This window comes from Aegilops tauschii, chromosome 1, assembly GCF_002575655.3.
Source record: "Aegilops tauschii subsp. strangulata cultivar AL8/78 chromosome 1, Aet v6.0, whole genome shotgun sequence".
NCBI lineage: Eukaryota > Viridiplantae > Streptophyta > Magnoliopsida > Poales > Poaceae > Aegilops > Aegilops tauschii.
In genome coordinates this window covers 212,857,548-212,929,636 of record NC_053035.3, presented here as the reverse complement: position 1 = coordinate 212,929,636, position 72,089 = coordinate 212,857,548, and the positions used below count along the sequence as shown (strand labels likewise).

The 72,089-nt window shown below is 45.3% G+C and overlaps 1 long non-coding RNA gene and 1 pseudogene across 1 annotated transcript; both read right to left on the bottom strand.

Moving 5' to 3' along the window:
* Window positions 1-26,803: 26,803 nt before the first annotated feature.
* Window positions 26,804-40,129, bottom strand: LOC109771920 (uncharacterized; annotated as a pseudogene).
* Window positions 40,130-43,527: 3,398 nt separating this feature from the next.
* Window positions 43,528-48,352, bottom strand: LOC109771916 (uncharacterized). The gene is made up of 4 exons (XR_012205416.1): window positions 47,770-48,352; window positions 47,577-47,693; window positions 47,097-47,442; window positions 43,528-44,036 (listed from the first exon to the last, which is right to left on the bottom strand). It is a non-coding gene; the product is annotated as an uncharacterized lncRNA (long non-coding RNA).
* Window positions 48,353-72,089: the final 23,737 nt, after the last annotated feature.

Genomic DNA, 72,089 nt, shown 5'->3' with positions numbered 1-72,089 from the left:
GGAAGATAAGTGAGTCCATCAACTCCAGCGGCATCACTGAGTATAAGACCACGACCTAAAGCACCTTACTCGTCGTCTGAAAAGTCTGCAACATGAAACGTTGCAGCCCGAAAATGGGTCAGCACATAGAATATGCTGGCAATGTAACACATAGAGAGTAATGAACATTAATAATGCTATACTACATGCATATTTGGCTGGTGGAAAGCTCTATGGTTAAAGTTTATGCGAAAAGCCAATTTTTCCCTACTGCAAAGGAATAAATTTTATTTAACTATCATGGTGGTTGTTAAACATTGAGAAGGTACCTCCAACTCAATCCCAATTAAGTGTCATCATTAACCCAACAAAATTAATTAAAAGTAACATGGTGATGAGATTCAAATGATAATCCAGGTACTAGATACTCAAGTTGTCCATAACCGGGGACACGGCTAACCATGATTAGTTTGTACACTCTGCAGAGGTTTGCGCACTTTTCCCCACAAGACTCGATCGCCTCCGCTTGATTCTCGCACTGCATGATGTTTGAGAAACGGATGACCGAGACACAGTCTTTCAGAAACAATCACTCTTTACTCTGGATGGACCGATACACCTACTTTCCCCTACATCTGCTAGCCCACCTCTTCAAGAGACCCTGTAACCTACTCAACTATGCTAGAGCCCATAATAGCTTGTGGCTGCACACGGAAGTTTCTAGCATGAACAATCTTATGATCCCTTTGAGCCTGGGTGGCGGACCTTATAAAATCAGACAACACTGGGTTCTCCAGGTGCCTCAATCCACCCAGATGTGAGTTTTAGTTGCCACCTTAAGTTGAACCATTAATAAACATCTCACATCTGTCATGAATATCTCTCAAACCCAATCCACGTCTACGAGCATAGCATGGCAATATAATAGCAACGTAGAAGTAACTCCCAAGGGTTTGATAAGAAAACAGGTAATAGGTACTACCTCAACTACTTCCCAGTTCCCACAATTTAATCAGATCCTAATCATGCAATTGTTTGAGGAATAGATCTAATGCAATAAAACTGGGTATGGAAAGTATGATCAAAGTGTTACTTGCCTTGCTGATGATCCGCAAAACCTAGCGATTCGAAGTAACAAGCGGCACACTCCGGGTACTATATCGCAAACAAACAAGCATACAATCAGTACTCATCTAATGCACAGGTAAAACTCGAATGAAAGATCCAACCAGAAAGTTCAACTTAAGAACTCCGGTTTACAAAAAGAATCAACTCGAATGAAGCAACGAAAGTCAAACGGTGAAAGAAACAAGCTTCGTTACTAATCTGGATCTAGGTCAAATTTTACAGTAGCAAAAACTTGTTTGAGTAGGTTAAACGGAAAGAGAATTTCGAGACGAAACTCTAGGCGCTTGAATCGCCTGATTCTGATAAACGAGCGAGAAGTTAAACAGAAACGAAGATTCGATCAGAAATCGAAACTGAGATAATCGCGGAAAATCCGACAAAAAAGAAAAATGGACGAACGGTTAAAGAACGGACGTTCGTTAACAGAGAAAAACCGACGAACGCGTTCGTTAAAACGAACGGTTCGCTGAACGCTCGCAAAATAACAAAACCAAAAAAACGATCTAGGGTTTTTTATATAAAACGAACGGTTTTTTTTAAACCAAAACCGGCAACGAGGCGAGGTGCGGCTACCTCGTCGGGGGCGTGCTCCGGCGGGGCTCCGGCGGCTCGGGGCGAGGGGCGGCGGGGTCGGGCGGCTCGGGGCGAGGGGCGGGGCTCCGGCGGCAGCTCGGCGAGTGGCGGCGGCGGCGCGGGCTTCGGTGCGGGCGGCGGCGGGTGCGATGCGGCGGCGGCGGGGTGAGGTGAGAGGAGGGGGGGTGCGGGGGTATTTATATGGGGGGGAGAGGGCGGTAGCTTGGGGAAGGGGGCGGGCGGCGGCTCCCGTGGGCGAGCGGGACTCGGCGGCGACGGCTCCCGTGCGCGAGGAGGACGACGCGGGGATGGGCCGGCGGCCTGGCGCGGCTGGGCTCGGCCCAGTCGGCGCTGCGCAGTTTTTCTTTTAAATACGTTCTGCGGAAAATAATTCGTAGAAAAATAAATAAAAGTCCAAAAAGGGTAAAATAACTTTTCCCCGTCTAGTTAGAAAATCTAGAATAGGGTGAACATTTTTTTAACACAAAATAAATATTTTGAAAACATGCAATATTTTTAATGCAATAAAAATTGCAAATAAAATCCGAATAAATTCCAATAAATGATTTTAACATTTTTCCTCCAGTATTTCAATTTTTTTGGAGAAGTCATATTTTCTCCTCTCGTTCATTTTGTTTAATGAAATATTTTTCCGGAGAGAAAATAATTAAAACCAAAATCCTCGTCTTATTATTTGATGAAAATCAAATATGAAAATTCGAGAAAATCCCCAACTCTCTCCGAGGGTCCTTGAGTTGCTTAGGATTTATCGAGGATTTGTCAAAATGCAATAAAATATGATATGCAATGATGATCTATGTATAACATACCAAATTAAAAATTTAGGATGTTACAACCGAGAAGGCTCGTTAGAATTTCGTAACCCGAACCTTCCACCTTTACTCCCCTCTTAAATCTCGGGACAAGATTTCTTGTAGTGGAGGAGAATTGTGACGCCCGGATAATTAAGCTACAGTAACCCTCACCAAATGATGCCACGTCACCTCGATTACTGTTGTTAATCACGCATAGTTCAAAATTCGGAATTCAAGTTTAGAATAAAGTCAAACCAGTAAAGTTTTCAAATGTCAAAACTAAAAAGTACAAACGGTGACAAATAAAGCATAGGTAATTATGGTGAAGAAACCACACTTTTATAAAATGTTTGAATGCTCTAAAATGATTTAAGCAGTAGCTAAAACAACTAAATAAATGCCTTTTGTATTTTATAAAATAATAAACTATTTTATTTGGGGGTTAAACCTTTTTGTGACCGAGGTATAATTAGTGCAACTTTTATGTTTTATAAAACTAAAATAATATAAACCCGTAGAAAGAAAAATAAGAAAAGAAAAACAAACAAAATAAATAAAAGGAGGGAAAACCCCCTGGCCAACTGGGCCAAACGGCCTAGCCGGCCAGCCCACTGGCCCATCCGGCCCCCTCACTCCCTTAACCCCCCACTCCCCACCGAACCCTAGCCCCACCCGCAACACCTCCCACTTCCCCCCCCCCCCCCCACGATCCCCATGCTCCTCTCCTCCCCCCTGATTCAGATCGGGATCGGGGCACTCGCCCCCGCCGCCGCCGCCCGGTGCCGCCCCGGCCCCGTCGTCAACCACCGCCACCCCCTGGACCGATGCCACCTCGCCGGACGCCTCCCCACCTCTCCCTCGAGCCGACTTCATCGCGTCTCGCCGCCTCGGACCGCCGTCGCCACTGCCTCGCCGGAACGCTTCCTCACCGGAGTTGCCGCGCCGTCGTCTCCATCCTCCTCCTCAAGCCCCGCTGCCCTTGTCCCTACATCCCGCGGTGAGGCCCTGCCTATTCCCCTTCGTCCTCGCGCACCGTTAGCCGCGGCCGCGACGCCGCACCCCGTCCGGCCGGCCCGTCGCCTAGCGCCTCCCTGCCTCGCTCGCATCCCCTGGCCACGCTGCTCCGCCGCCTCCCTGTGTGCCCTGACCGTAGCACCGCCTCGCTCGCTCCTAGTCGCGCCCCCTACAAGCCGCCGTTGCTGCTTGATGCTCCACCCAGCTGCTGGCCTCCTGCAGCCACCACCGCCGCCCGCAACTACCGCCCCCGTCCACCGCTGCTGGCCGGTGCTCGGGTCCAGTCGCCCGCGCCCCGCCGCCGGCACTGGCGTGCGTCGTGCGCGCACCGCGCCCTCTCGGGCACGCGCCCGTTCGGGCTACGCCCGCACCTAGCGCCCGCTAACCCACTAAGGCCCATAGGGCCAATGACATGTGGGGCCCAGGCCCCAGAACGTTTAATAAAAAGGATTTAAAAAATAAATAAATATATTAAATAAATAAATAATTAATTAACTTAATTAATCCTGATTAGATTAGCCTAATAAACTGTGATTAATTAACTAACAGTGAATGACATGCGGGACCCACACGTCATTTTGACTAAGACAACACCCTGTTGACTGCTGACGTCATGCTGACATCATGATGGCGTCAGCAAACACTATTCCGGATAATGGTTATTTAAAATAATTAAATAAATTCTGAAAATGATTAAATCTTTCAAAATTAATATAAAATAAACCGTAGCTCGGATGGAAAAACTTTGTACATGAAAGTTGCTCAGAACGACGAGACGATTTCGAATACGCGGCCTGTTGGTCCGCCACACATCCCTAACCAATCGAACTCACAACTTTCCCCCTCCGGTTCATCTGTCCAAAAACGCGAAACACCGGGAATACTTTCCCGGATGTTTACCCCTTCGACGGTATCACCTACTACCACGTTTGGGCACACCTAGCATCACCCTTTATCATGTCATGCATCGTCATGCATTTGTTTGCATTGTATTTATTGTTTCTTCCCCCTCTTCTCTCGCTAGACACCGAGACCGACGCCGCTGCTACCCAGTACGACTACGGTGTTGATGACCCCTCCTTCTCGGCTGAGCTTCCAGGCAAGCCCCCCCCCCCTTGATCACCAGATATCGCCTATTCTTCTCTATACTGCTTGCATTAGAGTAGTGTAGCATGTTACTGCTTTCCGTTAATCCTATTCTGCTGCATAGCCTGTCCTTGCTACTACTGTTGTTACCTTTACCTGCAATCCTACATGCTTAGTATAGGATGCTAGTATTCCATCTGTGGCCCTACATTCTTGTCCGTATGCTGTGCTATACTATCGGGCCGTGATCACGGGTATATACTATATACTTTATACATGATACATGTGGTGACTAAAGTCGGGTCGGCTCGAGGAGTGCCCGTGAGTGATTCACGGATTGGGGGCTGAAAGGACCTTTGTCCCGACGGCCCTCTGGGTGGATCTTTGTGGCGGAGCGACAGGGCAGGTTGAGACTACCTAGGTGAGAGGTGGGCCTGGCCCTGGTCGGCGTTCGCGGTTACTTAAAAATAACACGCTTAATGAGTTCTTGGTATTTGATCTGAGTCTGGCCACTGGCCTATACGCACTAACCAGCTACGCGGGAACAGTTATGGGCACTCGACGTCGTGGTATCAGCCGAAGCCTTCGTGACGTCAGCGACTGAGCGGCGCGCTGGGTTGGACCGCGTAACGCAACTTCCTTTGAAATGGAGGTTGCTAGGTCTGCTCACCAGCCGCGTTCGCAACGTGTAGGTGTGCAATGGGCGATGGGCCCAAACGCCTGCGCGCATAGGATTTAGACCGGCGTGCTGACCTCTCTGGTGTGCCTAGGTAGGGCTGCGACGTGTTGATCTTCCGAGGCCGGGCATGACCCAGGAAAGTGTGTCCGGCCAAATGGGATCGAGCGTGTTGGGTTATGTGGTGCACCCCTGCAGGGAAGTTGATCTATTCGAATAGCCGTGTCCCTCGGTAAAAGGACGACCCGGAGTTGTACCTTGACCTTATGACAACTAGAACTGGATACTTAATAAAACACACTCTTCCAAGTGCTAGATACAACCCGGTGATCGCTCTCTCACAGGTCGACAAGGAGAGGATCGTCGGGTAGGATTATGCTATGCGATGCTACTTGGTGCACTTACCATCTACTCTCTTCTACATGCTGCAAGATGGAGGCTTCCAGAAGCGTAGTCTTCGACATGACTAGCTATCCCCCTCTTATTCTGGCATTCTGCAGTTCAGTCCACCGATATGGCCCCTTTACACTTATACCCATGCATATGTAGTGTAGATCCTTGCTTGCGAGTACTTTGGATGAGTACTCACGGTTGCTTTGCTCCCCCTTTTCCCCTTTTTCCCTTCTTCCTGGTTGTCGCAACCAGATACTGGAGCCCAGGAGCCAGACGCCATCATCGACGACGACTCCTACTACACCGGAGGTGCCTACTACTACGTGTAGCCCGCTGACGACGACCAGGAGTAGTTTAGAAGGATCCCAGGCAGGAGGCATGCGCCTCTTTCGATCTGTATCCCAGTTTGTGCTAGCCTTCTTAAGGCAAACCTTGTTTGCTTTATGTCTGTACTCAGATATTATTGCTTCCGCTGACTCGTCTATGATCGAGCACTTGTATTCGAGCCCTCGAGGCCCCTGACTTGTATTATGATGCTTGTATGACTTATTTATGTTTTTAGAGTTGTGTTGTGATATCTTCCCGTGAGTCCCTGATCTTGATCGTACACGTTTGCGTGCATGATTAGTGTACGATTGAATTGGGGGCGTCACACTGTGTATGGTCTACCTGGTGTTAGACTAGCACATATGCCCGTGCGTTGCAACGGGAGAAAAAATATATTTCAACACAGCGCCACACCCCTGCCGCCTCTTATACTTCTTCCGCCCTTGTTGATAGTTGCCACATTGTCCATTTGGTCATAACACATCCGGAAGTTGTCAATCTTGAGGTGATCAGCTCGGCCACTGCACGACACACCTGTCATTGAAGTGTACCAATGCAAGGGGATGTTTAAAATTTTAAAAACTATAATCTCATCAAGTTGGCGTAAGGGCCGCCCTGCGCAATCTACTCCTCGCACCTCATAGATCATCCCTCATAAGGATTGCCAACAATCAGTAGCGGGAAAACACTACAAACACTTCCATACTTTTTTGGGATATATAAGACATGCACCTTCTATGAAGACAATTTATTTTGTATATACCTAAAGACAATTGTCTTGTTTTCTGCCTGCATGTATAAATCTTCGTCATATACTTCACAAGCCATCTAGGTATATATGCTTCCCGCGTGTGTGCTAACCTATGTACATAATGTTAGTCCAGCAATGTGCAATCCTATTTGGACTATGGATGGTGTTCACTTCTTTTCTAGCTTTATGTCGTAGTAGTTATTACCATGCTTCCCGCGAGTGTGCAAACACGTGTAAATATGTTAGTCCAAAAATGTCGTATCCAATTTGGACTATGGATGGTGTTCGTTTCCTTTCCGGCTTTTATGTCGGATAGTAGTTAGTACCACTCTACCAGTCTGTGGAGGACACAAACAAACACCAAATCCAACTTCAGTTAACAACGATCAGCATCAAAACCTCTTCACGTTTAGTTACTTTCAACCTGGCACAGACATAAAGCGATTTTTCATCCTCTTCATGTTTATGTCGGATACTGGTGTGTGGCAACATTCTATCTTGAGCCTTTCAACCTGGCATGTGCATGGCGAGTTTGAATTATTCACATCCTCTTTTCTCTTAGTCCCTCACTCCCTCCAGCTATTTTTCATCCATTGAGCGAGTTTTTCACATCCTCTTCTCTTAGTCCCTCCAGCTATTTTTCATCCATTGATCAGGGCATCACAGGCAATGTGAATCAACATGCATATCCGCTGTCCTTAAATTATTCACGTCCTGATGAATCGTTTAATAGCCCACATAATAGCAGCCCATATTATCCTCTCTTTCCAGCAGCCCATATTTATCTTCTCTTTCCTTCCTTAGCTTAGCCACCTCTTTCCTTTCTCAGCCTCTACATATATATATATATATATATATTTCCTTCCTTAGCCTCTCTTCCTTCCACGAGTTCTTCTCTGTCATAATCCTCGAGACCTCTTCCTGATACCAAGGGAACTGAGAGACGTCTAGGGAGCGAGGTGGGATAATTTAACAACGCAATCAACTTTGATTCCTACATACAACAGGGGCTAGTTCAGTGGCCACAATATTGTTTACTAACCTGGTGGTTGTGAGTTCGATACCTTGGAATATCCTATTTGCCGCTCGCTGCGGCAAGTTGTCGAGCGGACGCACAAGGAGATCGATCGAGGGATCGCGCGTGGGCCGGCCGTAAAATGTTTGGAAGATTCCGGTTTTACGAACCTTCTCGCTCGTTCCCAGCCGTTTTTTTTTCAGTTTTGGGAACCTTCTAGGAGCTTCCTAACAGTTTTTTTCTGTTTCTTTTTCGTTTTCCTTTTTCCCTTTTCCTGTTTATTTTTTCTTCTCTATCTTTTCCTTTTCTACTTTTTCCAAGTTTTCCTTTTCACCTTTTTACTTTGTGTTTCTTTTCTTTATTTTTCCTCGTCTTCACTTTTTCATTTTTCATAATTTTAAAAATGTTCAAACTATTTAAATTTTGTTTGCAAGTAAAAAATATTCGTTCTTTACAAATATTTTCGAAGTTTGGAAAATTGTTGGCTTATTGAAACATATGTTCAAATTTTAAAAAATATCTTCCCATTTTAAAAATATTGTTCATGTATTGAAAAATTGTTCAAATTTTCAAACTTGTTTGAGATTTATATAAAGGTTAATCTTCAAATTTGTTCTTCAATTTTACAAAATGTTCGTGCTATCTAAATTCCTTTCTTTCAAAAATTTATTCTAGTTCTCAAATTTTGTTCACAAATTCAAAATATTCATAGCTCTCAAATTTTGTTCACAAAATTCAAAAAATGTTCATCTTTTCAAAAAAAAAAATAGGAATTTGAAAAAATGTTCCTCTTTCAAAATTCATTCGCAAATTTAAGAAAACATGTTCATGTTTTCCAATTTTGTTCGGTAGTTTCAAAATTGTTTCTATTTCAAATTTTGTTCGCAAATTTCAAGAATGTGTCTGCTTCTAATTTTGTTTGCGAGTTTCAAAAAATGTTCGAATTTTTTTAGAAATGCTAACGAATTTGAAAAATGTTCATCTTCTTTTCTCGTTTTTTCTGCTTATTTCCTCCTGTTCCTTTTCCCTTTTTAGAATATTTCCCAGTTCTAAAAAATGTTATTGATTTGGTAAAACTGCTCATATTTCTCAAAATATGTTTGAAAAAAAATGTTTTTCATTTTCAAATTTTGTTTTGAGTTTGAAAAAATGTTCTTGTTTCAAAAATTGTTGACAGATTCCAAAACTATTCGCATTTCCAAATTATTGTTCAGAGTTTCAAAAAATGTCGCCTTTAACAAAAATTTATTCACATATTCAATTATGTTCGTGATTTTCAAAAAAGTGTTCAGTTTATCAAAAAATTGTTCAGGTATTCACAAAATGTTCGAGGTTTTTTCTTCTTCTCAAAGTTGAAAAGTGTTCGCTTAAACAAAACATATTTCCAAAATAATGTCTGTGTTCAGAATTTGACAAAATGCTCGGATCTATGTTACCTTTAGCTTAGCACGCCGTTGTAAACCAAGAAGGTCACCTATCCCGCTGGCCAGGCTCGCGCAAATGCAACAAGAGGTCCCCGGTTCGATCCCTCCCTAGAATACAATTTTTGGGGACTTTTCACTTGTTATGCTAATGGGCCGGCCCAGCTGGAGTCGCGCCTATGCGTATGCTCAGCAATTCGCCGCAGCGAGCGGCGCATAGGAACTCCCCGATACCTTCACCAGCAAATGTTTTTTTGGATACGTGGGCCAGAATTGTTGGGCCATGGACGAACAGGGCAGATATCCAATTTGGCCCAGGACATATGAGCACGTACGATAGCCAAGGGACCTCCTAATCGAAATCACTAAAAAAAATTATTGTCTAAAAAAAAACTAATTTTTTTTAGGGTGAAATCACTAATTAAGGAGTACTCGTTGCAAAGAACACTCCACTTTCCAAGGTCGCGACAAATGGGGCCATGGACGAACAGGGCAGATATCCAATTTGGCCCAGGACATATGATCACGTACGATAGCCAAGGGACCTCCTAATCGAAATCACTAAAAAAAATTATTGTCTAAAAAAAAACTAATTTTTTTTAGGGTGAAATCACTAATTAAGGAGTACTCGTTGCAAAGAACACTCCACTTTCCAAGGTCGCGACAAATGGCGCACATGCAGCGCGCCACTTGTCGCAACCTGGGAGTTTTCCCTTTTTTCGTAGATTCATTTATTCAAAACGTTTTATCTCTTAAACCGTGCGTCCAAATCTCGAACCGTTTTCACTATTGGATTCCTCGCGTCGAGATCTTCAAAACTAGATCCCATGTTGATAGGTTTTGACGAACTTTTCTTTTCACAAAAAAACCAGATGAAAAATACCGGGCGAAAAACCCGAACCAGGAGCACGGTTTTTTTCCTTTTCGAAAGAGGCACGCCCATACCTCTCGCGAAATCACAACCGTACCTCTCGTGGAAGCAAAACCGTGACTCTCGTGGAAGGAAAAAAACAGAAAACGCGTTTTTTTCCGTTTCCGAGAGGCACGACCGTGCTCTCGCGAAAGCACAACCGTGCCTCTCGCGAAAGCAAAACCGTAACTCTCGCGAAAGAAAAAAAAACAGAAAACGCGTATTTTTTTCCCTTTCCGAGAGGCACGACCGTGACTTTCACGAAAGCACAACCGTGCCTCTCGCGAAAGCAAAACCGTGACTCTCATGAAAGAAAAAAAAAACAGAAAACGTGTTTTGTTTTTCCCTTTCCGAGAGGCACGGCCATGACTCTCGCAAAAGCACAACCGTGCCTCTTGTGGAAACAAAACCGTGACTCTCGCGAAAGAAAAAAAACAGAAAACGTGTTTCTTTCGTTTCCGAAAGGCACGTCCGTGACTCTCGCGGAAGAAAAACCGTGACTTTCGCGAAAGAAAAAAAACATGTTTTTTCGCTAAAAAAAATTCAAATTTTTTATTATCAAAAAGCTAAGAAAGACCGGGCGAAACCAAAACCAAAAAAAAACGTTTAAAAAGCCGAAAACGTGTGCGGAAAAATTAAAAAAAAAAACAAAATCCAAAGGAAGCATCCAGAGCGCGACACGTGGCGAATGGCTGAGAGCACACTAAGTGGCGCTGATCGTTGTGAGGCTCCCGAAGAAGCGCTCGTTAACTAGTTGCTCCCCCTCCTAATGGGCGCCTTCTGCGCCGGTTAAAGGTTCCGGCGCCCACGCGCCTGCACATATGGGTTGGCCCACCGCAAGCGACGCGATCGATTGTCCCGTGAAGAAAACACAAAAAAATAGCGCGTATGATGAATCGAACTCGCGCCGTGCAGCTAGCACTAACGAAAATGTTCGGCAAACCACCGCACGACCTGAGCGCCGTTGATTAATAACAACGCAAAAACTTTAAGAATCATTATGTCCGCGCTATTTATTAGACTTTTGAGTTATTTCGTTTTTTTCAAAAGTTTATTTTTTTATAAAAAAGGGCTCATCAAATTTCGAAAATAGTTCACGAATATTTTTTTATGAACTTAAAAAACAGTTCGTCGAAGTTTTTTAAAAAGTTCATTGATTTTGAGAAAAGTTCACCAAATTTTAAAAATGTTCATTGAATTCAAAAAAGTTCATCAAATTTGAAAAAAGTTCATAGAATTTGAAAAAAGTTCACAGAATTTGAAAAAAAAAATCATTGAATTTAAAAAAAGTTCATTGAATTCGAAAAAAGTTCACGAATGTTTAAAAAATTATGTTTTAAAAAGTTTAGCAAAAAAACTGTTCCAAAAAACAAAAAAGTAAATAAAATAAAAAACCCAAACGAAAGCATTCTAGGAAAAAAAGAAAAATAACAAAGAGTATAAGAAGGAAAAAGCTTTGAGTAAACAATTTCAGGAGGGTGGCTTGTTGGCTGTCACAGCGAACACTGAGCCAGGAGATCGGTAGTTCGAGTCACGTTGCACACCCTCTTTTTTGCGTCTCTCAAAACAGGAAAAAAAAGTAACGTGGGCTGGCCCAGGGCGGTGCGTGGGGTGTGCGTCCTGTATGGTTAAGCCTATAACGGGCGCTACGGGCGCCGTTTAGGAAATGCCGATAGCCAAGCCACGTACGAAGAAAAACTAACGGAAACGAAAATCAGGTGGGCCGGCTATCAAAGATCGGTAGTTCGAGTCACGTTGCACACGCTCTTTTTTTGCGTCTCTCAAACCAGGAAAAAAAAGTAACGTGGGTTGGCCCAGGGCGGTGCGTGGGGTGTGCGCCCTGTACGGTTAAGCCTATAACGGGCGCTACGGGCGCCGTTTAGGAAATGCCGATAGCCAAGCCACGTACGAAGAAAAACTAACGGAAACGAAAATCAGGTGGGCCGGCTATCAAAGATCGGTAGTTCGAGTCACGTTGCACACGCTCTTTTTTGCGTCTCTCAAAACAGGAAAAAAAAGTAACGTGGGCTGGCCCAGGGCGGTGCGTGGGGTGTGCGCCCTGTACGGTTAAGCCTATAACGGGCGCTACGGGCGCCGTTTAGGAAATGCCGATAGCCAAGCCACGTACGAAGAAAAACTAACGGAAACGAAAATCAGGTGGGCCGGCTATCAAAAATCTGGATGGCCTGTCACGCGCGACGGACGAAAATAATTATATGGAAACAGCGGACGGATGAAAATCGCCATATTGGCGGAAAGATGAATAGTACCATCTTAGATGTAGAAAATAATATAGGTGAAAAACGGAAAGCGTAAATTCACGGGAAGAAGCGTATTGTGACGGTGAACCCACGGAGTCAATCCATACTTTACGTTGCAACGGGAGAAAAAAAATCCTTTGCGCTTAGCTCAGTAAACACAACTCATGACCTTCCAAAGGTCTATGCCCTCTAGTTGAAATTATACTCCTTCCCATCCTCATCAATAGTGGCCACAGTGTCCACCTGAAGGCAATGCGTTCGAACGTGATCAATCCGAACACGGTGATCTCAGCCTCTACATGACACACCTGCAATTGAGACACGCCAGGGCAAAGAGTGTTTATACTTTGAAAACTAATCCCGTCGAGTTGGCCATCAGGGACACTCTCCGTGAGCTACACCCTACACCTACCACTTAGGATGGTGATAATTTTTGATGTCATGAAGCCATCGGCTCCTCCATGAAATAAGTTGTCATATTTTTGGATTTCTTCTCAAGTCAAAATGCTTGATAAAAAATGGTCGCGGTTTCTTTTTGCGAGAGCACATCCCACCAAGTAACGCTACACATAGTTGTTGGTCGAGAAACTAACCAGCCCATTCAAGTATATTGATCCCCACCCTTTAATTACGCATCTTGCATGGTAGCCCTCAATTGCCTTTAATGTTGATTCCTTCTTAAATCATGCATGGCAGCCCTCAATTCGTTCACCTGAAGGCAATGCGTTCGAACGTGATCAATCCGAACATGGTGATCTCAGCCTCTACATGACACACCTGCAATTGAGACACGCCAGGGCAAAGAGTGTTTATACTTTGAAAACTAATCCCGTCGAGTTGGCCATCAGGGACACTCTCCGTGAGCTACACCCTACACCTACCACTTAGGATGGTGATAATTTCTGATGTCATGAAGCCATCGGCTCCTCTATGAAATAAGTTGTCATATTTTTGAATTTCTTCTCAAGTCAAAATGCTTGATAAAAAAATGGTCGCAGTTTCTTTTTGCCAGAGCACATCCCACCGAGTAACGCTACACATAATTGTTGGTCGAGAAACTAACCAACCCATTCAAGTATATTGATCCCCACCCTTTAATTACGCATCTTGCATGGCAGCCCTCAATTGCCCTTAATGCTGATTCCTTCTTAAATCATGCATGGCAGCCCTCAATTCCCGTTTAACGCTGATTCCTTCTAAACAATTCCGCAATCCCTCCTTCTATTATTATACCATGAACCTTGTGGTCTCCATCTCCTTGTGTGCATCTCCCTTTTCTTTGCCCTCCCTCCTTCTATTATTATACCATGCACCTCGTGGTCTCCATCTCCTTGTGTGCTTCTCCCTTTTGTTTGCCCTCCCTCCTTCCTTTCCCTCCCAACTTCTCTCTTTGTAGACACCGATTTAGGCCAATATATGTTGGGTCTTTCTCCCATTAATTCCTTCTTTGAAAGAATCCTTGATTCGAGGCTGCTTATTGTTTTGAGCTCACTAACATATTTAAATTGGTGGGATTTTATAAAGAAAAATGATATGGGATTATCTTGTGAACAGTTCGTGAGGTTAGGATTAGGAGTTCGATCGAGTAATTATTTTTACTGTATTCCTGGGCCACGTCGCAAAGGATGGATGGATGGACTGAGGCCCAAGACAGATCAACCTAGAAATTCTGCTAGACGGGCGAAGCCGATTAACATAAGAAAATTCGGCTGATTGTGATAGATAACTGGCGCTAGCTCAGCTGGTCCTTTCAGGGTGGTTTCTTGCGTGAAGTCTTGTGTTCGATCCCCGCTTGGATCGTCGGCTTTATTCCTTTTTTAGCTGGCCGATCGCATCCTTCATGGGCCGGCCCAGGTTTTTTTAGCTGGCCGATCGTATCCTTCATGGGCTGGCCTAGGTTTCATGACAGGTTTTTTAGTGAGGCTAGCGTGCGGCGCATCAAATTTTATTAGTACCACCTCGCGTATACGTTTTAAATTTAAACTGAAAGCGTAAATTCATGGGAAGAAGCGTATTATGACGGTGAACCCGACAAAGTCAATCCGTGCTTTATTATTAGGGAGAGATTAATTATGCTTGAAAAGTTGTACAAGAAGCTTGTGACCATGTATTTAGTGCAACTCCAACAGATGCGTTATTTTTAACGTGTACCCCAAAAAACTAACTTCTAGGGCATCTAGAGCAAAAAAATGTTGCTCCAACAGATGCCCCATCCCAATATGGTGCCCTAAAATATTTTGGGATGCCCAACAAAAAAGCAGCCGACGTCATTGTAAATTTGGGGCACGTCAGGCCGTGCCCAAAAACAAATTTCGGCTATGCAAAGCCACGAACCTCCACTTGGAACCTTCCCGCGCTCTATTGCCTTGGCAAGGAAAAGCTCCACTCCACCCGCCGTCGGTGAAAAACCGCCCCCGTTGTCCTTCACCGGCACCGGCGCCTTCCCCCCTCCCCTACGTCGTCCTTCCCCGCCAGGCTGCTGAAGGAAATATGCCCTAGAGGCAATAATAAAGTTATTGTTTATTTCCTCATATCATGATAAATGTTTATTATTCATGCTAGAACTGTATTAACCGGAAACATAATACATGTGTGAATACATAGACAAACATAGTGTCACTAGTATGCCTCTACTTGACTAGCTCGTTGATCAAAGATGGTTATGTTTCCTAGCCATAGACAAAGAGTTGTCATTTGATTAATGGGATCACATCATTAGGAGAATGATGTGATTGACTTGACCCATTCCGTTAGCTTAGCACTTGATCGTTTAGTATGTTGTTATTGCTTTCTTCATGACTTATACATGTTCCTATGACTATGAGATTATGCAACTCCCGTTGGCATAAATCGAGATTAGGATTTGTCACTCCGATTATCGGAGAGGTATCTCTGGGCCCTCTCGGTAATGCACATCTCCCACTCTAGTCCGAATTGGACAAGGAGGGGGGCGTCCCCCTTTTTCCTTCTCTTCCTCTCTCCCTTCCTTTCCTTCTCCTACTCCTACTAGGAAAAGAGGAGTCCTGCTCCCGGTGGGAGTAGGACTCCCCCCTTGGCGCGCCCTCCTCCTGGCCGGCCGCCTCCCCCCTAGCTCCTTTATATACGGGGGCAGGGGGCACCCCAGAGACACAACAATTGATCATTGATCTTTTAGCCGTGTGCGGTGCCCTCCTCGACCATAATCCACCTCGGTCATATCGTAGCGGTGCTTAGCCGAAGCCCTGCGTCGGTAGCTTCATCAACATCGTCACCACGCCGTCGTGCTGATGAAACTCTCCTTCGAGCTCTACTGGATCGTGAGTTTGCGGGACGTCACCAAGCTGAACGTGTGCTGAACGCGGAGGTGCCGTACGTTCGGTGCTGAGGATCGGTCGATCGTGAAGACGTACGACTACATCAACCGCGTTGTTATAACGCTTCCGCTTAACGGTTTACGAGGGTACGTAGACGACACTCTCCCCTCTTGTTGCTATGCATCACCATGATCTTGCGTGTGCATAGGAATTTTTTTGAAATTACTACGTTCCCCAACAATGGCATCCGAGCCAAGTTTATGCGTAGATGTTATATGCACGAGTAGAACACAAGTGAGTTGTGGGCGATACAAGTCATACTGCTTACCAGCATGTCATACTTTGGTTCGGCGGTATTGTTGGATGAAGCGGCCCGGACCGACATTACGCGTACGCTTACGCGAGACTGGTTCTACCGACGTGCTTTGCACATAGGTGGCTGGCGGGTGTCAGTTTCTCCAACTTTAGTTGAACCGAGTGTGGCTACGCCCAGTCCTTGTGAAGGTTAAAACAACACTAACTTGATGAACTATCGTTGTGGTTTTGATGCGTAGGTAAGAACGGTTCTTGCTCAGCCCGTAGCAGCCACGTAAAACTTGCAACAACAAAGTAGAGGACGTCTAACTTGGTTTTGCAGGGCATGTTGTGATGTGATATCGTCAAGGCATGATGCTATATTTTATTGTATGAGATGATCATGTTTTGTAACCGAGTTATCGGCAACTGGCAGGAGCCATATGGTTGTCGCTTTATTGTATGCAATGCAATCGCCCTGTAATTGCTTTACTTTATCACTAAGCGGTAGCAACAGTCGTAGAAGCAATAGTTGGCGAGACGACAACGATGCTACGATGGAGATCAAGGTGCCGCGCCGGTGACGATGGTGATCATGACGGTGCTTCGGAGATGGAGATCACAAGCACAAGATGATGATGGCCATATCATATCACTTATATTGATTGCATGTGATGTTTATCCTTTATGCATCTTATTCTGCTTTGTTTGACGGTAGCATTATAAGATGACCTCTCACTAAATTTTAAGGCATAAGTGTTCTCCCTGAGTATGCACCATTGCGAAAGTTTGTCGTGCCGAGACACCACGTGATGATCGGGTGTGATAAGCTCTACGTTCAAATACAACGGGTATAAGCCAGTTTTGCACACGCAGAATACTCGGGTTAAACTTGACGACCCTAGCATATGCAGATATGGCCTCGGAACACTGAGACCGAAAGGTCGAGCGTGAATCATATAGTAGATATGATCAACATAGTGATGTTCACCGTTGAAAACTACTCCATCTCACGTGATGATCGGACATGGTTTAGTTGATTTGGATCACGTGATCACTTAGATGATTAGAGGGATGTCTATCTAAGTGGGAGTTCTTAAGTAATATGATTAATTGAACTTTAATTTATCATGAACTTAGTATCTGATAGTATTTTGCTTGTCTATGTTGTTGTAGATAGATGGCTCGTGTTGTTGTTCCGTTGAATTCTAATGCGTTTCTTGAGAAAGCAAAGTTGAACGATGATGGTAGCAATTACACAGACCGGGTCCGTAACTTGAGGATTATCCTCATTGCTGCACAGAAGAATTACGTCCTTGAAGCACCGCTGGGTGCCAGGCCTGCTGCAGGAGCAACACCAGATGTTATGAACGTCTGGCAGAGCAAAGCTGATGACTACTCAATAGTTCAGTGTGCCATGCTTTACGGCTTAGAACCGGGACTTCAACGACGTTTTGAACATCATGGAGCATATGAGATATTCCAGGAGTTGAAGTTAATATTTCAAGCAAATGCCCGGATTGAGAGATATGAAGTCTCCAATAAGTTCTACAGCTGCAAAATGGAGGAGAATAGTTCTGTCAGTGAACATATACTCAGAATGTCTGGGTATAACAATCACTTGATTCAACTGGGAGTTAATCTTCCGGATGATAGTGTCATTGACAGAATTCTTCAATCACTGCCACCAAGCTACAAGAGCTTTGTGATGAACTATAATATGCAAGGGATGGATAAGACAATTCCCGAGCTCTTCGCGATGCTAAAAGCTGCGGAGGTAGAAATCAAGAAGGAGCATCAAGTGTTGATGGTCAACAAGACCACCAGTTTCAAGAAAAAGGGTAAAGGGAAGAAGAAGGGCAACTTCAAGAAGAACAGCAAACAAGTTGCTGCTCAGGAGAAGAAACCCAAGTCTGGACCTAAGCCTGAGATTGAGTGCTTCTACTGCAAACAGACTGGTCACTGGAAGCGGAACTGCCCCAAGTATTTGGCGGATAAGAAGGATGACAAGGTGAACAAAGGTATATGTGATATACATGTTATTGATGTGTACCTTACTAATGCTCGCAGTAGCACCTGGGTATTTGATACTGGTTCTGTTGCTATTATTTGCAACTCGAAACAGGGACTACGAATTAAGCGAAGATTGGCTAAGGACAAGGTGACGATGCGCGTGGGAAATGGTTCCAAAGTCGATGTGATCGCGGTCGGCACGCTACCTCTACATCTACCTTCGGGATTAGTTTTAGACCTGAATAATTATTATTTGGTGCCAGCCTTAAGCATGAACATTATATCTGGATCTTGTTTGATGCGAGACGGTTATTCATTTAAATCGGAAAATAATGGTTGTTCTATTTATATGAGTAATATCTTTTATGGTCATGCGCCCTTGAAGACTGGTCTATTTTTATTAAATCGCGATAGTAGTGATACACATATTCATAATATTGAAGCCAAAAGATGCAGAGTTGATAATGATAGTGCAACTTATTTGTGGCACTGCCGTTTAGGTCATATTGGTGTAAATGTAAGTGCATGTAGTGCCCCTTAGTGATTTTGGTGTATTGAAGACTTATAGGTTAAGAGACTAATGTGTTTATGAGTGTACACAGGTCTATAAGTCTATGAGGAGTTTGATATTTACAGAGAAAGTCGACCCCTAAAAATGAAGTTCTTCAACTGAAGACTTTGGATTTCTGAAGACTTTCTGAAGACTTTGAAAGTGAAGAAATTGGTGTGACCTCGAAGACTTGGTATTCATTTGAGGAACATGAAGCGTGAAGACTTTTGTTTTCGTAGTTTCATTTTCTCTTTCTTGAGTCATAGGAAACACCGTACTGTTAAAGGGGGTCGAGGAAATACTAAGGAAAAATTTCCAAGTGATGCTCAACTCAAAATCCTACACCTACCAATCCCTTCGAGTGAAGCCATTGGAAATCTCATACAGTTCAGTCATATTCTTCAGTGACAGAGACGAAGTTCTTCTGGTCTCTGAGGAATTTGTTCTGACTGAGGAGTTAGGAATTCGCCAGTGCGGATTGCCTACACAGTGAGGAACATGATAGCCCTGAGGAATTTGATACTCAAATTTCCGACCGTTGCTGTGCTGCGCGCCAGCTGTCCCAAAATATCTTATCCACCTAACGGTCATATCATTGAAGGGCATTTATGTCTTATCATGTTGGGCTGCTCCCTAGGCTATAAATAGCCTCCCCCTACAACCACTAGCCGGTTGGCTGCTCCGAGAGAAACTGACACTTGTCATTTGAGAGCATCCCATCCTCCGAGGACTTTGAGAGAAAATCATCAAGTGAGGAAAACCCAAACCCAAACACCTACAAACTCAAAGTGATTGAGCATCACTGAAGAGATTGATCCTGCGTGGATCCGACGCTTGTTACCTTTGAAGACTGTGCTTCTTCCAGACGGTTAGGCGTCTTGGTCTAGAGCATCCAAGAGGAAATTGTGGATCGCCGAGTGACCGAGTTTGTGAAGGTTCGGAAGTCACCTGAAGACTTACCATGAGTGATTGGGCGAGGTCTGTGTGACCTTAGCTCAAGGAGAATACGGTGAGGACCGTGTGTCCTCAGGTTTAAATACCTAGCCGCTCCAACCAGATGTACAACTGAGACAACTGTTGGAACTGGTCTACCAAATCATTGTCTTCACCAAGCTTACTGGTTCTATTTCCTCAACTCTTTCATTTCCTCATTACTGTGTTGTGTGCTTGTTCATATCTGTGTTTGAAGATTTTGACTGAAGACTTTCTCAATTTCCTCAGTTCAATTTCTTCAGTCTGTTTGTCTTCATCCTGTGTTATCCTGTGATTACGCTTTCTGTACTCTGTGCTTGTCTTCATTTCATCATGATGACCATGCTTGTGTTCTGTTATGTTTACTTTTGAGTACTTATTCCGCTGCAAGTAGTTCTTCGCTAAGGAATTTCCTCACCTGCAAATTCCTTAGTGAAGAATTCATAAAAATCGTCTATTCACCCCCCTCTAGTCGATATAACGCACTTGCAGTAAAGCACATGAAGAAACTCCATACTGATGGACTTTTGGAATCACTTGATTATGAATCACTTGGTACTTGCAAACCATGCCTCATGGGCAAGATGACTAAAACGCCGTTCTCCGGAACAATGGAGCGAGCAACAGATTTGTTGGAGATCATACATACTCATGTATGTGGTCTGATGAATATTGAGGCTCGCGGCGGGTATCATTATTTTCTCACCTTCACAGATGATTTGAGCAGATATGGGTATATCTACTTAATGAAACATAAGTCTGAGACATTTGAAAAGTTCAAAGAATTTCAGAGTGAAGTGGAAAATCATCATAACAAGAAAATAAAGTTTCTACGATCTGATCGTGGAGGAGAATATTTGAGTTACGAGTTTGGTCTACATTTGAAACAATGCGGAATAGTTTCGCAACTCACGCCACCTGGAACACCACAGCGTAATGGTGTGTCCAAACGTCGTAATCGTACTTTACTAGATATGGTGCGATCTATGATGTCTCTTACTGATCTACCGCTATCATTTTGGGGTTATGCTTTAGAGACGGCTGCATTCACGTTAAATAGGGCACCATCGAAATCCGTTGAGACGACGCCTTATGAACTGTGGTTTGGCAAGAAACCAAAGTTGTCATTTCTTAAAGTTTGGGGTTGCGATGCTTATGTGAAAAAGCTTCAACCTAATAAGCTCGAACCCAAATCGGAGAAATGTGTCTTCATAGGATACCCAAAGGAAACTGTTGGGTACACCTTCTATCACAGATCCGAAGGCAAAACATTCGTTGCTAAGAATGGATTCTTTCTAGAGAAGGAGTTTCTCTCGAAAGAAGTGAGTGGGAGGAAATTAGAACTTGATGAGGTAACTGTACCTGCTCCCTTATTGGAAAGTAGTTCATCACAGAAACCGGTTCCTGTGACACCTACACCAATTAGTGAGGAAGCTAATGATGTTGATCATGAAACTTCAGATCAAGTTACTACCGAACCTCGTAGGTCAACCAGAGTAAGATCCGCACCAGAGTGGTACGGTAATCCTGTTCTGGAGGTCATGTTACTTGACCAAGGCGAACCTACGAACTATGAAGAAGCGATGGTGAGCCCAGATTCCGCAAAATGGCTTGAGACCATGAAATATGAGATGGGATCCATGTATGAGAACAAAGTGTGGACTTTGGTTGACTTGCCCGATGATCGGCAAGCCATAGAGAATAAATGGCTTTTCAAGAAGAAGACTGACGCTGACGGTAATGTTACTGTCTACAAAGCTCGACTTGTTGCGAAAGGTTTTCGACAAGTTCAAGGAGTTGACTACGATGAGACTTTCTCACCCGTAGCGATGCTTAAGTCTGCCCGAATCATGTTAGCAATTGCCGCATTTTATGATTATGAAATTTGGCAAATGAATGTCAAAACTGCATTCCTGAATGGATTTCTGGAAGAAGAGTTGTATATGATGCAACCGGAAGGTTTTGTCGATCCAAAGGGAGCTAACAAAGTGTGCAAGCTCCAGCGATCCATTTATGGACTGGTGCAAGCCTCTCGAAGTTGGAATAAACATTTTGATAGTGTAATCAAAGCATATGGTTTTATACAGACTTTTGGAGAAGCCTGTATTTACAAGAAAGTGAGTGGGAGCTCTGTAGCATTTCTAATATTATATGTGGATGACATATTACTGATTGGAAATGATATAGAATTTCTGGATAGCATAAAAAGATACTTGAATAAGAGTTTTTTCAATGAAGGATCTCGGTGAAGCTACTTATATAATGGGCATCAAGATCTATAGAGATAGATCAAGATGCTTAATTGGACTTTCACAAAGCACATACCTTGACAAAGTTTTGAAGAAGTTCAAAATGGATCAAGCAAAGAAAGGATTCTTGCCTGTGTTACAAGGTGTGAAGTTGAGTCAGACTCAATGCCCGACCACTGCAGAAGATAGAGAGAAAATGAAAGGTGTTCCCTATGCTTCAGCCATAGGCTCTATCATGTATGCAATGTTGTGTACCAGACCTGATGTGTGCCTTGCTATTAGCTTAGCAGGGAGGTACCAAAGTAATCCAGGAGGGGATCACTGGACAGCGGTCAAGAACATCCTGAAATACCTGAAAAGGACTAAGGATGTGTTTCTCGTTTATGGAGGTGACAAAGAGCTCGTCGTAAATGGTTACGTCGATGCAAGCTTTGACACTGATCCGGATGATTCTAAATCGCAAACCGGATACGTGTTTACATTGAACGGTGGAGCTGTCAGTTGGTGCAGTTCTAAACAGAGCGTCGTGGCGGGATCTACGTGTGAAGCGGAATACATAGCTACTTCAGAAGCAGCAAATGAAGGAGTCTGGATGAAGGAGTTCATATCCGATCTAGGTGTCATACCTAGTGCATCGGGTCCAATGAAAATCTTTTGTGACAATACTGGTGCAATTGCCTTGGCAAAGGAATCCAGATTTCACAAGAGAACCAAGCACATCAAGAGACGCTTCAATTCCATCCGGGACCAAGTCCAGGTAGGAGACATAGAGATTTGCAAGATACATACGGATCTGAATGTTGCAGACCGTTGACTAAGCCTCTTCCACGAGCAAAACATGATCAGCACCAAGACTCCATGGGTGTTAGAATCATTACTGTGTAATCTAGATTATTGACTCTAGTGCAAGTGGGAGACTGAAGGAAATATGCCCTAGAGGCAATAATAAAGTTATTATTTATTTCCTCATATCATGATAAATGTTTATTATTCATGCTAAAACTGTATTAACCGGAAACATAATACATGTGTGAATACATAGACAAACATAGTGTCACTAGTATGCCTCTACTTGACTAGCTCGTTGATCAAAGATGGTTGAGTTTCCTAGCCATAGACATGAGTTGTCATTTGATTAACGGGATCACATCATTAGGAGAATGATGTGATTGACTTGACCCATTCCGTTAGCTTAGCACTTGATCGTTTAGTTTACTGCTATTGCTTTCTTCATGACTTATACAAGTTCATATGACTATGAGATTATGCAACTCCCGATTACCGGAGGAACACTTTGTGTGCTACCAAACGTCACAACGTAACTAGGTGATTATAAAGGTGCTCTACAGGTGTCTCCGATGGTACTTGTTGAGTTGGCATAAATCGAGATTAGGATTTGTCACTCCGATTGTCGGAGAGGTATCTCTGGGCCCTCTCGGTAATGCACATCACTATAAGCCTTGCAAGCAATGTAACTAATGAGTTAGTTACCGGATGATGCATTACGGAACGATTAAAGAGACATGCCGGTAACGAGATTGAGCTAGGTATTGAGATACCGACGATCGAATCTCGGGCAAGTAACATACCGATGACAAAGGGAACAACGTATGTTGTTATGCGGTTTGACCGATAAAGATCTTCGTAGAATATGTAGGAGTCAATATGAGCATCCAGGTTCTGCTATTGGTTATTGACCGAAGACGTGTCTCGGTCATGTCTACTTAGTTCTCGAACCCGTAGGGTCCGCACGCTTAAAGTTCTGTGACGATCGGTATTATGAGTTTTTGTGTTTTGATGTACCGAAGGTAGTTCGGAGTCCCGGATGTGATCACGGACATGACGAGGAGTCTCAAAGTGGTCGAGATGTAAAGATTGATATATTGGACGACTATGTTCGGACACCGAAAAGGTTCCGGAAGGTTTCGGACAAATACCGGAGTACCGGGGGGTTACTGGAACCCCCCGGGGAGTTAATTGGGCCTCATGGGCCTTAGTGGGAGAAGAGGAGGGGCGGCCAGGGCAGCCGCGCGCCCCCTCCCCCTCTAGTCCGAATTGGACAAGGAGGGGGGGCGGCGCCCCCCTTTTTCCTTCTCTTCCTCTCTCCCTTCCTTTCCTTCTCCTACTCCTACTAGGAAAAGAGGAGTCCTACTCCCGGTGGGAGTAGGACTCCCCCCTTGGCGTGCCCTCCTCCTGGCCGGCCGCCTCCCCCCTAGCTCCTTTATATACGGGGGCAGGGGGCACCCCAGAGACAAAACAATTGATCATTGATCTTTTAGCCGTGTGCGGTGCCCCCCTCCACCATAATCCACCTCGGTCATATCGTAGCGGTGCTTAGGTGAAGCCCTGCGTCGGTAGCTTCATCAACATCATCACCACGCCGTCGTGCTGACGAAACTCTCCTTCGAGCTCCACTGGATCATGAGTTCGCGGGACGTCACCGAGCTGAACATGTGCTGAACGCGGAGGTGCCGTACGTTCGGTGCTGAGGATCGGTCGATCGTGAAGACGTACGACTACATCAACCGCGTTGTTATAACGCTTCCGCTTAACGGTCTACGAGGGTACGTAGACGACACTCTCCCCTCTCGTTGCTATGCATCAGTATGATCTTGCGTGTGCGTAGGAATTTTTTTGAAATTACTACGTTCCCCAATAGCTGCCCCTCCTTCGCTCGATTGCGCCAGCTAACTTCCTCTCCTGTGACCCGCCGATGTGAGATCCGTCACCCGATTACAGCCGCCCGCGGCCTCCCCACGACAGATGGGATTTGTAGCTGCCCCCTCTGACCGCCGGCGGTGACCACGCGGCCATAGAGTGCAAGCTCAGTCGTCACTCGGTCGTTGCTCCGCCGGCTACAATTCATCGATGCAAGGGGACGGTCGGCTTCTCTTCTTCTCCGACGACAAGGAGGCTGCCGACACGAGATTGGAGCAGCTCCGGCTTCCGGCACGACCTCGACGAGCAGCCGCCGAGACGCTCCTCCCCGCACACAACGTGTTTGACAAATCGGCTCCAAGGTATATTTCACCTCTGGTAGATTTAGAATTCGTTGTTGCAACGTAGCGGTAGTGATAAAAATGTGTGTGTTTGTGTTGTAGATGAATGGGAAACAAGACCACTAGTTCTATATATCTCTATGTTGTATGTTGTATGTGATGAACTATTTATTTGTTGTTGTATATTTGATGAACTAGAACATTATTTTTATGCTACGAATTGATGAACTATGTAATAGTTGAGTATTGTTTGTGTTATATTTGTTTTGAATTCATTTGAGATTAGTTTGATATTTTATTTGTTTGAATATGTATACATTTGTGTTGAATACATGTGGGCTACGGCCATCAATTGGTGCCCTTTTTTAGGGCAGCTGCTACGGCCACCATATTTGTGGTGCCCTAAAATAGGTCATCTGAAACGGTGCAAAAAATATTGGTGCCCTTTAATGCCCAAAATGCAGAATTCTCGTACTCTTAAACCACTTTTTCATGCCCAAAAATAGGGTGTCTGTTGGAGTTGCTTTTACAAGGTGCTTGCGGAGTTGGAAAAGGTTCTTTGAGATAAATTTGTAGTCAAACTCTGAACATACCCAAACCCCTATATCCGGGGATGATTTTGCTTCCACGTCTCGCCACTTGGGTGAAAGGGACTGGGGGGCCTATGAAATATGGACACGTGCATTAATTTGGGAGGCTGGGGTGTAGAAATCATGTGTGACTGTAGACTTTCGGTGTAAATTTTGTTAACTGATCTTTCTGTTTCTATGTATGCTTTGGGTGGACGTAGCGATTTAGCTTCTGATGTGGACTTTGCATGGCATCATATTTGATTTGACTACGTTCCTTTGGATGGACTTTGCATGCATCGTATTTGATTGGGCTGCATGGCATCGTATTTGATTTGACTACGTTCCTTTGGATGGCCTTTGCATGCGGTGAAGGTCCGGTGTTTTATATGCATTTGCACCACGCGTTTATCTTTTCGGTAGGCTGCCGCTGATGCATGGGTGTGTGAGCAGCTGGTGTCGACCCATTGTCTCGCCGCTTTGTTCGTTCATTTTGGATTGTCGGTTATTACCTTCTTTCCAGATGCATCCTTCGTCTATAAATAAGGGGGGACGCAAGAAGAAGCGAGCAACGGCTGGAAGATGCCCTCGCGCGCCTCAGGTCTCTCCTTCCCTCCTTCTTCCTACTTGATGGTTCTTTTCACTGATCGCTCCATGCCGTGTCGAGTTCATGGTCCGTCGCAGCTGCAGATATCGGGCAACATGACGGCGCTGCATCCGTAGCAATCGGGCACAAGCAGCGATGTCGCATAAGGGGCAGCAGTATATCACACGCCGTCCGCCGTCGGTGGGGAGGCTGCAGGGGCTTCTCTACCGTTCCCACCACTGTGACCTGCCGGTTCTTCACTTGCCCTGTCGCCTGCTGGCCGATGGTGATCGCCAAGCAGATCGTTGCGGCCGGTGCCGTGGAGACGGCCTACGGGAGGCATGCACGGAGTTCACGGCCGAGGAGAGGAAGCTATGACGAAACTCAAGCCGCGGCGACGCGCCGTCGTCGGTGTCATCGGCGTCGTCGTCGGTGCATGCGATGATGAATTTTCCGACCTCGAGCTCGCAGCTTGCCGATGGCTCGATCTCATGCCTGTGGCGCCTGCCTAGGCCACCGGCACCCCGCCGTCCGTCCAGGAGTACCTCGCTCGACCTTCAAGTCGCCCGCGCCTCGACCCCACGCCCCCAGACCGCCGGCGTCCCACCGTCTCGTGCTACTGGAGACGTCGGCTCCCCCTCCGTGTCGTGATGAGATGCCACCTCGGCAAGGCTACTGTCGAAGGGGACGTGATATGCCGCCTCCAGCTCCCTCAAGACCTCCCCACATATTTCCTCTTAACATGAAACTATTTTCCTCAATTACTCATCTGTAAATAAATATAAGAGCGTTTAAATCACTACACTAGTTCTAGTTCTGCTGCGGTGCCATGATCTTCACAGGGCTCGAAACCTACTGCCTCCGTCCCATAATATAAGGGCGTTTTTGACACTGAAGTACTATCCATTAATCGCAGTAACTAAGCTTCATGGACAAACATTTGGACCATATTTGTAGAAATATAGCATCCCTTGGATCATATTTCTACAAACAACATGCATAAATGAATCAATACACGGAGGTTTAGTTTTGATGCCAAACTAACATATACGCCTTAAGTTTGCACATAAAACTTGGTATCTTAATTTCCTCAAGAAATGCTCCCGAAATCAACCATGCGCCGACATATGACAATGTTCATCAACGAAACCAAGATTTCACCAATCAGGATTGTGTGACCCAAGTACCCGGCCTTGATTCACAAGTCAGATCTACCAAGAAAAAGAAACAGCATCATAAACTGGACCATCCATATCGGTATTTACAGGAGAAAAACATCCACACATCTTCCAATTAGAGCATTGACATGCACCTGCCAGCTACGGCAATGCTAGACATGGGAACTTCAATTAGCAACAGTGCGCTATGCATTCTAGGTATCCTGCCTAAAGGCGAAAACAAATAGCATTATTGCATCAACACGAAGCTTTGCAGCTGGAGATAACTCATTTATTCTTCAAACGTAGAAACTAGCTTGTACAATAATTTGGTACAGTGGTGCATGGTTACAACAAAAGTTGTTATAATGGGTACACATGCATGCGCAGCTGGCAGTAGCCACCACTAATTGATATTTGTTGGTTTATACCTTTATGGTTTTGCCAAGTTACTTACAGATTTATGTCAAACAATGCATTTGCACAAACGACAATTTGTTGGAAAAATACTTCTTACGCTCCTAAAAGTAAGGCCAACTAATTTTTTTAAAAGTCAAACTGTGTGAAGTTTGACCAAGTTTTTGGAAAAACTATTAATGTCTACAATACCAAATCAATACAGTTAAATACATAATATAATGTATTTTTATTTCATGTCAATGTAGTATTATAGATTTTGGTCTTTTTTTCCAAAAAGTTAGTCAAACATTGTATTATTTGACTTCTGGGAAAAAAAATATGCCTTACTTTCAGGAACTGCGGGAGTACGAAGATAACCCAGAAACATATTTCCCACTTTCTAAGACCAGTGCCCACTGCACCACAAGTCTCAGGACAAGATACCGAGAATATTAACAGCCTCAGCCAAAGAAATTGCAAGTAAAAGAAAACAAAGAGATAAAAATTCAAGCCTAAAATAGAGAAAAAAACTCAAACCTACCTCAATAAGTCTAGGCAGCACCAATCAGGTCCTTTAATTCAACAAGGCAGTCAGCAAGTTGTTTATACTCCTCTGAATCTACGAAGTCCATGGCCTACATAAGATAAGATCAATATTTTATTATCAGGGAGAACTTCTCAAATTCCAGTACTGAGAGAAATGGGTCAGTTATTATAAATGGCATGGCTTTCTTTTCGTCGTGTCATTCCTGATCTGTATTTCACATGTTCATGAACTAAATTTTGTTGTTAAAGATGGCTATACTCTACATCCTTGCGATCATTCAAGAATTAATAGTAAATATTCCTGAGGTATCAACGTTGCTTTTTACCACCAATCTATGGGCAGCCTGTGTCTCAAAGCCCAGATCTCACACGTCCAGGCTCTTAACAGCCCTACCGACTGCTTGCTCCCATATGCCAGTGCTGAGGAGGCAGAGAAGCACCACCAGCAGGTAGATCGACGAATCGCGGGTTGAGCCTGACCTAGCCACAGTATAAGCCACACGAGAGTGCTGCTGTCGCTCACTTCATTTGTGGAACTCAGTTCAGCCCGTTTCAACTCGGCCACTTACAAAGCAAATCCCCAATACCGATCAAACACTTAGTCTCTACAATTCAATAAATGTGTGGTCTGAAAAAGATATACAGCTAAACTTTCGGTTTTACAAACTGTCAAACCAGGTGTTACAGCAGCACGGTCCATCGGTCACGCTGCAGGACAGCCAGAGCAATGATCCTATGCAGCCGTAGCATCATTGTTGTAATTTCATTGCACCACACTTCAATGCTTGACCTATTTGAGAGCACATGCTGTTAAAAGATTACTCTTGACCTTCATCCCCAACTTGGAACTTATCGAGCTGCTTGAGTTGCTTGGCTGCTCACTGAACATTATCCATTCTTCACCGCTCCATTATGGCGTACTCGGATGCGGCGGATGGCAGCAACTCGAAAGTTTTCTTGGCAGGAAAAATAATAGCAGGGAGGCGAGAGACGCGGGAGAGCACGCTCTACACCGGCTGGTCGGCCTCAACTCGTGCCTCGTCCATCTGCTACATGGCTGCGTTACAGGACGGATCATTGCCTACTCAGCACATGTGGGCCAAGGCTGTTAAGAGACCTAAGGGGTAATAATTCGGCTTTAAGACACAGTCCCCTGGCTATAATGGTGGTCATATGATTTTTTTTCCAAAAGTGGTGGTTAAGTGATATAGGTGCCAGAATGGTTGAGATTTTGCGATATTTCCTCATGAACTATATATAGTGGGCAGCAAAACCAAAAGTCAGGTACCTCTTTCAAGGAGCTTTTAAGATGCATCTCAGCTAACAATAATTCTCGTTTTGTTCCTGTCGTGGATGACATTTCCATGTAGGACTTGCAAAGCTGCAAAGAAGCTTGAGCAAACTTTTTGAACTTCTTATGGTTATGACATAATTCTGAACCCTGTGAGGATAACAGTCACTAAGATGATGTGGAACTATGAGTACTAGAACATAAGTACAGTACACAGTCTGTTGCAAGTAGAAAGTAACAATGAAATAGGAATACTTGGATTCAACAAGAACAGAAAGTCAGCACTTACACAGCATTCATAAAATTTCCAAACGAATAAGTAATTATACATCAATTAAAGTCAGTGCTACTTAACAAGATAGCGAGGATATACGAATACACACACTTTAAACCGGAGAAGAGGAGATTTGGGGGAGGCCACACATGGTGCAACTGCCGTGGGTGGCCTTTTTGCATAAGGTGCTCAAGGAGCAATTAGGGTTTACAAACACTATTACAAGGTATGCAGAATCAGTAAAAGCAAATATATCGCAAACATGCACAATTTGTAGATGCCATTGCAAAGATGGAAATTTTGCCACTGTCAATTACTTCCTCCATTCCAAAATATAAGACGTTTTATAGCAAGCTAAAACATCTTGCCAAAATGTCTTATATTTTGAAATGGAGGAAGTAAATACCATCCACTCTTTCTTTCTCGTGCCTCCCCACACCATTCCGCTTCTCCAACTTATTAGTGTACCAGCTTTCTGTTACACTCTTAACCCCTAGGTCTCACTGCATGCTAGTGTTCAAGCCCACTTGCTCATCATCACAGCCAACGACCATAACGCTCTTCACAGCCCATGGCCCCCATCCTATTACTACAATAGCTCCAACCCAGACAGCGGTGCCACGATGCATCTGAGCAGCACAATGGAACAAGAGCTGTGTTGGTCGGGCAAAATGGGGCGACTGACACCGGTCAGCATCTTACCATCAACCACCAATAGCATGCCACTTACATTCTATAGGCTACAAGAATGTCTATGTCAGGTGTGTGTCTGGTGACTCAGCATGCCTAAACCGTCACCTGGGTGCAATTTAGTCTGCACACAGCACTGTAAGGCATAGCCAGCAGACTTTTATTGCCGAGTCAGACATATCAGACTCTTGACACCTGAGCCGAATTCGAAGACAAAAAACTAAATCAGAGTCAGTTCCGACACCCATGTTTGCATGAAAAGACGTGCGATATTACACACAGCATGCATGTTGCACATCATGATCCAGAAGACCAGAACAGCAGCACAAGAGGGCATGGCAAGACGTTGTTGTATCTCGTCAACACAGTGCGTGTGTGATGTTTTTGTCAATGATCTAGGACCGAGGAGACGATGTGCACTCGTTGGCAATTCTCAGTGCCCACTGCCCACCACATGCTTGACGATGCCTCGAACATGAAATTCTGCATTCCTTTTCAACTTTTCTGTCAGATGGCCAAATTGTCACTTTGGTATTCATTGAATTCGGTTGCTAACAAATCCTATTTCTAACCTTTGCAATGATCCACAGCAATTAGCTCAATTTGAAGGGCAAACTATGGAGAAAAAATCAGACACCTTCTTTGGACACTATACAGTGCCTCTCATTTCTTATTCTCCTCACTGGAGACAATGAGTTAAGCAAGATGCCACAACACTGCCACCCTCCTGACCGCACATGAATAGCTGCATACGCTGCTGTCTAATTTTCTGACCTGCTCTAATAAAGCTTAGCTTTTGTGTTATTTTGTTGGTTCTCTTCTGTTTTTTGGAAGGTCTTTATTTTAGTTTGGCCATTGGCCTTTTGTACTTCTGTGCAGTCTCAGTGTCTTCTTCATAACACACAATGACAGGCATTTTGATGCTTGTTCGAGAAAAAACAGCAAAAGAAACAGACCCACCATGCATGCCCAACAGTGGCCAAAATGTTAAGAAATCCAGTATTCCTGGTATTTTTGACTCTACAGTAGACATCGGAATAGGAATACCAAGTTACTTTTCACACGTGCCATTTCAGAGGTCAATAATAGTATAACATGTAGAAAGTTCCAAAAATATAGAGAGAGCATGCAGGAGAAGGAAACTTAAGGAATCCCAGAAGAATCTGGTTGGCTTTAGCTTCCAAGGCAGATTTGGATTTTGTGTCAAAACCAAATTTCTGAACACAGATGCTCACCCGTCCGCCAATATAGAAAAGATGAATATTTAGGACACATCTTCCAATGAACCCATCACACTGTTGTGTTGGTGCAGAATAGGCAGTCCTACGCATGTGCAGATGCAGATATATAATTCAAATTGCTTGAGATGATGAACTGTATGTAGAGGAACATGTATCTTGAGTGCTTGACTTGAAGAATCTGGGTGTCTGCGCTAATAGGTTTCATGTTATATAAATTTGAGTGTGCTCGACTCTATTTGTTGAACTTGTGTTGTTCAATATATTTATGTTCAAACATGCAATTTTCCCAGTGTGCGCCCTATCTCCAGTTGGCTAAGCGGACTACTGGAAAGAAGTACTATGTACCAAAGTAAAACATTAAGACATATAGCAAAACCAAAAAGAAAGAGATAAAAGAGTCATTCAGTGTGGACTAAGTTTTGAACCTTTAGATATTGAACTTGATTGCGCAAAGCTTTAGAACATTCCTCGAGGTCGCCCTTGCTCTTATGGTATCTAGCACATAATCCACATATCTCTGGAACGCTAGCCCCATTTTGTACAATCTAGAAACACAACCAATCAGATAAACTGCAGGTCAATGCGGGAATAAAGATGAAAGCCAAGTAAAAGCTTATGAACCTGCTCAAGGATATCACCAATTATATCTAATAATTGACTCGACTGCCTGGTCTCTTTATTTGAATCATCTGAAGTGTTGCCCATGGATTTAGCTTCTTGAGTGTCATTAAGATGAGTAGCTTGTTCTTCAAGGGTGGTCATCACCTTGTCCAATAAATCAACACTGAAGCGCTTGTTGACGGACAAATTTCATACCATTTTGATAGCTTCAAGTGTCTGCACAGGATACCATGCATTATATTTTGTCATTCTACAACACATTATAACAGGCGCATAGGCCTAAGATACTCAGATATTCAAATGAGAGAACATGTCCGCCCCACAAGGAGACATGGAGAAAAGCTATCTACTTCATGAGATTAACAAAGTTGGTATAATATGAAGATGTATTATTAAACCATTGAGTACCAAAGATTACAAATGGCATTACACTAAATAAGTAAAGGAAGAAACAAACCATTGCATATCTGCAAGTATGATGCAAGAAGCCAAGTTACCAAAAGCCATGGGAAGAGCATCACTGCAAGTCAGTTTTGACCTCAACCAGTGGCTGGAGTAGTTTCTTTTCTTATCTTTGTGTAATTATCTATGCATAGTACTAACCTATTTAGATATACTATACTAACAGAAGGGTTTCTCGTGTGCTCTATTACCTTCAACAAAAACAAAAGATAATTAACGAGTATAAAGTCAGGATCAGATCCCGTAAAGGGGATTGTGCTGATGTGTGTGATCAGCTGAAAAGTATAAATGTAGCTTCAACTGAGAAATCTAGAAGTATTGACATCAATATACTTCTTACCAGTCGAATATTGCCTGTGTCCAAAGCAACCTTACTGTAATTGTCCCAAACTTGCCAACTATTCCTCCTATAAATAAATGACTTAATTTTAATAAGAAACAATTTACTTAATAAACTTATGGAATAGGAGGTGATACACACTTGAACTTAACAGCTTCCCTGAATGACTGGACTGACGCTTGACTCTTCCCTCTAATCATGTGCCTGGAAAATTGACATTATTAGATATAACAGATAAGAGAAAATCTTGTGAGAATAATCCTTGCTTAGGATTTAATCTAGTAGGTTTATGTATCCACTATTCAATATGTAAGCCTTAGAAACTAAGGTAGCGGTAAGAAACTTTATTTTGTCATCTTGGTTACCACTAGTGGGCTGTCAGGTCCAAACCGACAAACCTATGTACCGACCTTGTATCCTATATACACCTACCACTATGAAATACAAGGATTGCCGCCTTTGCAGCACACACATAAACCATCTAGCCAAGTACCAGTGTACGAACTACGAACCGACATGCCTATGTACCGACCTTGTATCCTATATATACCACTATGAAATACAAGGACTTCAGCTTTGCATCACACACATAAACCATCATCTAGCCAAATACCAGTGTACGACAGGAAGAAAGAATTTCCAACAAATTTATGTCACAAAAATCAAAATGGTATTGCCTTCATTATAATCAAAATATCATGAAAATTTCTTGGGCCAACAAGTACACAAAACAAACGAGTGGTTCTTCCTTCCCCGGTACATGTAACCCCACCTAAGCATTACAGCTTATGTAGCAGCTTTGACTTGCATGTTTGGTACACTATAATTTCCAAATGAACTATATACGAAAGTAACTCGATGCATTATTTATGAAAGCTGGCTATTCCTAGACCAAGAATCAAGATACAACATAGCAGATAGCACTATCCAATAAGGTGAACATGTCAAAACCAAAATGTTCTGGCGTTAGTTTGACCTGGTGAACTGAAGGGTTCAATTGAAATAAAGAAATATCAACAGTGCAAAGGAAGAGAAGCTAACTGCAACTACGAGGTGAATGAATACAGAAACAGGACACCTGATTCCATCACAGCTACAACATAGTAATGAAGGAATAAATATAGAAGGGTGAGCATACAGGCAGGCTATATTGTTCCATGCTTCTCCATTTTCAGGATCTATCTGCACAGCACGACTAAAAGCATCCAAAGCCTTCTCAAGATCTTTATCCTGTATGAACAAAACAAGACAGCTAATGTCTGTTCAAGTCGTTTTTTTCAAAAGAATTAATATAAACAATGTTCATCTATTATGATATGAGCAACCAAATATGTTTAAGCAACACGTGCAAAGGAACTATGAAAAATGCAGACATGGTGACATGCCCACAATTTACATGGTGGACAGAAGGTAGAACAGGTTGGTTGTAGGCACAATCAACATTCAGGCTAGCACTGCATTGACTAGCCCTGCAAGAAACATGTGTTTGGCATTTTGACGGATTATGGTAATCTCACTCCCCTAACCAGCATTTGCCTATTTTACTGATTGTTTAACAAAAAAAAAAATCATGTTTGGCTATTTTTTGCAGCAGATCATAAGATATGTTTGCAAGTGCTCTCTCATTATTCGTAGCAAGAAAAGTACAAAATAAAATTATGTCATGATGCATGTCCCAGTTGATGCCACTGGCAAAGAAAAGATGATTGCAGAAGGGAAGAAATACAAGAATATGTGTCATGGGACTAAGAAAAAAAATTAGGTCACACTCTGGGGGCGTGAGCACCCAACTCAAAAGTAAGAAATTGCACAGTACTGGCTATACTCCCAAAAGACAAATCTCAGATAGTAGAACACATTTTTGTAGTGACTAGATGAATAATCACATATCCTATCACCCAGCAGAATATATTCATATATAGGTAGTAAGCAAACATCCATATCCCTTTGTAAAAAACATATCCATATCCTCTTGTAGTCCCGTCTCAAGAAATTTCCAGTGCAAAATAAAATGGTTTTAAAAAAGTTACCTTCCATGCAGTTGTACCATAGGCAAACCAGCCATCTGGATACAACGAATTCAATGCCAATGCAGATTCCCTGCGCAAAGTTTTAAGGCAAGTGATTTTCAAGCAGGTAACAACTGTCAACATACATGTTTCTTAAATGTATTCTTTTACCAAAGAATTTTGGATGTATAGAAGTCATTCTTGTTGTACGCACTACGAGCCAGAGAACGCTACACCAAAAGATAAGAGAATGTAAGACCACTTCCCATTAAATTATGCATTAGTAACACAATGAGAGGCTGGTGAGCAAAACAAAAGAGATGAATACCAGAGCTCGAGCAGATTTGTTATTGGAGACTTCCAATGCTTTCTTATAATGATTGTCGTTATTTGTAGCATCACCAAGTGAACACCTAAATAAAAAATAAAGCTATTCAACAACAAACAGAAATTACCTATTTGGTGCCGACAGAAATACAAAATAGCACAAGTCAGAGCAGAATCATCCCATAGAAATAGATGAGAGAGAGAGAGAGAGCCCATGCCACGTATCTAGCATGCATGGGTTCACCAGGAAGCTATAGAACTGCCAGAACTAATCTGTTACTACTGTTGGAGTGTTGGCTTTCATATACATAATTTTCTATGACGAGAAATTCTTTATAAATGCCAGTAATGTCACGGGCACGTGAGTGGAATGACAACTGCACAATGACATCTATGTAATGATTATGAGTCCCTCAACTAGTCATAACTTGAAGGTCGACTCGACTCATTGGCCGAGTCAAGCATCTTGAGTCGAGCGACCAACAACCACAACATCAAAGCCTTTTGTCCCAAGCAAGTTCGGGTAGGCTAGATATGAAACCCAACAGAAATGTACGGAAACCAAAAAGAAAAAGAGAGAAAAGAGTAAAACAAGTACGAGTAAATTAAGATTCCGGCACATGGATTGCTGATTTCCATGCAGTCCTATCAAGAGCCAAATCTCTAGGTACATTCAAATCCCTCAAGTCCCTTTTTACCGCCTACTCCTATGTCAACTTTGGTCGCCCTCTGCCCCTCCTAGTATTATTTTCCCTTCCTTTAAGAATCCCAATCTTGAGTGGAGCAACCACAAAAAAAGAACACCTGTCAGAATTTTGACTATATCGGCTTGCCCTTTGGTTTGGAAACCTAGCACCCAACCCACTCCTCTCCCAAGAAACAAATTGAGCTGCCTCTCCCTTGGCAGCCGCCGCAAGCCATGCCACCACTACCAAGGTTTTTATGGCGTCGGTATACCGCCACTATAGCGGCGATATAATGTTGTGGCGCGGTCCCAGCCCGAGGCGTCCAGGTGAGCAATATTTTTGGCCCGTGGCGTCCGCCATATCCACGTGGCGTCCCCATGTCGTCCATGTGATGTGATATTCATCGCCATGCCTGAATCGCGACGCCATGGATGAGTGGCCTTGGTCTCCCATGCCTGGGACTAGGAAAACTGGCGCGCACGGGTACCGGCAGCCATGGCAGGAAGGAAAAGGGGATCAGGAGGGAAAAGATCTGTCCAGAGTCAGAGGGGAAGAGAGAGTGAGTCAGCGGGAGAGTGACAGAGAGAGGCGGCCATGGCGGGGGGGAAATTAGCCGCGTACCTCAACCTTGTCCTCTCCGGCGACCACCCAACGGCAGAAGATCCGGCCTCCGCACCACCTTCCCTCCGACCCACCACGATCCCCTCCTCGCGTGACCCCTTTCCCCTCCTCCCGTCAGCCCCCTTTCCTCTCCAGCGTAAGCTCGGGCTCGAACTCCAGATCCGCGAGCTGCGGAGCAGGCCACCTTGGCGGACAGGCTCCAATAAGGCCACCACTTGTTGCTACGTGCATCAGGCCATCAGATCAGCAAGGTATGCTATCTCTCCCCTCCACTCTCTCCTTCTACCTGTTCTGCCTCCCCCTGCCCGTCTCTGTTGTGCTCTGTTTCTTCTCTCTTATGTTTTCTGAATTTCTCATGTAGCTGTACTGGCTGCTGCTATATATAGTGTTGCAACTTGCTGTTATTGTTATGTTGTGAAATATGGACTTATTTTTCATTGTCCATGCAGTCTGCTTTGGAGAAAAGAAGAGAGATGAGCAACTGGGAAAACAATCTGTACTTCATGTAGTCATGTACAACTCATTTGCTGCTGATTTAATTTGCTATCATTCGCCATAAGGTTATGTCTATGATGTCGCCATGCCATACGCCATAAGCGTTATAATGTTATGAATGTTAGCCATGCTAAGCTTACGTCATAGGCTAGTGTAGTTTTCTGCTTTTAATAAACGTTGCATGGCTGCTGATGTGACACCTCCATGCAGCATGCACGTAGTAGATGGAGACGTGCCGTACGCACGATCTCCCTTCCGTTCCTTTTCTGTTTTGTTAACCTGGTCAGCGTGGCGCGCTGTGTATCTGGAGGTCGTGGGATGGCAAGGCCAATCCAGATCACAGCGAGCTGGCCGGGGTAGTTAGCTGTTTCGGTTTTGTAACAGATAAGAGATTAAGGAAAGAGCAGAAAACGCTGCGCAATTGTGGCAGCACAAAAACTACCGTGTTCGTCTCTCTTCCTTGCTCGTTCTCTCTCTCTCTCTCTCTCTCGCTCGCTGATCCGACGACGACAATGAAGGGGGTCGGTCGCCATAAAACGTGTTACGTCATAGAAACCTTGGCCACTACCTGTTCCTGCCAGCAGCTGATCTGCTCCTCCGCCGGCTGCTGCAATGCCCAAGGACTCCTCCACCGGCTCTCCTTCCCCTGCTGCTGCTGTACTGCTCCTCCTCTCCTTCCATTGATGTCATCGGTTGTTGGGGGGGGGGGGGGGGGGGGGGGGGGGCTCAATTAGGTAACCTCTAACTCATGTTGACTAGAAAGTCATAATCCTTGCATCTATGACATGGCGGCAGCACCCTGAAGGGATCAAATCAGTGAAGGACAAGGGGGTGAGATGGGGCACATACCAACAACTCGAGCACACGCACTTCTCTTGCTTGATGAATGGACATGCCGATCGCAACAAAGAGAGTGATAACTGATTATTTTGGAGCAGGAGTGGCGCCAGAGGAACACTCATCAATCGTCATAGAGCGGAGCTGCGAACACAATAATGTGGAGCTGCCTACAAAAATAGCCACCTTAACTATTGTTGTCGAATGCAGGGTACGAACGTTGACGTTGCCATATGTCACCCCTTCATCATCCATACTAGGGTGAGGCACTGCTAACCGGTTGCCATCCCATGATACCCCCTTCATCATCCATACTAGAGTGAGGCGCTGCTAACCACCCACCTTAACCGCCATTGTAGAGTGCAAGGAACAGATGTTGCCACATGTCACCCTTTCATTATCCAGAAGGCAGGGTGCTTAATGCACAACCATCCGTTATCAGAGGCGACGGGAAAAGCAGCGGATATGGCCCAAAGTTGCAAGGAAGACACGTATGACTGACTGCATGGCACAATGACAGGAAGTGGAGCAAGATTACAATAGAATGAAGTAAAGGCTAAAGAGTGGCCATCGAGTGAAAGACGGAGTCATGGGGGATGGCCGATGCATATTTTCACTTCCCACTTGTGGGATGACTAATGCATGGTGAGAAAAAATATCTATGAAGTGCATAAACAGACACCTGTGCTATGATAACTCCTAGTTATAATATGATTTTTGTTCTTTTGTAGTGGGAAGTCCAACAAAAGTAAAGATTGCAAAATCTGATTTAAGCATAGCAAACTCTGAAAGAAATGCCAAATGTTATCTGCAACACTTACTAAAAATGAAAATATCCCACCAAACAAATTCAATATAATCTCCAAGATCTACTTACCATAATTTTGGGTCATTGGGTGTAATGGAGAGCCGTGTATTTATTAGACTAACTGCATCAGCAACTTTACCCGATAATCTGCCAAATGTTAAGACTAAGTTATTACAGGGCAGTCAGCTGAAAGGACATGAGTTACTTTGCACATGGAAATGCATACCGATAGCAATAGATGAGATTATCCCACAATTCAGATCTTTGAAAACATTCAGGGCTTCTCCAAGTAAACCACAACTTATCAACAGTTCACCATATTCTATGAGTTCACAAGAAGAAAAATAAGTCGCATTTAATGACTGGTGTTGCTGCAAAATGTACGAATGCTTGGGCATGTCAATACATACTTCCTTAATGCAGGAAGAGTCGACATATGGACTCCAAAAACCAATCTAGCTCTTTCTGAAGCCACTGGAAATTCTTTGTTCGTATCTTCAATCTAAGGAATGCATCAAATTGCATGTTAGCAGCAGCATTTGTATTGAACTTGTTAGCACACAGACAAATTCTTTGCCCTTGGGAATAAGATCTAGCACTCGCTATGATCAATGGACCAACACTCAGACGAATATGGTACCTGGTGGTCCTAATTAATGCATGCACTACATGGCTGTCATTAGCATATTATCTTGACAATAACTAGATGAAAACGCACACATTGCTGCGGAATTTTTTATTTGTAAATTCTGCACATGTGAGAACTTTCAGCACAAAAGAAAGTTCTTACTATAAAATGTAATTCTTATTGTAAAATATGCCCCAATTAAATGCAATAGGATTTAAAACCCACTTAGAATGTACATTAATACTGCATGTTGCATGGTGGAGTGACACTCCATGTCCAGATCAAACGGTTGTTGCTAGAACAAGATAGCGAATCCAACATCTACAACAATTTTGATGATCCGGAGCATTGTGGGAGCAGAAAAATAGCAATTAATGCTTGATAGTGGGTTTGTCTATATAAGAGCAACTCCAGCCGCGCCCCCAACAGGCCCTCCCAGGCATTTTTGCCGCGCCGGTGCCCAAAAATCGCCCAGTCGCGCCCCCAGGAGCCCGTTTTTCACCGGTTTGGGCCCAAACTGGCGCCGGCGGACCCAGGCCGAACCAGGCGCGCTGGGGGGCGCCCGGGCGAGACGTTTTGGCGCGAAAGCGGATGGGCCCGCCGAGTCAGCGACACGCCGCTTCGTCGCCCTCATCGCCTCGGTTCCCGCGGGAATTAATGCGAAGGCTGCCGCGCCGGTCAGCCTTCATTGATGCCTCACGGGCGGCGCAGTGAACGCGCCGCGACGCGCGTCCAGCCACGCGTCGCCCGGCATGCAGCCCGCCGCCGCCCCGCGACAGCTATAAAAGGCGACCTCCTCGCCGGTGGACGCCACAGCTCTCATTTCCCCCCCTCTCCGGCGCAGTAAGCAGCAGCACTCTCCCCTCTTCCTGCCGACAAGAAAGATGGCCGAGAGGTACCCAGGCGACGGCGCGGCGGCGAACGGCTTCGGCCGCCGCCACCTCCAAGAGGCGGAGGCACGGCTGCTGTACGAGGCGGAGTACCCGGCGCCCCCGGACATGCGGGTGCCGGGGACGTGGAGGCTGAGCGCCGGCGGCGTCCCGGTGCCACCGGTGCCCGAAGGGGCGGCGCGCCGCGCCGAGATCGCCCGCATTCGCTCGTCCATGACGGAGGAGCAGGGGAACGAGCCGCCCTACGCCGCCGACAGCCACCACCTCTGGACGATGTACTTCGAGCGCCGCCGCGAGGAGCAGATCGCCTTCACCAACAGCGTCATCCCGCGGGGCCGCCACAACGCCGATGGGCGGCGCGAGTGGTGGGGCGTTCCGGGCCGCACCCTCGAGGCCGTCCTCGACCACATCGAGACCGGCAACACGCCGCGCCTCAAGTACCCGCCGCGGCCGTCCTCCTCTCGCCGCCGCGGTAGCTCCTGGACGCCGCGGCCGATGGAGCCGGACGCCCAGCAAAATTCCAATGATACATGCTGTTTCATGGGGTAGCGCCAAAAAGCAAAAACTAACACAAATTTGTTCGTCTCAAGGATCGAACTCACGTCGTGACAACAGCGAACAAGAACTGGTTACCATCTGACCAACAACGTGCTACTAACTGGTTCTAGAGCGAATTGTTTAACTACGTTCTCTAGCCGCGCAATTTATTACACATGCAAACATTACTGTAGCGCACTTCCCGATTTCGAGAAAAATGTCTATCGATTTTGAAAAAAGTTCATCCGTTTGAAAAATAGTTCACAAATCTTGAGAGAAAAGTTCACATATTTGAAAAAGGTTCATCAGAATTACAAAAAGGTTCATCAATTTTAAAAAAAGTTCACCCATTTTGAAAACAGTTCACCAACTTTGAAAATAGTTCACGAATTTTAAAAAAAGTTCATCAACTTTAAAAAAAGATCATGATTTTTGAAAAAAATTCATCGATTTCAAAAAAAATCCAAAAGAGTGAAAAAAAAGTTCATTGAATTTGAAATAAAGTTCATCGATTTTAAAAAAAGTTCATCAAATTCGAAAAAAAAGTTCATCAAATATGAATAAAGTTCATCAATTTTGAAAAAAGTTCATCGAAATTAAAAAAAGTTCATCAAATTTTTAAAAAAGTTTACTGAATTTGAAAATAGTTTATCGAATTTGATAAAAGTTCATCGATTTTGAAGAAGAATTTCACAAATTTGGTAAAAGTTCGTTGAACCTAGGAAGAAGAAAAAAGAAAGCAGAAAAACGAACATAGAAGAAAAAAGAAGGAAGAAAGAAGAAAAGAGATAAAATAAGAAAGTTTGCACGTCAGTTGGTGGTGCGCCCCGTACGAAATGGCCTATATTCGGCACTTAAGGCGCCGAATAGGATTCGGCAATTTTCTCGCGTGGCCAGAAACCCCGCAAAACCTCGAGGGCCCATTTGGTACACGGGGTTTCGGTGGCCCAACCCCCTTCTATACCCTGCTTTCCACGCGTTTTTGTAAACTGGAACGCTAAAAGGGCCGGCCCATACAGAAAATAAGAGATCGAGGGGGTGTGCGCCGAAATGGCCTATATTCGGCGCTTAAGGCGCCGGATAGGATTCGGCAATTTCCTCGCCTGGCCAGAAACCCCGCAAAACCTCGAGGGCCCATTTGGTACACGGGGTTTCGGTGGCCCAACCCCCTCCTATACCCTGCTTTCCACGTGGTTCAGAGCCCTCGAGGGGGGGGGGGGCGCGTGGATTTGGGGAGGAAACGACACTGCGCCGCCCCCCGACTCCGTCTTCAACGCGCCGTAGACCAACTCCTCGACGCCGGCGTACCTCCTCCGCCGTACTGGGCTTCTCCCCGGTGGTAAGTCCTCGCCTCGTATCCCCCTCTTTCCCCTCGTCGTCTAGGTTTCTTCCATCCGCCCCGCTATGGCTGCCGCCTCGTCTTCCCCGACGAGCTCGCCAAGCACGCCGTCTCCGAGGGCACCAGGGCCGTCACCAAGTTCACCTCATCCTAGACTAATGGGGTGTTGTTGGTTTCTGTATCTGTACTCTTGACTCCGCCTACCCGTCTGCAAGTATTGGTAGTAGTACGTGTGCTAGGTGTTTGCCAACGCTTTGTTGGTTAGTTGTTTGTAAGAACTGAATCTGTTGTTACTTTTGGCAAACTGATGAAACTATCTATACGAAATGGCCTATATTCGGCACTTAAGGCGCCGAATAGGATTCGGCAATTTCCTCGCGTGGCCAGAAACCCCGCAAAACCTCGAGGGCCCATTTGGTACACGGGGTTTCGGTGGCCCAACCCCCTTCTATACCCTGCTTTCCACGCGTTTTTGTAAACTGGAACGCTAAAAGGGCCGGCCCATACAGAAAATAAGAGATCGAGGGGGTGTGCGCCGAAATGGCCTATATTCGGCGCTTAAGGCGTCGGATAGGATTCGGCAATTTCCTCGCTTGGCCAGAAACCCCGCAAAACCTCGAGGGCCCATTTGGTACACGGGGTTTCGGTGGCCCAACCCCCTCCTATACCCTGCTTTCCACGTGGTTCAGAGCCCTCGAGGGGGGGCGTGGATTTGGGGAGGAAACGACACTGCGCCGCCCCCCGACTCCGTCTTCAACGCGCCGTAGACCAACTCCTCGACGCCGGCGTACCTCCTCCGCCGTACTGGGCTTCTCCCCGGTGGTAAGTCCTCGCCTCGTATCCCCCTCTTTCCCCTCGTCGTCTAGGTTTCTTCCATCCGCCCCGCTATGGCTGCCGCCTCGTCTTCCCCGACGAGCTCGCCAAGCACGCCGTCTCCGAGGGCACCAGGGCCGTCACCAAGTTCACCTCATCCTAGACTAATGGGGTGTTGTTGGTTTCTGTATCTGTACTCTTGACTCCGCCTACCCGTCTGCAAGTATTGGTAGTAGTACGTGTGCTAGGTGTTTGCCAACGCTTTGTTGGTTAGTTGTTTGTAAGAACTGAATCTGTTGTTACTTTTGGCAAACTGATGAAACTATCTATGTGCTAATGCTGCAGTAGTGTTGATCTGATTAATGTTGGTTTTTTGCTCTTCTGAACACATCAATGTATGGCCATTCATATTTTAGTTGTTGAACTCTGGTTATTTGCAGACCTCATGCATGTTCTAGATTTTTTTTACTGAATTTACTGTGGATCACTGTATCCTGTTGTGCAAACAGAGATTTAGAAATAATGATGCATTCCTGTACTAGTGATTTGATTTTTTTACTTGGTGATTGAATTGATCTCTGTCATGTCCTCCTCAACCAGGTCAAAAACATCTTACCATTTCCTCCTCAACCAGGTCAAATCTGGAAGTCAACTTCTCGTTCATGTTGAATAAGAAAGCTAGATACATGTGCGTTGCTACGACATAAGAAAATACATTGACCAAATAATCATTTTGTTTCGTGGATACAAATCACAAGCTTTTGATGTTTTCCCAATATAACAAGTGATTGTAATGGCTTCTTTCTCGCGTTTCTCTCGCTGTCTGTGTCGTTCCCTTCTTGAAGGCATCGTCATGGAGAAGTGCAAGGCCACTCTCTGCTACCTCCGGGGGAAATCCTAGATCAGTTGATCGGATGACGGCGGCGCTCTGGTGTCGTTTCCCCCTTGGGGGCGTCATTCATGGAGGTACACACGGGCTCGGGGAACAGAGGACAGCTTCTTTGGTGGAGCTGTACTTCATCTTATACATTGATGGCGGCGGATCTCGGCGGCGTGGCGCTGTGGAGATTCGGAGTCCGATGCGCAGAGATGGGCTCGCGCAGGAGGAGGATGCTGTTTGGCGTCATGGTGGTGTTGATGGCAGAAGAGGCCTGGCAAGGTCGATACATTAGTTTCTGTTCTGAAGATGGATTGGTGGAAGATGGCGGCGACGACACAGAGAGTGCGTCGGAATAGTTTGTGCCCCAAACCCGATATGTGGCTTGGTTGGGGCCTCTGTCTTTAGATGTTAGGCATTTGTGCGATGTCTGTTTGGTATTAGGCTCGGACTATCGGCCTTCATCAGGTGGATAGGAGTAGCGACAGTTGTTGCTAAGATGGTGGCTTCAAACTACCTAATGTACTACTTTGTAAGGTCTTTGTGAATAATTAATAAAATAGCTGCATGCATCGTCCAGATGCAGAGACCGGGGGTAATCCTCCTTTTCTAAAAAAAATATAAAGACTAACAAACCAAATTTTTTTTATACCAAACAGAAAGTAGCAGTGCTCGGGAAATGCGTCAGAAAAAAGACTATGATTTGGGAATATCCAGCTTGCATGTTCAGAAAAAAATATTTTTTTGATTCTAGAATAAAATAACAGGACGGGTTAGTAGCTTACAAAATTTTAACATGACAATTACTAATGTTCCATCCAAAGCAATGCAAATCCCCTTTGTGTGACATATCTTAGCGATCAAGAAAAACACATTAAGGTAAACACAAAAGAGTTAATCTCCCAATCCAATAAATCCATGCCTCAAAATTTCCTTTCATAGCCAAATGTGCAGCCGACTTCACCTCATTAACTTTGCAAGTTGATGTGTCCAGACGGAAAAACACGAACTTGTTACCGTTGAAAACTGAAGGCAATAAAATTTGGAAGTCGATACGCAAGAGCAGGGCAAGCGATGCCGGGTGGTGAGAAAAATATTGGCCAAGTAAAATCCCATGATGTTGCACCACTAAGTAAAGGATGAACTGATTATATTGCAAAGGGAAGCATGACTGAGAATGTAGGAAAGGGGGAAAACTCCACTGGTTTCAGTCTGCATGTCACAAGAAACAAATGAGATTAACCCTTGAATAAGGGAATGCTCTACACTAAGAATAAGCCTGAAATTGGGATATGTCCTCCACTAAACAATAATGAGTGAGGCATCATTTTGTCAATGCCAATCACGATGATTAGGATACCTATAAACCGTTTTCAGTGAAATAGGCATATAAAGTCTACTGTACGTAGAAACAGGGATGCTGAGTGTGAACAATCTTCAGAATAAGGGTGCGAGGTTCAATTGGCAGAGTATTTGGAAACTGTCAACACCTATCAAGTTTCAACAATTCATATGGCACATATCTCATAGCAGCCTGCTGCTACTGAGTAATGTTCAAACAAGCTTATTTTTGACAAAAGGGATGTGTTTCAACAACAAAACCCTGATCTGTCCAGTACGACCATTGACAAATAAGAATAAGAACAGGTGCATACTATTACTTTGATGCCGCTCTTATTATTTAGCGTGTAGATAGGCATGAGAAGCAAACAAACAGGATAGTGCGAGACTTCTTATGATTCAGGTGACGCAGCTGATTAGGACTTCAGGTATAGAAAAATAACAATACTTTGTGGATAGCAAAACCATAGTACTCCTGCAGAATATATACAATTCAAGAGCAGGTTCATGGAACAAAATAACCAACATCAATTATCTTAAGGCAGCTGAAAGAAACATGGCAAGAAAACTGTATTATTCAAGATGAACATGAGGGATTAGCACCGAAAAACAAGGGCTCCTCACCAGCGTGCTTCTGGCTATCATATTTTTGCTCTCGTTTGTCTTCCTTCCGTAAGAACACCAGCTAGAATAGATTAAAAAAAAACCAAGAGACCAAAATCCAGAGAGGAATAGAGGGGGGGATATCAATCGACAGAACTTTCTGGTGCACTTGTCATAGCATCTTTTTGGTGTCTATGGCTTCTGCTCGCAACCTGCCGATCTAGAATCTCCTTCGTCCGTAGCAGCACCGCGCTCCACTGTCTCTCCTAGAATTGGGGACAGGAGGCATCACTGGGGATATCCAGGCCAGGCTGCTGTGCTGGGGCTGCCGCCACACGCCTGCCCATGCGCGGTTGACTGGGTGGCAGCGGCTGGCCCGCACATCTTCGGCAGGGGCTGCGTTTGCTGGTTCGGCTACAGGGGCGGCGGGATCGCGCCCCACCCCGGCGGCTGCTGGGGGTGGGATTGTATGACGCCGGTCTAGCTACGACTACTGCATCTGGAGGAGGGGCGGACGGGGCGACGAACCCTTCACTGCGGTGGGGGAGGAGGACGCCGGGGTAGTTTGGGTTTGGGAGAGGGGTGGAGGATGTGGGATCGTTTTCAGGCGATGGTTATGAACGTGGGCTTTTTCAGGCGATTTTGTTCGTGCGTGGAATTTTTCAGTCGTGCGGAACCGTACGAGGTGGGGAGGGGTTGATTGAACCGGGTTACTTGCCACTGGTTTTTGGAGGGATAAAAAATCGATGAGGGAAGTGCGTGGGACATCCGATTCTCCTTTAATAGTAGAGAAATAGAAACAGCCATAGCAATCAATAAAAATGACCATAGGATCATGTACACCAAAGTGAATCGTTCTCCCTTCTTAAAAAGAATAATCACCTTCAATTTAAAGATCAGTGCTTGCATAGAATTGTAGTTTGAGAATAACTTCATTTTTAACAAAGTTGAAGATTTTAATTTTCAAATAATTCACTTGTTCCAAAAGGCCTCTTCCCACATATAATAGGCTGACAATTTATTCACTTGTTCCTATAATTCACTTTCTCAAGTTTAGCATAACTAAAAAGGGATCAGAAGTATAGATGACAAATTCTTGACCTTAACATATGTGTCTTATGTGATGATGGAGTAGTGACTCCGTGAACAGATTGTTAACAAACTAAAGAGGGATACAACCTACATTTTCGCTTGTTCACTGAAGCGATTAACAATGCAATTTTTCCAGTCAAATAACACATGGTAAATCCGAACACAGGTAGGCAATCTAAGGAACTGAACATGGATAAACTCGATTAAGTGGATGTGGTGATATGTCCCTGACAGTTCATGCAGAGAAATATTATGATGTATTCCACTTCATCCTGACTAACAAGCTGAAAATACATACCTCGATCGTGCACTCCCTGTCAGCATGAGGTGCTACCACTAATTATCCCGGTGAACCACCCCATTCCCAAAGTCATTTCACAGGAACTACTTGACCTAGCAAAACAAAAAAATACATTAAAAAATATACCAAGTGCGATGGTCACAAACTCAAAGTTATTCAAATCTGGGCAAACATGCATAGATTGAGTGTAATTATACATGTTCAGATTTTGTAAATCTTCCCTTAATATACTGAAGCAGCGCTATTGCCTGGCATCTTCCAAAAAAAGCACAAGCACACCCAATGAAGATCTTGACGGCATTGGCTGATGGGTTGACCACTTGACCACCAAAAATCCCCTGTGCTGCAAGAATTGACAACAAAAACATGTTTCATACCCTCATGCATAAGAAAGAATAGGCATGCTCAGTACTTCGAAGCGATCAATTTCTTGATCCCCAACTTTTATTGAGGTCTGTGTGTAAAAAATGGATCTACATCAATTGGTGAGGCAGCTGCTGCCGACTACGAAGTGGAGACCAGCAGGTGAGCTGCTCCGCCATGAACCTGTGTTGGCTTGAGTCCATGTCCCACGGCCGCTCGCGCTTGTCCCGCCTGTCGCACATCTCAAGGTTGTGTAGATCAATCAAACAACGTTGACCAACAAATTACCAGATCAACTATTGGTTACCTGAACCTGACGAAAGAGTAGGACATGACCCGCTAGCCTTAGCGTCGGAGCAGAAGCCTCTGGAGGCCTCCACTCGCTGCACCAGCCGGCGTCAGACTTCCGTCGCACCGAGAAACCCGCCCTCACGGCGTCCCCGTCGGTGGCGTTCCCGGCGGCCAGCGGATCCGCCATGGCAAAGTCGTACGGGACGACCAAAATCGACCTGCACTTGCACACCACGCCTAGGCCCAGTACGTCGCCGGCGTACGTTGGCAGACTGTAGTACGACCACCCCTGGCAAAGCAGGCAAGCTCGCCCATGGACGCACGCGCACACCAACGACAGCTGCTTACGAACTCTCCTTCTGTGCCGCGGCCAAGCTCGCCCATGGACGCACGCGATCAAGATTTGTGCAGATAAGAGGGAGGAGTGAAGAATTTCTCGATGAGACTGGCTCCTACCACTGACGGCCAGGACCGCGACCGCAGCGGCGGACGAGGAGGGGGGATTCAGAGAAAAAAATTGGAGCGAGCAGAGAGATGAGATCGGGAGCAACGGAGTGCGGAAGATGAGGAGGCTGCGTGTGCGTGGGACGTGCTTTCGTGGGTCGTGGCCTCGTGTGTCTGTTTGCTTTTTATTTTTTTTCCTTTTTTTCGAGCGGGGATGGGAGAAACAAGCGATGGGAGGAGAGATCGAGGAGGTCGAACCATCACGACGTCCGATCCTCCTTTAGTAGTAGAGATTAGGTGTACCATGGAGTTGCCGTAGTAGTAGCTTCAGACTTGGCTTCGACGGTGCTCTGTAGTTAGATGATGGCGTGTGCTCTGGCCATGTTATCCTACTGTAAGATTTGTGCTAGAATTCGTGTGTTGCAACCAGAGTGTTTTTGGATAAATCAAAAGTGGCATATGCAACTTAATTATGCCGCTCTTAAGTCTTAACTAGCAAATGTACAGATGGTTTGCCGATTACTGTTGAGTAAACTGTTAGCAATGTAGTACTATTTTAGCCATTAGTTCCTTTTTTTAAAACCATGCATGCATGAGAGCTGATAAAGGTACAAAATAGGTTCATCTACAGGATACACTACACTCATGTTTTTATTTTGATAGCTTGCCGCTTCAATTCTTTGGCATTCCATTCTTCATGCCCCAGGCTAATTTCTCTCTTACCCAAATTATATATATTACAGTAGCCACACGTTTCTGGATTTCCCATCCTAAGTTTTCAATAGAATTTAGAACTTGGGTTAAATGCATAATGTGTGAACTTGCCAGAAGATAAGAAATATATTACCAATTGAATTACTACTTCTAAGACCAGAATATTGCTTCTGGATTTACAAATCCATCTGAATCAAGTTAGTTGTTCCTGTCAGTATATGTGTATGACTCTGTAGGAGTAGTAAGTAGCACATGAGTTTCTCTGTATTCGACTTTACTATTGACCTTTTAAAGTTATTAGGATACTCTAGCACTCTGTGCAGCAATCTGCAGATTGCATCTGTGCTCACAGTGAACAAAAAAAATCTGCTAATGTAGAATAATTAGGATTCGACAAGCGCAAACCTGTTACTTCTCTTGCTAATAAATGGACCTGATGAAATTAATATAGTCATAAATCTGGAAAATAAAGAATAGAAGGCGCATCGAAAGCCTTGTGTTCCATTTGGGAAACTGGCAAACTATGCCTGCTCAAGCAATTATTTTTGTGCTTAACCATCCGCTTCATATATTAGCTTTTCGAGGGTTGAAAATCTATGTTGAATTTTACACTTCACGCCGAGCAGTTCATCTTTGCATCAATGCTTCAGTGATGTTGGCGTGCCGGACCATATCTATCACCTCTCTTAGGTTCGAAAGCAACTCCTTTGCAAATTCATGGAACTTCTATTGTTAACAGTAGCAATATCACCTTATTTTGTTCAGTATCATCATCTTTTTTTTTTGGTCTCACTGAATCAGATTAAGAAGTGGAACGACCAAAGGGAGAATGGGCCATTTGAGAGTCTCCTCAGTTGCTTTTGTTTCAGCGCTACTGCTGTCTTGTGGTTGGAATTTGTACTCCTGACATTTACTCTCTTCCAACAATCATTGCAGAACAGAAGTGATGATTTTCTCTATGTTGCACAAATAATTCAGCATGCTTATGTATTTTGTTATCCAGTATACTTAAATGTACGCATGCCTTTTCTGGGACTTGCGAATGTCGAATACCTATGAGGTTACTGGTTCTAAGTCATGCCGCTGTGAGGGATTATGTTGCTGTGTGTGACTGCAGAATTATGTGATGATATATTGATTCCAAGTCAAGCAAATTATGTTGTTGTTGTGAATAATTGTTGCAAGATTAGATTTTTTAACTGTTTTACACCATTTTAATTCAATATGGCAATCCCTCCTTGTCAAACATTGTTCCATATTGAGGGGATGTGTGGCTGGAGGGGGGTTGGAGGTTTCAAGGGGATTGGGTGGAAGAGGGGGATTCACCAATCCCCTGAAATCCCCTCCTCCCAGAACCTCCACAATCCCTTCCTGTCAAACGAGGCCTAAAGAGGAGTTAGCAGCGTGATGTAGGGTGAAACCCTATACGGCCGATCTTTCACGAAAGGAGCGGATCCCAACTAAGAACACGAAGAACACAAGGGGAAACACGAGGGAAATAACGATAGGATAACTAAAACCAACAAGATATAGTCACACATGGGCTAGATCCATGAACACATAGAGATCACACGGTCCAAATCCAACAAGAGACGATACAAAGGGTAACCGGTTCTTCTCCGTGAGGAGGTCTTGAGGGGGCCGCCCAAGAGGGGGTCTTGAATCCAAGGGGATCTTCTCCGTAGAGGGGTCGCGGTCTCTCTCGTGGAGTAGATCCGTAATGGATGAGAAATGCTCTATCTCACATATGAGCTAAACCAATGCTAACCCTAGAAAGAGGTGGAGGAGTCATATATATAGAACTTGGGGGGCGAAGGGGTACATGGGCCTCGGCCCAACATCATGCACGCGGGCACTGTCCGGATGTTGGTCCGGATGATCCGGGCTTCGGGGGTCCGGATGATCCGGGTCGGCGTCCGGATGATCCGGCTGTGTCGGGGTCGCTGCGGGAGGCCCGGATGTCTGGGTGGGTCCGGATGATCCGGCTTCGTGGTGAAGCTTCGGGTGTCCTTGGGCGGGTTAGCCGGATTGTCCGGGTCGGGGTCCGGATCATCCGGGCTGGGGCCGGATCGTCCGGACGGCGGTCCGGATCGTCCGGGCTTCTGCTGCTTTAACCCTTCTTCTCCTCCGTCTTCACGTCCATCTTCCTCTTCTGATTCTCCTTGCTCCTTAGCCTCTCCATGGCTAACTCCTTGATACCTGAGTATGCACAATGTCTCCGTTTGAGGTAGTAACCATGTCTCATGTGCATCGAAGTGGAATTATGAGAGGAGAGATGTCACCTCGGTTTCGAGAACTCTTGCACGTGCTCGTGTCATAGGCCCACTAGGCACTTGGTGAGACAATGGTAGGTCCATGGGGATGGCCTTGGGATGCTCCGCATCATCCCCCCCCCTTGTAAAAGATTCGACCTCGGATCAAAATCTTCATCACCATGGTAGGGCGAGAGATCCTTGATGTTGAAGACGTCGCTCACGTTGTACTTGTCGCTTGGAAGGTCGATCTTGTAAGTGTTGTTGTTGTAGCGTGCTAGCACCTTGAAGGGTCCATCGGTGCGAGGTAGGAGTTTGGACTTGCGTTCGTTGGGGAAGCGGTCCTTGCGAAGGTGTAGCCACACAAGATCGCCAATGTTGAAGATCATGGGTTGCTTGTTGACGTTGAGCTTGGTCGCGAGGCGTTGTACTTGGCGCTCGATGGTGTGCCTTGTATCATCATGCATCTTCTTGAGGTGGTTGACTCGGGCACTCGCGTCCATGTTGGTGCGCTCTTGTAGAGGTAGAGGAAGAATGTCCAATGGGGACAACGGGTTGAAATCGTAGACGACCTCGAAAGGGGACTTGACGGTAGTCGAATGTCTTGCACGGTTGTAGGCGTACTCGGCGATGGGTAAGCACTCCTCCCACACCTTGATGTTCTTCTTGATTAGCACGCGGAGAAGAGTGGAGAGCGTGCGGTTCGTCACTTCCGTTTGGCCGTCGGTTTGTGGATGGTATGCCGTGGAGAATAGTAGCTTGATTCCGAGCTTGGCGCATAGGGTCTTCCAAAAGTAACTCAAGAACTTGACGTCACGGTCCGAGACAATCGTCTTTGGCACTCCATGAAGTCGCAAGATTTCCCTACAAAAAAGATTGGCAACATGTGAAGCATCGTCTATCTTGTTGCAAGGAATGAAATGAGCCATTTTAGAGAATCGGTCCACAACAACAAACACGGAATCCTTTCCATTCCTAGTTCTAGGCAAACCTAGCACAAAATCCATGCTAATATCTTCCCATGGTTGGTACAGAATTGGAAGAGGCATATATAGGCCATGAGATTGAGCTTTGGACTTAGCTTTGCGACATGTAGAGCATCGGTTGGTGAAGCGGTTGACATCGCGGAACATCTTGGGCCAAAAATAGTTCTTGGAGAGCGTAGCAAGTGTCTTGTCGCGTCCAAAGTGTCCCATTAGTCCTCCTCCATGAGATTCTTGCAAAAGCAACAAATGAAGAGAAGACTCGGGGATGCAAAGTTTGTTAGCTCTCATAAGATAACCATCCTTGATGTAATATCGTTCCCAAGATGTATGCGTCAAACATTTGGCATAAGGAATTGCAAAGGTAGGATCATGCGCATGCAAGTCTTTTATGTGCTCAAAGCCAATGACATTCAATTCAAGTTTAGTAACAAGCATGCATATGCGGGAAAGCGCGTCCGCCACAACATTTTCCTTGCCTTTAATATACTTGATGACATAAGGAAATGACTCGATGAATTCACTCCACTTAGCATGACGCTTATTCAACTTAGTTTGACCCTTAAGATATTTTAGCGTTCATGATCGGTGTGTATGATAAATTCATGAGGACGAAGATAGTGTTCCCATTCACGCAAAACTCGCACTAAAGCATATAGCTCTTTGTCATAGATGGGATAATTGAGTTGCGCTCTGGAAAGTTTCTCACTAAAGTATGCTATGGGGCACTTCTCTTGCGTTAACACACCTCCTATGCCATTACCACTAGCATCGCAATGAATTTCAAAAGGTTTGTCAAAGTTGGGTAATGCAAGCACGGGAGCATGAGTAAGCAAATTCTTAAGCTCATTGAATGCGCTATCTTGAGATAGTCCCCAAATAAATGGTGCATTCTTCTTGCTCAAAGCATGTAAAGGAGATGCAATGGTGCTAAAATCCTTCACAAAACGACGGTAAAAACTGGCTAAACCAAGAAAACTACGCACTTGTTGCAAGTTGGTTGGTTGGGGCCAAGTTTTAATAGCATTGATCTTAGATTCATCAACATGAACACCCTTAGAAGATACTACAAAACCCAAGAAAACAAGCTTATCAACACCAAAAAGGCATTTTTCCATACTAGCATAAAGTTGCTCTTTTCGAAGAGTTTGTAGCACGGTTCGAAGGTGGATGACATGCTCTTTGAGAGATTTGCTAAAAACAAGGATATCGTCGAAGTAGACCACAACAAATTCACCAATATAAGGGCGAAACACATAATGCATAAGACGCATGAAAGTACCGGGTGCTTCCGATAAACCCATAGGCATGACTAACCACTCATACAAACCAAACTTTGTTTTGAAAGCGGTTTTCCATTCATCACCCTCTTGTATGCATATTTGATAGTAACCACTTTTAAGATCAATTTTGGAAAAGATAGTGGCACCGCTAAGTTCATCTAGCATATCGTCAAGGCGTGGAATGGGGTGCCTATAGCGAACGGTGATAGCATTGATAGGTCTACAATCGGAACACATGTGAAAGCTACCGTCTCTTTTGGGCACAAGAATGACCGGAACGGCACAAGGGCTCAAACTTTCACGCACATGTCCATGATCTATGAGATTCTTTACTTGCCTTTGTATTTCTTTGGTTTCTTTGGGATTGATGCAGTATGGGGCCTTGTTTGGAAGAGGTGCTCCGGGGATGAGGTCAATGCGATGTTCGATGCCTCGTAGTGGAGGTAGCTCATCGGGAAAGACATCCTTGAATTCCTGCAACAAGTTGGAAAACACTAGAGGAGGCGGATTAGGAGCGTTAGTCTTTGCCACCTCGTCTTTGCACAAAAGGACATAGTGCATGACACTTGATGGGTTCTCCCACACTTCTCTTATCTCACGTTTGGTGGCAAATAGAACTAAGGTTTGCTTGTCGCTCATCGTGGAGGCACTCAATTTTGGCTTGTGGCACTCACTCTCTTTTTGGTGGTTCGCTCTCTCACTATTCTCTCCACGATGGGTGGCTTGCTTGTCGGCGATCACTTGGCTTGGAGACATAGGTCGGAGTACATATTCCTTTCCTTTCATCTTGAAGCTATAGTGATTTGTATGCCCGTTGTGGATTACTCCACGGTCAAATTGCCATGGTCGTCCAAGAAGGAGGTGGCAAACGGTCATCGGAAGGACATCACACTCCAATGTGTCTTTGTAAGCTCCGATCTTGAAAGAGACTTGTACCCTATGCTCGACTTGGATGGTGTCGTTGTCGCTTAGCCATTGAACTTTGTAAGGGTGCGGGTGCTTCATCTTGACCAATTGGAGCTTGGAACATAGTTCTTCACTTGCTAAGTTATGGCAACTCCCTCCATCGATGATGACCTTGACGGACCTTCCATTGATGCCGGCTTTGGTGTGGAAGATATGGCATCTTTGGTCTTCTTCTTGTTGATATTGAAGAGTCAAGACTTTGGAGACAACGAGAGCAGGGCTCGAATCTTCGTCGCAAAAGACTTGATCATCTTCATCTTCGTTGACGCGCCGGTGCATGGCCACTTTCTCAAGGGCTTCCATCATCTCTTCACTCATGGAGTCATATGTTCCGTCGTCGTTGAGGATCATGGTTCGCTTGTTTGTGCACTCGAAGGACTTATGGCCTCGGCCGCCGCATGTGAAGCATTTGAAGGAACTTGTCTTGATGGTCTCATCGGTTGGGGTAGATGATGATGAAGCTCTCGGCTTGAAGTTGCTTGTAGTAGGAGGACGACTTGAGCTTGTCGAAGTTTTCTTGTAACTTGACTTGTCGCCGTTGCTTGTAGAAGGCTTGGTTGAGGTAGAAGGTGTTGGAGTCGGTGAAGCTTGATTGTTGGAGAAGCCATAGGACTTGGATGAGTACTTGGCGTACTTGAAGTCATCTTGCACTTGACGTTTCGCCTTGGTAGCTTGATGCACTAGCTTGATGAGGTTCGAGTATGGTTGGAAGTCGGCGATCTTCTTGATGGGATGATTGAGTCCATTCAAGAAATGTGCCATAGTTTTCTCATCATCTCCGTGACATTGGCTCTTATCATGGCAATCTCCATTTCCTTGTAGTACTCTTCAACGCTCTTGGTTCCTTGCTTGAGGAGTTGGAGTTTCTTGAAGAGGTCGTGGTTGTAGTAGTTTGGCACGAATCGTGCTCTCATGACATCCTTCATTTGCGCCCACGTAGTGATGGGTGGTTCACCTTTGGCCTCTCGGCGCTCAATGACTTGTTCCCACCAAATGAGGACGTACTCTTGGAATTCAAGGGATGCCATCGCGATCTTCTTCTCTTCATCATAGTTGTGCAAGTGGAAAATTTTGTCAACCTTCAATGCCCATGAGATGTACTCTTCGGGGTCATTGCTTCCGGTGAACTTGGGCATGGTGAACTTTAGCTTGACGTATCTTTGCTCTTCATTGTGTTGGGGTCGGGGATGATGATGCCCATGTCGTTGAGGATTGACAAACTCATGTTGCTCTTGGCGAGGAGGGTTGTCAACCTCAAGGTGCTCTTGTCTTGGAGTAGATCCATTGTCTTCATGCTCTCGATGAACTTGATGTTCTTGTCTAGCTTGTGGAGGAGCTTGTCGAGCTTGACGAGGAGCGTGACGATGCACACGTGCTTGATAAATACTTTCTTGAACTTCATCGTGAAGTGCTTCTTGATGTTCACGAGCTTGGCATCCGCGGTTGGCGACGGCTCGACTTGAATCGTGCAGAGCACGTTGCGCCTCAAGAGCTTGAGCTTCATGTAGTTGTTGTTCTTGACATTGTGCCTCGGCATCTTGTGCATCTTGATGTTGTCGCGCTTGCTCCTCTTGTTCTTGTTGTCGTTGGCGTTGCCGTTCTTGCGCTTGCTCAAAAGTAGCTTGGTTTTGATGATGTTGATGCTCTTGTGCTCGAACTTGCTCTTGAGAGTTGTTGTCGTGTAGAGGATTGCGGTTAGCTTGACGGTCTTGGTGCGCGGCACGATGAAGAGTGTTCGATGTCGGAATACTTGAGCCGGATATAGTATCGTCGGAGTGTCGAGTCGAGCGGCTCCGTCTTGAGTAGGACGAAGTGGTAGAAGAGCAGTTGACCAACAAGGCACGAATCTCGTCCATTCTTGCGTCATTCTCTTGTTTGTGTTCGTCGAGCTTGTTGTCGAAGTAGTCTCTTGTATGTTGCTCTGAGAGTCGCAAGTCGGTGGCGAGGTTGTCGATGCAGTCGCTCATTACTTGTTGCTCTTGAAGCAAAGCTCGTTGTGCACCAAAGAGGTGGCCCTTTGTGACGTAGGATGACATGTCGTCGTCTTGTTCCAAGAAGAGTGGGTTGGTAGAAGTACTTGGCCTATCCATCATTTCAAGCAAAAATATGTGAGTGGGAGAAACAGAAGAACTTATACCAAATGTACCTTGACCGATGTTGAAGATGGATCAATGATCACTCAATGTGTAACAAGGAAATAGCACAATTGGTACCAATTCTTGTCGGTCTCTCAAACCTACACAAGTAAAAGCTTATGATGGAGCTTGGTTAGGATGGTGGCACAAAATTTGACGTGAAAGTAAGCAAGATTCAATAATGTTGGAAAAGATTCACAAATTCGCAAATGCAACAAGTAGACCAATAGCAATATGTGGTACACGGAAACACAAAGCACAGAAAGATAAATGGGGTCGTGCAACCAAGGAATGAGCCAAAATGTGGTATCCACGAAAATGCTCTTGTTGCACAACACTAGAGAGACGCTAGCACGATTGCACAATAGGCGGATACGAGACTTGTGCACAACCTACTAAGCAAAAATGCAACGACTTCTATCCCAAGTATGCTCTATGTATGGTGTTCCGATGGTATGATCCAAGATGATCGGATATGACAATCTTAATGTAGTATGATGCTATGGTTCTTGCTTATGAGCTCTTTGATTATCTTTTATCTTTGCTTAAAAGCTTGGTTGGCTCTTTCTCTTTTGAGCTCTTTTCTCATGCAGTGCTTTACGAACCCAGATAGCAATTGAGTATATGCGATGACAACTTTGTGACACAAGAGATGATACCAAGATATGCACCACGATGATATGGTATGTATGCTATGGGGAGTATGATCACTAATGTGCACAAGTAACGTTGCCGGCAATACTCAAAGGCTAGTCTCGATGGGTAAGGTACGCAAAAATGGTCTATGGTGGTTATCAATGCAATGGCAAGAATGTAGAATGATATCACGATACCAAGATGAGGTTACTGTCGATGATGAGTCCGTTGCGAAGATGAGCGGCGGTGATGTCGATGTCGAACCGTTCCTAGTTAGCCGAAACACCCTAGGAAACGATGAACCGCAACTCAAATTCACAAAACCAAATGCGGCAAAATTCATCAGAGTTTGTAGCGGTCAAGTGGTGGTAGGGTTTGGTGTATCAAAAGGGTTTGCGGAAGGTAGGTGGTGGTCGAAGTGGGTATGCGGAGGCGTAGGTGGCTGTGGATGAAAACTGCAGAAAATGCAGTTTCGGCAGAGGAAGCCGGATGATCCGGGCCAGGAGCCAGATGACCCGGCGGATCCGGATGATCCGGGTCAGGAGCCGGATGATCTGGGCGGGTCAACTGCCCTCGGGGATGGCTCGGGATGAACACGAATACGGGGACAAATCCGAGGATTTTGGATGGATTTCGAGGTGGAGATGGTGGGGAAAGGCTAGATCCACGTGCAACACAACAAATTGACGGATCAAAACCAACAAAACATCATCAAAACTCACAAATCACAAAAAAAATTGGGGGGCTATTTTTGTGGGAATTTTCGGATTAGGACGAAAAACAACAAAATCAAGCTAGAAAACGAAGAGGGGAGGCTCCGAAATCGTGATCAACGTGGATCATGATACCAAGATGATGTAGGGTGGAACCCTATACGGCCGATCTTTCACGAAAGGAGCGGATCCCAACTAAGAACACGAAGAACACAAAGGGAAACACGAGGGAAATAACGAGAGGATCACTAAAACCAACAAGATATAGTCACACATGTGCTAGATCCATGAACACATAGAGATCACTCGGTCCAAATCCAACAAGAGACGATACAAAGGGTAACCGGTTCTTCTCCGTCAGGAGGTCTTGAGGGGGCCGCCCAAGAGGGGGTCTTGAATCCAAGGGGATCTTCTCCGTAGAGGGGTCGTGGTCTCTCTCGTGGAGTAGATCCGTAATGGATGAGCAATGCTCTATCTCACATATGAGCTAAACCAATGCTAACCCTAGAAAGAGGTGGAGGAGTCATATATTTAGAAGTTGGGGGCGAAGGGGTACATGGGCCTCGGCCCAACTTCATGCACGCAGGCACTGTCCGGATGACCCGGATGTTGGTCCGGATGATCCGGGCTTCAGGGGTCCGGATGATCCGGGTCGGCGTCCGGATGATCCGGCTGTGTCGGGGTCGCTGCGGGAGGTCCGGATGTCCGGGTCCTGGTCCGGACGTCCGGGTGGGTCCGGATGATCCGGGACTGGGTCCGGATGACCCGCTTCATGGTGAAGCTTCGGGTGTCCTTGGGCGGGTTAGCCGGATCGTTCGGGCCGGGGTCCGGATCGTCCGGGCTGGGGACGGATCGTCCGGACGGCGGTCCGGATTGTCCAGGCTTCTGCTGCTTTAGCCCTTCTTCTTCTCCGTCTTCACGTCCATCTTCCTCTTCTGATTCTCCTAGCTCCTTAGCCTCTCCATGGCTAACTCCTTGATACCTGAGTATGCACAATGTCTCCGTTTGAGGTAGTAGCCATGTCTCATGTGCATCGAAGTGGAATTGTGAGAGGAGAGATGTCACCTCGGTTTCGAGAGCTCTTGCACGTGCTCGTGTCATAGGCCCACTAGGCACTTGGTGAGACGATGGTAGGTCCATGGGGATGGCCTTGGGATGCTCCGCATCACAGCGTCGCAATTTAGACTGGCTCATTTGACACGTGCATGATACTTTCTTTAAACGGCGTCATGCATTAACTCACCAAAACATCAACTATAATCAAAGTTGACCGGCCTATTTCACGCGTGCGTGCGCGCGTTTTTCTTTGTTTTTCTATGTTTCATATCTGGTTCTTTTTTTTCTAGATTCATTTTTCTATGACCAACCTATTATTTTGTGTTCGACATACTATCAAAATGGGCACATACATGTATGCCATGGTGAGTTGACAACATCACCTCCATTTTGGTTAAACTTCCCCCACCGATATTTTATCCCACCAATTTATTTAAACTGGTTTAGCCCACTGATATAGTTAATTCAGTTTTGATCTATCGGATTAGTAATGTCGCTATGGAAAGGAATCAATCACAGTGATCTCTAATCAATCTTTAAAGACCAAATCTATGTAAAGAAAACAATGTTTGATAACACATTGTAACATTTATGAAGAGAATCAATGTTTAACAACACAACTCAACCGGCTTTCAGTATTGGTTTGAACTCCTCCACTTCGGTTAACTACCCATATACAAAAACACAAAATTATAACATTTTTCCTTGATGCATGCCCTGGTTCCCGATCCCGATGACATCAAGGTCCCTGCCGACGCCGGCCTCTCTTCGTTCGCTCCATCTTTCCATCGCCCGATCTCCTTGGCGCCCTGCCGCCATCGATTTCTCCCCCTCTTCTCAGGCTTACACTGGTCAAAATTACTTACTAGTTCTTCCACTAGTGGAAAATGGCTAACCACAACTTTCGTTGGTGGCGGGCCATTTTTCAACGTCAACACTATTTTTTCAAATAGTGCTGGAGTCGGCATAATTGACATGTTAGCTATACATTGGTAGTGCTGGCGTGGATTTTTTTTCATATGTCACTATTATGTGGGCCCAGCTGTGGTGACTAGTGCTACTTGTGAACTGCGTTGGGATTTCCCCGAAGAGGAGAGGATGATGCAGTACAGTAGAGATAAATATTTCCCTCAGTTAAGAACCAAGGTTATCAATCGAGTAGGAGAACTAAGCAACACCTCATTAGCAGCACCTGCACACAAACAACAAATCCTTGCAACCCAATGTGCAAAGGGGTTGCCAATCCCTCGACGGTTATGAGGAAGATTAAATTGTATGGTGTTTGATAGATAGATCGGACAAAAATTCAAAATAAAATAAATAAAGTAAAAACGCAGTAAGGTATTTTTGGTTTTAATATATGATAAAAGATAGACCCGATGGCCATAGTTTTCACTAGAGGCTTCTCTCGAAAAAATAGCATACGATGGGTAAACAAATTACTGTTGGGCAATTGATAGAAAGGCAAATGATTATGACGATATCTAAGGCAATAATCATATATACGCATCACGTCCGAGACAAGTAGAGCGACTCTTGCCTGCATCTACTACTATTACTCCACATATCGACCGTTATCCAGCATGCATCTAGAGTCTTAAGTTCTTAAAGAACGGAGTAACGCCTTGAGCAAGATGACATGATGATAAACTCACGTATGAATAAACCTCATCTTTATACCCTTAATAGCAACGATACATACGTGTCATGTCCCCTTCTATCACTGAGATTGAGCATGCAAGATCGAACCCATTACAAAGCACCTCTCCCATTGCAAGATAAATCAATCTAGTTGGCCAAACCAAATCAATAGACCGGAGAGAAATACGAAGCTATAGTAATCATGGATAAAATAGTTCAGAGAAAACTCAAATAATATTCATGGATAGGGACATCATTCATATTAGCATGGCGCCTCCACCCACCCACCCCTAAACCCTAGCGCACCAGCGATCTCCACCCACCTCCAGTAACTTGGCGTTTGGCTCCGATCATCTTCTCCGGCGTTCTATGATCTCCATTCCCATACCCTTTGTGATGGGTTCTCCTTCTGGATCTACTCTTGGCTTAGACTTCTCCAAGGGTAGATTTTTTGCAGATGAGATCTATAATGCCTCTAGTCTTCTGGTTCAAACATGGAGAATACGGGATCATTCACTCTGGTTGTTTCCTTTAGTAGGCATGATTTCAGGCTTACGGAGGACTCAGTGGCGATTGCTCTTGAATCTGCCCTTGGTGGTTCGGCTATTGAGTTCGTGGTCTCTTCTATCAGTGACAAGGTTTTCTCTTTTAATGTTTCATGCAAGGAGGTTGGTTTTCACATTGTTGATCTTCAATCCTTTTCTTGCCCGCAATTCAAATGTTACTTCCACCTATGGGGAAATGGCGGTCCGAATTGGGGCCGGGAGTTCAAAATTTGGAAGAAGGAATGTGATGCGGAATGGATCTTGGTTTGTCCGTCCAAGTGACGTGCTTCCTTGGGTTTATTTTCCATGCATATCCCCCTGGCGAAATCTTCTTTCAAATCCCTTCGCTCAGTTCGTAAGAAGCTATATTTTGCTACGTTTCAAAAGTATGATGTGTGCAAAGGTTATAGGTATCCCGCTACGGTTGAATGCATCGCAGCTACTGAAGATGCTGGTTATTCTATTCCGGCGCACGAGCGTGTTATTATCCGTCCTTCTACCACGGCTGATCTACAGTGGATGGTGGCTTCGCCGTTGATCATCTTTGGTACGGTGAGTTCTCCGGTGGTTAGGGCTCGCCTTGATTCTCGCCAGGTCACACAATCTTTAGATTCTCCTTCGGATTTGCTTGCATGCGAGAACCCTGGTTCAAACCTCCATGTTGGGCCTGGTAACCATGTTGGGCCGCCGAAGTGCGTAGCCCGCTGATACATATCCAACGTATCTATAATTTATGAAGTATTCATGCTATTATATTATCAGTTTTGGATGTTTATGGGCTTTATTAAACACTTTTATATTATTTTTGGGACTAACCAATTAACCGGAGGCCCAACCCAAATTGCTGTTTTCTTGCCTATTTCAGTGTTTCGAAGAAAAGGAATATCAAACAGAGTCCAAACGGAATGAAACCTTCGGGAGAGTTATTTTTGAAACGGAAGCAATCCAGGAGACTTGGAGTAGACGTCAGGGAAGCTTTGAGGAAGCCACGAGGCAGGGAGGCGCGCCCTACCCCCCTGGGCGCACCCCCACCCTCGTGGCTCCCCTGACCGACTTCTTTCGCCTATATATATCCATATACCCTAAAACATCGGGGAACACAATAGATCGTGAGTTCCGCCGCCGCAAGCCTCTGTAGCCACCAAAAACCAATCGGGACCCTGTTCCGGCACCCTGTCGGAGGGGGATCCCTCACCAGTGGCCATCTTCATCATCCCGGTGATCTCCATGACGAGGAGGGAGTAGTTCACCCTCGGGGCTGAGGGTATGTACCAGTAGCTATGTGTTTGATCTCTCTCTCTCTCTCTCTCTTGTGTTCTTGATTCGGCACGATCTTGATGTATCGCGAGCTTTGCTATTATAGTTGGATCTTATGATGTTTCTCCCCCTCTACTCTCTTGTAATGGATTGAGTTTTCCCTTTGAAGTTATCTTATCGGATTGAGTCTTTAAGGATTTTAGAACACTTGATGTATGTCTTGCATGTGCTTATCTGTGGTGACAATGGGATATCACGTGATCTACTTGATGTATGTTTTGGTGATCAACTTGCGGGTTCTGTGACCTCGTGAACTTATGCATAGGGGTTGGCACACGTTTTCATCTTGACTCTTCGGTAGAAACTTTGGGGCACTCTTTGAAGTACTTTGTGTTGGTTTGAATAGATGAATCTGAGATTGTGTGATGCATATCGTATAATCATACCCACGGATACTTGAGGTGACATTGGAGTATCTAGGTGACATTAGGGTTTTGGTTGATTTGTGTCTTAAGGTGTTATTCTAGTACGAACTCTATGATAGATCGAACGAAAATAATAGCTTCATGTTATTTTACTACGGACTCTTGAATAGATCGATCAGAAAGGATAACTTTGAGGTGGTTTCGTACCCTACAATAATCTCTTCGTTTGTTCTCCGCTATTAGTGACTTTGGAGCGACTCTTTGTTGCATGTTGAGGGATAGTTATATGATCCAATTATGTTATTATTGTTGAGAGAACTTGCACTAGTGAAAGTATGAACCCCAGGCCTTGTTTCAACGCATTGCAATACCGTTTGTGCTCACTTTTATCATTAGTTACCTTGCTATTTTTATATTTTTAAATTACAAAAACCTATATCTATCATCCATATTGCACTTGTATCACCATATCTTCGCCGAACTAGTGCACCTATACAATTTACCATTGTATTGGGTGTGTTGGGGACACAAGAGACTCTTTGTTATTTGGTTGCAGGGTTGTTTGAGAGAGACCATCTTCATCCTACGCCTCCCACGGATTGATAAACCTTAGGTCATCCACTTGAGGGAAATTTGCGACTGTCCTACAAACCTCTGCACTTGGAGGCCCAACAACGTCTACAAGAAGAAGGTTGTGTAGTAGAAATCAAGCTCTTTTCTGGCGCCGTTGCCGGGGAGGTTAGTGCTTGAAGGTATATCTTTAGATCTTGCAATCGAATCTTTTAGTTTCATGTTTTATCACTAGTTAGTTTATAAAATAAAACGACAAAAAAATGGAATTGAGGGTGCCTCATATGCTTCATCTTTTTAATGTCTTCCGTGAAAATAAAGATTCCGATAATTGTGCTCAATTGCTAGAGGAAGAATGCATTAAAATGTTTGGCACTAAATTTTTGAATGATGAGCATGATTTCAATGTTGTTAGTATGAATTCCTTGAATACCCATGACGCTAATGATATGCAAAGCCACAAGCTTGGGGAAGCTATGTTTGATGAAGATGATATTTTTTGTCCCCCAAGTTTTGATGAGCAAATTTATTATGATGAAAGCATGCCTCCTATTTATAATGATTATTGTGATGACACGTATGCTATAAAGAATAAAGATAACCATGAAAATTGTCATCATGATTTTAATTTTCAATTGGATTATGCTTCACATGATAGTTATTTTGTTAAGTTTGCTCCCACTACTATTCATGAGAAGAAATTTGCTTATGTGGAGAGTAATAAAATTCCTATGCTTGTGCATCATGAAAATAATGCTTTATGTGCTGGTTATATTGTTGAATTCATTCATGATGCTACTGAAAATTATTATGAGGGAGGAACATATGCTTGTAGGAATTGCAATAATATCAAGTTTCCCCTCCATGTGTTGAAAATCTTGAGGCTATGCTTGTTTTGCTTTCCTATGCTAGTTGATTATTGTTCCCATAAGTTGTTTGCTCACAAAATGCCTATGCATAGGAAGTGGGTTAGACTTAAATGTGTTTTAGTCATATTCTTCATGATGCTCTCTTTATGTTTCAATTTTTATCTTTTAGGTGAGCATCATTGAAATCATCATGCCTAGCTAGGGGCGTTAAACGTTAGCGCTTGTTGGAAGGCAACCCAATTTTATTTTTGTTCCTTGATTTTTGTTCCTGTTTAGTAATAAATAAATCATCTAGCCTCTGGTTAGATGTGATTTTATGTTTTAATTAGTGTTTGTGCCAAGTAAGACCTATAGGATCTTCTTGGATGATAATTATTTGATCTTGCTGAAAAAGACAGAAACTTTCTGCTCACGAAAACAATTGTTGAAAATCACCATAAAGTGATAAAATACTGATTCCAATTGCAGTAGATCAATAAACAAATTATCTAGGTCGTCCTATTTTGGTAGATTTTTCCGAGTTCCAGAAGTTTGCGTTTGATGCAGATTACTACAGACTGTTCCGTTTTTGACAGATTCTGTTTTCTATGTGTTGTTTGCTTATTTTGATGAATCTATGAGTAGTATCGGAGGGTATGAACCATAGATAAGTTGGAATACAGTAGATATTACACCAATATGAATTTAGAATGAGTTCACAACAGTACCTAAGTGGTGATTTATTTTCTTATACTAACGGAGCTTACGAGTTTTCTGTTAAGTTTTGTGTTGTGAAGTTTTCAAGTTTTGGGTAAAGATTCGATGGACTATGTAATAAGGAGTGGCAAGAGCCTAAGCTTGGGGATGCCCAAGGCACCACAAGGTAATATTCAAGGACAACCAAAAGCCTAAGCTTGGGGATGCCCCGGATGGCATCCCCTCTTTCGTCTTCGTTCATCGGTAACTTTACTTGGAGCTATATTTTTATTCACCACATGATATGTGTTTTGCTTGGAGCGTCATCCTATTTTGTTAGTATTTGCTTGCTGTTATTTATAATAATGTTTTGCATCTCTATTTTCAATAAAAATGTCAAGGATAGCCTTTACCATGCTTATTTTGCAAGTATACATGTTGCTGTTTCAAAACAGAAAGTTTACCGCTGTTGCAAAAATTCCCTAGAAAAGTAGAATATGATAAAATGTTGAAACTTTTTGCATATTGAGCTCTGATAAATTTTCTACAGTGTGGTAGAATTTCATAATGTTTGGAGTTAGGGAAGTATGATGAATCTTGCATTCTTTACAGACTGTACTGTTTTGGCAGATTGCCGTTATGTTTGCATTGTTTGCATATGTTTGCATATGTTTGCTTGTTTAATGATTCTATTTGAGGATGGGAGTATTAAATATGCAGAGGCATTTAGTATGCAATGTTGAATAATAATTTTAGTGATTTATTACAGTAGAAAATGATAAGGTTTTTGCATTGGTTTATACTTACTTATCTCACGAGTTCTTGTTGAGTTTGGTGTGGATGAAGCTTTCGAGATTTAGGAAACCGTGATATGAGAGGAATTAAGGAGACACAAAAGCTCAAGCTTGGGGATGCCCAAGGCACCCCAAGATAATATTTCAAGAAGTCTCATGCATCTAAGCTTGGGGATGCCCCGGTAGGCATCCCACCTTTCTTCTTCAACAATTATCGGTTAGTATCGGTTGAGCCTAAGTTTTTGCTTCTTCACATGATGAGTGCTATTCTTGAAATGTCGTTTTATTTTGTTTTGCTTGTTTGAATAATATCCCAAGATCTGAAATTCTTAAATGAGAGAGAGTCTTCACATAGCTACATAATTATTTAACTACTCATTGATCTTCACTTATATCTTTTTGGAGTAGTTTGTCATTTACTCGTGTGCTTCACTTATATCCTATGAGTAAATGGTTGAATGATTTGAATGTCATAAATCTGAAATTATATATATTTCATATGCCTTTCCCATGGGGAGTAATGCCTTCACATATAAGAAGTAGAGGTGGTAAATTTTTGAAGGTTAGCAAACATTGTATTGGTCACTTGAACAATTCATGAAAGAATATTGAAGGAAGAGAGATTTCACATACAAATATACTATCTTGGACATCTTCTATGATTGTGAGCCCCATAATTATTTTCAAACCTGAGCAAAATAGTTAAAGTTGGACAAGGAAGACAACATAATGAGTTATGCTTGGGTATATTTGTATAGAAGTTATATTGTTATGGATCCTCTAACATGTGGTGCTTGCTATTTAGAATCCTTTGCTAGCCAAAATATCTGTACTAAGCGGGACTACTGCTTGTGCATCCAAATTCCTTGAACCAAGTTTCTTCCATGAGTGTCCACCATATCTACCTATGTGCGGTATTTACCTGCCATTCCAAGTAAATTTGCATGTGCCAAACTCTAAACCTTCGAATAATAATCTATTTTGTATGCCCGAATCGCTCATGTAGCGACTAGGGGATGTCAGTATCTTCCATGCTAGGTGGGTTATTCTCACGATGAGTGGAATCCGCTCATCATTCACGAGAAAATGGCTGGTAACTGGGATGCCCAGTCCTATGATCAAAAGATCAAAAATAAGTTCGCAAATAATTTAAACAAACTCCCCCAGGATTATTGATAGTTGGACGGCACCCGTTGTTTCGGACAAGCCGTGGAGTGCGATTGTTGGTGGAGGGGGAGTAAAATCTTTACCTTTCTGTTTGGGAACTCCCTATAATGTATCTAGTATGCAAGATATTGGGAACTCTTGGTCGTTATGTTGACAATGAAAGCATACCTCTCAAAATTATTTTCATCTCTGTTTTTGCTTCGAGCTCTGGCACCTCTGCAAATCCCTGCTTCCCTCTGCGAAGGGCCTATCTTTTACTTATATGCAAGAGTCAATAGTATTCCTTCTCATTCCAACCTACTTTTTAGTTGGCAAGCATCATGTGGTGGAGAAAGATCTAAGCATATATGGCCATTCAAATATATTTGATCATGAATTATTATTGTTGACAATTATCTATATGATAAATAAGTTGGGAGGTGAAACATTAAGCCCCTATCTTTCTTTGTGTTCCATGGATGCTATTTGTTCTAAAAATATGCTTTGAGTGGTAGCAATCATGGAAGACTATATGATAGTTGAGTATGTGGGATTTGCTAAATCAAAGCTCTTACATAGACCCTTCCTGAAAATAAGATGAATTGCAATTGTTTGATGACTAAGAACTGTTTGTTAGTTTTCAAGAAAGTTTATGATCTATACTTTAACATGTGAATAGTTTGTTACTTGATCATGAGAAGCTTTAAGATATGAGCTACTGTTATGATATATAATGATGCTAGAAAAAGTGATTGGAACTATCATTGATCAAACTTATGCACTTGCTAGCATTCACACCTCATAAATTATTTCTTTTATCATTTACCTACTCGAGGACGAGCAGGAATTAAGCTTGGGGATGCTGATACGTCTCCAACGTATCTATAATTTATGAAGTATTCATGCTATTATATTATCAGTTTTGGATGTTTATGGGCTTTATTAAACACTTTTATATTATTTTGGGACTAACCTATTAACCGGAGGCCCAACCCAAATTTCTGTTTTCTTGCCTATTTCAGTGTTTCAAAGAAAAGGAATATCAAACGGAGTCCAAACGGAATGAAACCTTCGAGAGAGTTATTTTTGGAACGGAAGCAATCCAGGAGACTTGGAGTAGATGTTAGGGAAGCTTCGAGGAAGCCACGAGGCAGGGAGGCACGCCCTACCCCCTGGGCGCGCCCCCACCCTCATGGGCCCCTCGTGGCTCCCCTGACAGACTTCTTTCGCCTATATATATCCATATACCCTAAAAACATCGGGGAACACAATAGATCGGGAGTTCCGCCGTCGCAAGCCTCTGTAGCCACCAAAATCCAATCGAGACCCTGTTCCAGCACCCTGCCGGAGGGGGATCCCTCACCGGTGGCCATCTTCATCATCCCGGGATCTCCATGACGAGGAGGGAGTAGTTCACCCTCGGGGCTGAGGGTATGTGTCGGCGTTCTGGGAACGGGGGTCCCCAGACTTGCCTGCCTGCGGCCCACGGCGTGGCTGTGCTAGCAGGCCTGTACGGCCCATCTTCATCAACAAGGCATTCAAGACCCTCGCGAGGGGCCAAGCCTCGCGAGGCGGACGACGCAAGACCTCCTCAGGAGCGGCCTCACCGGGTTGGCTCGCAAGGAGCGGAGAGATCAAGGCAGGGAAAACCTCACGAGGTTCTCGTGACGTGAGCCATGACGATCGAGACCAGGCGGGTGCCGGCGCGCGCAGCGTCCTTGTTTCCTCTTTGGTGCTAAGGGGGCAAGCGCAAGCGCGGAGTACCGAGGCATCAGGCAAAGGTTTCCATATCAGTGCAACGAGACCAAGACCAGCAGGACGACAAGATGGAGGTCACCATGGAGCCCAAGGCGGCATCACCACCAGAGCCTTTTGCAGGCGAAGACTACTTTTGTCAGGATAAGCTGTACTAGCTGTCCCCTTTCAAATTGGCCGCTGTTGGCTCCCTTCCCGCTCAATATTTGGGAAGAGGACCAGGGCCTATATAAATAGGACTAGCCACCACAGTAGAGGGCATCTGATCCTTAGCCAGTCCTTAGCCACACACCGAGCACAAGAACACCTTAACCTCAGGAGGCTGTTCTTCCCCTTGTAATGTTCATCATCAGCCCAAGAGGCAATCCACCACCACACTGGAGTAGGGTATTACACCATGACGGTGGCCCGAACCAGTATACATCTTGTGTCTTTCATGTTGTGAGTTCGTCGAGTTCGTCCGCGAGATCTTAGCAAACCTAGGGCGTGGATCGGTAGGAGGGAAATAACTTCGCGCGCACCCCAGGGTTCAAACCTTAAGGGTTTTGCCGGAACCCGTGATCCGACATTTGGCGCGCCAGGTAGGGGTGCGTCGTAGCCTTCCCTCCGCCAATCTATGCTCCGCCACCACCGCGCTCCGCCCTCATGGCAGGCGCCCCGCTACCGACTCCGACGGCCGGCACTGACGACGGGGCCAGGGGGCTCCGAGCCCTGGCCCCCGCCCTGCGGTAGGTGCAGTGGCCGCCCAAGTTCAAGCCGGAGATGCCGCCGCGCTACGACGGCGCGGCGGACCCAACAGCTTTCCTGCTGGCATACGAGGAGGCCATCCTCGAGGCTGGGGGCGACAAGGTCATGGCCAACTGATTTCCCATGGCCCTCACCGGCGCGCCGCGCGCCTGGCTGCTCAACCTCCCCGGGTCCACGGTGGCATCTTGGGAGGAATTGTGCGACCTCTTCACTGCGCGCTACGCGGCACCGGCGCACCACGCGGTCGCGGCCCTGCTAGGCGGCTCTCAAGTGCCGCCTTCAAATCGCCATGTCAAGCCATTCCTCCGCCAGATCGGCGCCGCCTCCAAGCGCTCGGGGGCTCCACAGGGCTGGGCTGCGCCGGAAGCCGACCTCACCTTCGACTCAGAAGACCACCCTGTCTCCACCGCCGGCTCGGGCATGCTTCTGATGCTCTACACGCCCACCATCTGCAACGTGGTCATCACCAAGACCCTCATCGACGGAGGCGCCGACGTCAACTTGCTCTCCGTGGAGGCCTTCAGCCTTCTTCACGTGCCGCTCGAGCGGCTCAGCCTCAGCAAGCCTTTCTCAAGAGTTGGTGGCGGCACTGCCCGCTCCCTGGGGCAGTTCCGCCTCCCCATCACCTTCGGCACACGCGACAACTATCGCACCGAGCTGGTCGACTTCGACATCGCCCGCATCGGCCTCCTGTATAACGCCATCCTCGGGTACCCGGCTCTGGCCCAGTTCATGGCAGCAACTCATCCGATCTACAACCTCATGAAGATGCCTGGAAGCAAAGGCGTCCTCACCGTCAAGGGGACGCCAAGGAGGCCCTGGCGGCGCTCAAGCTCGCCCTCAAGAACGCCGCGGCGGCGCAGCCCGCCGACGCGGGCACCCCCGAGGCCAAGGGAGCCGCACCAACCAAGAAGAAGCAGCTGTTCACCCAAGACAAGGCGGAAACCAAGCAGGTGCCGGTCAACGAGGACGGGTCCTCAGGAGCCACCTTTACCATAGGTGCCGGCCTCGACCCGAGCCAAGAGGAAGCGTTGGTGAAGTTCTTGCGCGCAAACAAAGATATATTCGTATGGGAGCCCAACCAACTGGTGGGGGTCCCGAGAGAGGTGATTCAGCATCACTTAAGGGTATGTCCCAATGTGTGCCCCGTGAAGCAGCGGGCGAGACGGCAGTCCACGGAGAAGCAGGCCTTCATCGTCCAAGAGACCCGCAAGTTGGAGGCAGCGGCTGCCATTCGCGAGGTTCGGTACCCCGAATGGCTGGCGAACCCCGTCGTAGTGCCGAAGAAAGGCGGGAAGGAGCGAATGTGCGTCGACTTCACCAACCTCAACAAGGCCTGCCCCCAAGATCCGTTCCCGCTCCCACGCATCGACCAGATCGTTGAATCCACCGCCGAGTGCGACCTGCTGTGCTTCCTGGATGCGTTCTCAGGGTATCACCAGATCAAGATGGCGGTAGAAGATGTAGAGAAGACAGCCTTCCTGTCCCCGTGTGGGGTGTATTGCTACACCTGCATGCCCTTCGGACTACGCAACGTGAGCGTGACCTTTCAGTGGCTGATGCACATCGCCTTAGGGCGGCAGCTCGGGAGAAACACGGAGGCCTATGTCGACGTCATTGTGGTGAAGTCTCGGGAGGCAAGGACCTTGATCCAAGACCTGGAGGAGACCTTCGCGAGCCTGCGCCAGGTGAACTTGCGGCTTAACCCGGAGAAGTGCGTGTTTGGTGTTCCTTCCGGTAAGCTGCTGGGATTTCTCGTGTCCCACAGAGGGATCAAGGCGAACCCAGAGAAGATCAAGGCCATTGAGGACATGAGCCCACCGCATACCCTCAAGGAAATGCAGAAGCTGGCTGGTCGGGTAACTGCGTTGGGACGCTTCATCTCCAAGCTGGGAGAGCGCGCCCTACCCTTCTTCAAGCTGATGAAGAAGAAGGGCCCATTCGAGTGGACCCCGGAGGCCGACCGAGCTTTTCAAGACCTCAAGAGATACCTGACCAGCCCTCCGGTGATGGTGGCGCCACGACCTCTCGAGCCCCTAGTACTCTACCTTGCCGCCACCCCGTACTCCGCCAGCGCGGCGCTGGTGGTGGTTCGAGAAGAGCACCAGGCCAAGGGCGCGTCGCGCCAAGCTACGCCGCCAGCCGAAGTGACGCAAGATCAGGAAGGCGCCGCAAGAGCCTTAGCATCATCAACAGAAGGCCAAGCTCGGCAGGACGACGTCGCCAAGATTCCCGCAAGCGATCAGGCGTCAGGAGTCCCACCACCTCAGGAGACGCCCCAACTTCCGGAAGACACGAGCCTCACCAACGCGCCAGCCCTTGTCGAGCACCCGGTGTATTTTGTCAGCACGGTGTTGCAGGACGTGAGAGCGCGATATCCCATGCCTCAGAAGCTCCTTCTCGCGCTCTTGGTGGCCTCGCGCAAGTTGCGGCACTACTTCCAGGGCCACCCCATCAAGGTCGGCTCAGCCTACCCATTGGAGAGGGTGCTCAGGAGCGCCAACTTTGCTGGAAGGGTCGTTGAGTGGAACATCGAGCTGCAGGCATTCCAGTTGGAGTTCAGCACTACCAGGGTCATCATGGGAGCCGCGCTCGCTGATTTTGTGGCGGAATGGACGGATGCCCCGACACTTGAAGTAGGCGAAGACCGGTCCACCTCACCAGGAAGCGAGGCGCCAGACGGTTGGGTCATGTATTTCGATGGCGCCTTCGCGCACCAGGGCGCGGGGG